General features: G+C 37.1%; 3 protein-coding genes across 3 annotated transcripts; 2 read left to right on the top strand and 1 right to left on the bottom strand.

Moving 5' to 3' along the window:
• Window positions 1-29,181: 29,181 nt before the first annotated feature.
• LOC125238295 (transcription factor BTF3 homolog 4) lies at window positions 29,182-30,654 on the top strand. Its single transcript, XM_048145584.1, has one exon. The coding sequence runs from the start codon at window positions 29,344-29,346 to the stop codon at window positions 29,863-29,865; it is 522 nt and encodes a 173-aa protein (XP_048001541.1). The 5' UTR covers window positions 29,182-29,343; the 3' UTR covers window positions 29,866-30,654.
• Window positions 30,655-31,887: 1,233 nt separating this feature from the next.
• On the top strand, window positions 31,888-48,762 carry LOC125238267 (TGF-beta-activated kinase 1 and MAP3K7-binding protein 1-like). The gene is made up of 9 exons (XM_048145546.1): window positions 31,888-32,097; window positions 34,017-34,103; window positions 36,423-36,445; window positions 39,418-39,575; window positions 39,895-40,002; window positions 42,509-42,656; window positions 44,356-44,411; window positions 45,721-45,821; window positions 48,056-48,762. Exons 1-9 carry the CDS (start codon window positions 31,937-31,939, stop codon window positions 48,612-48,614), a joined length of 1,401 nt encoding a protein of 466 aa, XP_048001503.1. The 5' UTR covers window positions 31,888-31,936; the 3' UTR covers window positions 48,615-48,762.
• A 1,513-nt stretch (window positions 48,763-50,275) lies between these two features.
• On the bottom strand, window positions 50,276-58,880 carry LOC125238313 (26S proteasome regulatory subunit 10B). Its single transcript, XM_048145606.1, has 9 exons — window positions 58,707-58,880; window positions 58,353-58,472; window positions 57,610-57,746; window positions 56,309-56,407; window positions 55,277-55,426; window positions 54,247-54,370; window positions 53,654-53,864; window positions 52,364-52,529; window positions 50,276-50,416 (listed from the first exon to the last, which is right to left on the bottom strand). Exons 1-9 carry the CDS (start codon window positions 58,810-58,812, stop codon window positions 50,339-50,341), a joined length of 1,191 nt encoding a protein of 396 aa, XP_048001563.1. The 5' UTR covers window positions 58,813-58,880; the 3' UTR covers window positions 50,276-50,338.
• Between the last annotated feature and the right edge of the window lie 13,209 nt (window positions 58,881-72,089).

The raw sequence follows: 72,089 nt of genomic DNA, 5'->3' as shown, positions 1-72,089 counted from the left end.
AAAGAGAAACATATGAAGACATGTTTATACAGGATGTATTTTAATAAAGGGTCAGTATCCCTTTACAATCGAAATACCGACGTTTGCTAACTTAATTTCGAATTATAATAACATGTTAAAATTTACAGTTATCGGGTGTCACGGTAGAAAAGTCCGCTAATGATACAATACATACATCACAATACTTCCATACATACATTATATGGTGCATTAGGGTAATTCCGAAAGTAGTCTAATTTCGAAAGTCGCACAAAAATCACCATTATTTCCATCATATCAAGATTCCCCTTTCGGAATTACCAGAGCGTTTCTGTCATTCGGAATTACCCTAATGCACATGATACATTACAATACTTCAGCTTATATTGAAGGAAAAACTGGGAAAATGTAGGCTTTCTTTAGGGCGGCGCAGCATGTGAAAATTTAAAGTTTTCATTTTCAAAATTGTTTGAAAAAAATAATTCTACTTTTGTTTTTGGGAAATATCCGACCCGTTATCAAAATACATCCTGTCTCACTCGCACCCCGGAGCGGTGTGCGGTTGTGTGATGCCCGAGAAAAAGGTACGTGCCTATATGGCACTTAATAAAGAACTATGGCGGGCAAATTTCAATCCCGTGCTGTTTGGGATAGAAACAATATTGGCGAACCTTTTTTAGGTAGATCTAGGTGTTACCTATTGTAAATTTTTATCCCAGATACTAAAGAGTTACAAGAATCTAGGAAACCTAACTTACAGATGAATGTTCGTCTATGTTCTAAACAGTTTATATTTATGTAAATAAATGTACCTAATACACGTGCTATTTCCCTTCTACGACGTATACCTATTGTTAGATTTTCGACATCAAGTTCATAATTTTAATTAATTTATTTTGTATTTGCTGGCCTTTATTACATCATGAGTAGACATAAACAAGCCTTAATAAGGTTGGGCCTTTTTTAAAATAAAACTTTAGGCGGGAATCGCGCGAATCTTGACAGATGTTGGAAGTGAAAAAAAGTCATTAAGAAAAAACTAGAAAAGCAAGCAACTATAAAAGACTGTCATGTTTTTAGGAAATTAGATTTATATTATTAATAGCGTGATGTGGTTGGGCACGAAATAAAACAAGGAGACTGAAGAAGTTGTTTCATTAAGACTGAACTTGACTGGAGCATAGCCGTCACTATGGAGCCGTAAGATCAACATTTTCATCATCATCATCATCATCATTACAGCCATTAGTCGCATAGGCCTTCGTGAACGCCACTTATCCCGGTCCTGGGCTAATGTCATACAGAGTGCCCGAATGTCGTCCACCCAACGAGCCAACGGATGCCAGGCGCTTCTTAAATCCGATAGCGGCCACCAACATTTTACCCATGATCAATTGATCATACACATAATACTTACTTATAATTGTTATGCAAAGCATGAAGAAAATGTTCATGATTAGTTCAATGCCGTGCCGTGCCCTAAATAATTTTAACAAACCTTCTAAAATAAGTTATAGACACGGTGTGGATTGGATTTACCGCCATGACTAACGTGATTTTTCTCCCTACTATAGTGTATTTTGACTTTTATTAAAACTAGAATTAGCCTGTTAACGTGTTGAAAAATAGTACATTTACTCGTTTATTAGTTTATTTAGTAACTCGTGTCGATTTAAAACACTCCCTTCGGTCGTGTTTTAATTTATCGCCACTCGTTTCAAACTTCCTTTTCGCACGTGTATCGAACGACGTTTTTCAGTACAGATGGACCTCCGAAGTTTCGACCTGGCATATAATGAACCATTTCTCGCACTAGTGCGTAAAAAAAACGCCATCTGTACTGAAAAATATGTTTTGTGTTCTATGAGTTCTATCTTTCCAACTGACATCCCTTCAGTTCACCAACCAATATACGAAGGTCTGTATCGTGTTGTTATTTAAAACACCCGATTGTAACATAAAATGTCTCTTTATACTGGTTATTGAATTCCTCCCATTTTCCTAACGCCATTTTTCTTTACCCCACACTATAGTTCCAACTCTAGGCAAAAAGGTTTGAAGTCGCAATTTGAATGATGCTGGCCAGTGAGAAATAAAATTTAAAAAAGAAAAGGTTGTTTTTTCTAGCGCTCCGTTCAGAAATCGATCCACTGGGTGTGATTTCGTTCGGGACCCGATGAAAATATTACGCGAACGGTATTTGTTTGCCTTAAGTGTGTATTGGTCCTTACTCGTTTAGTTTTTATTGTTTTATGGCAGATTGTAAGCTGTAACTGAATACTTTTAAGCACCTACACTCCTATAGGATGTTGCCCAATGCCCATGTATCCTGGACATTATAATAAGTACGTATTTTAATTTCGTGCATTCATAAGGTAACCTAGTAAGTACGGTGGTCGCGGTTTCGAACCCCGGCTCGCACCAATGAGTTTTTCGGAATTTATGTGCGAAATGTCATTTGATATTTGCCAGTCGCTTTTCGATGAAGGAAAACATCGTGAGGATACCGGACTAATTCCAATTAAGGGCTAGTTACCCTTCGGGTTGGAAGGTCAGATGGCAGTCGCTTTTGTAAAAAGTGGTGAGTACGCCAAATCTTGGGATTAGTTGTCAAACCGGACCCCAGGCTTTCATGAGTCGTGACAAATGCCGGGATAACGCGAGGATAATGATAAGTTAGGTAAGGGTGTGAATATTTCGGATAGTATTATAGTCAAATACCTAAAATACAAAAATGCTGATTGACACAGACTAATTGTTTAAACCTGATATTTATAAAGTTAGAAGTGTATCATCTCTTTTCCAAAAAGATGTATCAGCTACAGAAGTGCATGGAGAAATTATGAATGAATTCATTGATAAATTCGCCATGCACTTTTGCAGCTGATAGTACTCAAATTAGATTTTTAGCCAACCTATGCAATGCGTTCGAGGTTCTTAATTGTGTTTTTAGAAAACAGCTGAGTCAGAGACTAATTCAAGTTTTGACTTTATTGATAACTTAAGAGGAAGTCAAGCGAGAGTTACACGTCTATTATCAGGATAAGCGCACGGTCGTGTCAAAACAATTTTGGAACCATAACATTTTGTAAATTGGAATCGACTACTTCAGGCTTACATTTCATTCAGACAATGTTAGGATTTTTTTTTTATGAGGAACAGGTAAACCATTTGACCACAATCTCACCTGATGGAAAGTGCCGATTCAGTCTAAGATGAAGCAAGGATGCCAATTAATTTATGCCATCGACACCATCAAGGACTTTTCATCTGTCGATCTGAGCACCTAGGTATAATAAGTGATCGGGGATTTGGATGCCACACTGCGGGATGTCTAGTAGAAACAGTGATATGGATATGCCGTCCGCCCGTGATAATTTAACTTAACTATGTCATAGTTGACCAATGGTCAGACGGATCGCCTAATGGTAAGCACTTACCGTATCTCATTAAACAATCAGGTTACAAGTAAGTGGTCGAAAAATAAACGCAATTCCCGTAGGAAATATATTTATAACATAAAAAATATTGAATAAGCAAGAGTTGGTTATGATATAGGTAAATAAAAACTATATAAAATAATATAATAATACAGGAATGTAGATATTATTTACGTGTAATATAAAAAAGTCAAACTTTCTTTGTCACTAAGAAAATAATACACCTGACATACCTGTGTTAATTTTGCACTAAATTATTTATCAATAATAAAGTGAATTTTCACTTTAATGTATAAATCACATATTTTATTGCAAGTGAGGCCTATACTAACTGATCAAGCAAAATAAATTCAGCAGTAATAACAATGACGATTTGATGTCGCATTAGAATATTGACCCGTAATAGCAATAAATTGATAGTAATATAAAGGTAGGTACATAAATTATGATAAAAACACTGTCCTTTTTCTAACCACGTAAAGCCTGAAGCCCGCGGTATATCCATACTAGCGTAATGTCATTCAACCCGTGTGGCATCCAAATCCCCGATCACAATAGTGCATAATTATATTTACAAAGTTACACGAATTATTTCCACCGATGGCAACTCGAAAAGGTTAATAATATTTTATACAATCGTGATATAATAGAGAGCCTTTCAGTCGAGTATTTAGGCCTAATAGTACGGTACGAGTGTGAAAAGCTATACAATACTTTTTCTATGAATCATCATCTTCATCATAGATGGACGAACAATATCATCATTCAAGTTAAAATTAAAGTTGTATTTGTAAAAGTCAGGACTTATAGTTTAGCGTAGTTTAGTACTAATATGTGGTGTCCTAATTGACAGATTAAAGACGACAAGTAGAAAAAAAAATTAAATTCACAACGATTCGCAGAAAAACACAGCGTAATGCATTGACGCAACTACTTATTATTAACAAGTGTATTTACTTTCGTATTACTCATATCGAAACCTTTTACTAATAAAAATAAATCGATGAATTAACCTCTTTACCAAATGTACTCAAATAGCGCTCAATAAATCCGTCAGCGAGCAATCTTTGGCGCCATCTTGGATATGACAGTTAATAATTTGAACGTTCTATTTTCGAATTCGCTAAAACGTTCGGTATGCTTTTAGCGGGTATGTTGACAGATGTAAGGTTGCTGGCAAAAGTGCTACGGCATGAAATTAAAAGAATCTTACCGTAAGATTATTGTACTGTAAGAAGTAACTTTAATCTCTACTGATATAAGAAATGCAAAGGTAATTCTCGGTGTACACTTATGTTCTGACTTCTGACTACATACACAAATTTTGACAGTAGTGATAGAGTGCCTACCCTCTCGGCTGAGTGAAAAATTAATTTTGCCAATGCACACATGTTGGTGTATCAGTTTAAACGATTTTTTCAAAAACTACTTAAGTCCGTGTAGATTAAATCCCTTGGATTAGATGTAAATGTAATTTGACTAAAAATTGATACCTATTTCTGGCTAGCGATCTCCTTATAACTGCTAAAAACAGCTAGTTCTGTTGGTGTCAAATCAAATAACCTTCAAATTTATTATTCATTTTGGTTTTGAAACAAATACGTTCAAATTAAGAAATATACTAAAATAAACCATAATTATAAATAAATTATTGCATCATTGCATCATGGACATGTTATTTTTGTCAAATCAAAAATGTGGGCGATTTTATTTTCAAGTCCACTTAATCACACTTCGCTTTTAACCACTTTTCAGCTCGCCAGTCCTCGCCAAACAATAACCTAATGCACTTATATTTACTCCTAACATGTTTACAGCCTTTTTATAATCGTATCTACTTGAGCAATGATTTGATGAACTCTCTAAGTGGCGTGCGGTATAAATCATGGCATTATTGAATGCTTTTAGCTTAGTTTAACGCGTTTATTTTATTATCTGTGGTGTTTGTGGCTATTTTCATTTTAATATTTAGGTGTGTACATTTGGAACGGTATTCTGAAGAAGGAATTAAGTATTTTGAAAGAAATTCAACAACGAGAGCACACGGGCATATATTGTTCGTCAAAATATTTATGATTTATCTGTGTGAATACATGAATGTTGTAATTAATATTATTCCTATTTACTTAACATGAAAGTGACGCAGGTATATTAATGCAAACTCAATACTTAACAAATTGTATTATCATATTTATATTTACAATGATAATTATATTCATTAGAGTGCTTCTAAAATATTACAAATCAGTATTTGTTTATGACTAACAACAAAAAGACTAATAACTCCAGTACCCAAAGGTTGTCTGGAAGAGATCGCTCTTAAGCGATAAAACCGCCTGTTGTTACCTCTGTTTAATTTGTTTTGTTTCTTGTGTGTTACTTGTAAACTATGTGAGGTGTGCAATAAAGAGTATTGTATTGTATTGTATTGTATTGTAAAAAGAATATTTTGGACGTCTATTTCAATGGAATAGGTGTAAGTATATAAAAACTGTCTATTTTTAACCGACTTCAAAAAAGGAGGAGGTTCTCAATTCGACTGAATTTTTTTTTTTTTTTCTTTTTTTTTTTGTATGTTATTCGATATCTCCGAGAATCATGGACCGATTTTCAAATTTTTTTTTTCATTCGATCAGGTATAATCCCGAGATGGTCCCATTGGCACCAAGTCGGGGTCTGATGATGGGATCTTGGAGAAATCGAGGGAACTCCTCAAATGTTATAGGCATATGTAATGTTTTTAGTGTATTTTTCAAAGGTACACCAGTATTTACGCCTGATGGTGATAACTTTATGTGGCTGAGCTGATGATGGAAGGTCAACTCCTCAATGGTTAGGAGTTAAAGGATAATTCTTTCACTACTGTACATATATTCGGACTGATACGTAAAATATCAATAGGAACCACTAAAAATCAACAAATAAATTAACTTTTTAACAAAAAATAAAACCGCCTTCAAAAATAAGCGCGTTACAAAACACGGAGAAACTAAAAAGCAAAAAATAATAAACCTTTGAATTCAGATTTCTTATCGGATTGCAATAATCTAAACATCCAAATTATAAACAAATCAATTATTTTTGGAGTCGGTACCAGCCTGCGTATGGTTGGGTGGTGCAAACAGGAATAGCAAGGTGATGAACAGGTCTGGTACCGACTACAAAAGTAATTGATTTGTTTATAATTTGGATGTTTAGATTATTGCAATCCGATAAGAAATCTGAATTCAAAGGTTTATTATTTTTTGCTTTTTAGTTTCTCCGTGTTTTGTAACGCGCTTATTTTTTTCAAACGCCTTTTCCACACTCAGCTCACGACCGTTTTGGTCGCGTTCTGTCATTAACACAATTACTTAACCAAGTTATCAAGCTGCTAAAAATAAAAAAGAAACTTCCCGTTAACGTATTTAAATAGATTTCCCTAATTCGTGGGTTTTGGAGATAATTGTTAGCGTTTTAAGCGACTTTAAACTCGATGACAGATGGCAGATCGGGAATCGTGAACGCGCCCATATGTTTTGGCGGGAAATCATCAATCTGGAGGTTTTTTTTTAGTGAAATTGGGGCTTTGGATAGAAATCGAACTTTAGTAGCTCGTCGTAGTATAGTTAGGATCGTACAATATTTATTTTATAAGGGAGCAGAATGTAGGTATTTAATTTTAAGGCGCTAAATTAAAATGCTGAGGTTTGTTGGGTGGTTTAGTAATTTAAATATTTTTTCTACTCCCGAACTGTTATACGTCATTTACACGTTTGTTGGATTTGCCATTATAATATTTAATAATTGTAACATTTTAAGGTACGTTTCTCTCAAACATTTAAATTTATGGCAATAATGTCGGTAGACAAAGAAACCGGGTCGGTCTGGCAAGTTTACCTGGACTGGTTATAAAAGGGACTGCTCGTCGGCGAGCAGTCACTTTTAGTTCTACCAGCGCCACGAACAGAGATAAGTACCTTTATCTGACTATATCATAATAATAATAATAATTGTCTGAATTAATTTATGAAATTATTTGAAGTACCTTAATCTGATTATTTAATAAATACCTGAATTTATTCAATGAAAATTGTCTGAATTAATTTATGAAATGGGTTAATGAAGATGTAATTAAAAAGTTAATGTTTTAGTGTTTCGTTATAAACAACTCTACAACGCTGTTTATGTCTGATTATTTAATAATAATTACCCGTATTTAACTATGAAAATTAATTAATGAAAACTACCTGAATAAATTGATGAAACTGACTAATGAAATTGTAATTAAAAATAAGCATATTTTACTATTTCATTATACGTAACTTAATAGTAACCATGTTTATGATTTTACTCCCTTGTTGAGTATATTTTGATGTGTCTCTAACGAGTAAATATATAATTGGTGTCATTGATTTATAACCAACGCAGTTTTATTATGTCCCATATTTGCCAATTGAATTACATATTTAAATTTATCCCAAAAACAAATTTAATTAGGATCGCTTAAATGGAGAATTGCCCGAATTGTAATACAAATAAATGTTTACAATTATTTTATCATATTAGTCACTTCAGGTCATATGACATTTGGGTAAAGCTAATTTGTTCTTTGGAAGTTAGTTATTTCGTCATATTAGTAGTCACTATAGGTCATATGACATTTGAGTAAAGCTAATTTGTTCCTTGGAAGTTAGTTACCTCTCTTGAAGTAAAAACGTTGATTATTATTTTGGACAAAAGGCTGCATATTATACCCGTTTAACATACTCTGTCGCATAATTGAATTGATATGATCTCTCAAACAAGCATAAAATAAAAACGTTTCATTATATAACCAAAATGCTAAATTCAGAAGTGGAGATACGTTTTACCTAGCCATCTTTTAACACTGTGAATTATTTCAGAGATAACGGATTGAAATCTGCTGACCAACTTTCATACCACCATTCGGAGTGAAGTTTCTTCGGGCTGCCGATACCACAACATTGTGCTTCCTACATTTGGTCCTACTAACAGCGATGATGGGGCTGCACGGCCGACGCATGGTGCACCGATTTCGGGACCTTCTGAAAACTTGAATGGACTGGCGTTGTTATGATCATTAAAGTCGGTAAGGCCCTGAGGGCTCTGCATTATCATGTAAAAAATCTTGCTTTGAAGAAATATTGTTGTACCCACTGTGTTTTAAACTGATTTTGTTTACTTATTACGGAACTGCAGTTAATCGAGCTAGTTATTGAAAGAGCTAGTGTTATGATTATGACATCTTGAATAAATAAATTACCTCTTATTAGATCATGTTGTTTAAAAGAAAAACAGTTAAATCCTGAAGAAAGGGTATAAAAGTCAGAACTGAACAATACAGGTTTAGAACAATACTGGTTTAGTTTCTTCCTTTGGGAATAGATTATATTTTGTTAATGACATAATTCGGTAAACAAGTTCTTGTTGTAAAGATTGTATTACGACACTACTGATCCGGAGTGATCCTATAACTGCAAAACAATATTTCGATTTTCGTATGGATATAGGGTCTAAATCTCTCTATTGACCAACGTTTATTTTATTTTCCAAAAAATATTTTTAGCTATTTCTCTTGAGAAACACTATTTTTAAAAACACTAATATATTTTTTTTGTTTATGTATTTAGCAAAGTGGCAGTTTTCACTTAATAAATAAAAATTTGATACTAATAATTGACTCAAGATCGATGTTTTCAAGCAAATATGTACGTTTCAAAAATCGTTTTTTTTTTTTTAATACTCGCTTTTTAATTGTCCAATATTTGTTTTCGCTTACATTTTATAATGATTTTGCCATTGTAATGAGATACAAAAAAATTGGCAATCGATATGTGATTTACTTTAGGTGGTTTCGTTGTTTATTTCACTATACTATACCAAAAACAAACAAATTAGTAAGTAATTAAACCTGCCTACCTACAAAAATGTCAAATTTAAAAGTAGTATATTAGTGTTTTCTTCAGATAGTGGCATGGTTTCAAAGTGAAAGTTATTGGTTTATTTAAATACAGTAGTTTAGTTACATACTTACGTTGTACATCATAAAACAAATAGACACAAAACTTGCTGCTAAAAATGCTGTGCTTATTTTAACCTGTTCCTGCCCACCATGTAGGTACAGTTTGAGGTATTTAAATTTAAACCAAATTATTTAATAAATATGGTAGACTTTCTTTACCTACCTAATTAATAAAAAAAAATAGATTCAAAACTTGCTACTATAAATGCTGTGCTTATTTTAAGAAACGCTTAAACGTTTGTATCCCGCACTAACGTATTTCAAAATTATTTCACCAATTGCGGACCAATAAAATTTACTTTTAGTACCCAACAGTAATGTTACACACACATCCCTATTGGTTTGAATTCAATTAACATTAAAACTTTTTCCAAGTAGCTGTTACTTCGGACAAACTACTGATCTGATAAATGATAAATCTATTTATCATCATTGCGAGTATGTTTACAATTTTGTCTTCTTTTCGTTGAGAAGTAACGATTAAGAAAGTGTCTGAGATTTTAATTCTACTTTCACGTTTGTGTGTCTGTTATCGCATATCTTAGGCTCAAAAACGAATAAAGTTTTATTTATTTATTTGAACTTTATTGCACAAATTAACAATAACAAGTACAAATGGCGAACTTAACGCCTTAAGTCATTTTCTATCAGTCAACCATTGGGCAAAACAGAGATAGTCCGGTGGGCGCCATTAAAAAAGCCAGTATGAGATTTTAATGATTAAATACAAGTTGATTCTATTATAAAATAAACATATATAGATACAATAAATGAACTTACATACATATTAATATATACGTAGATAAATAAATGGACCTAGTGCAAATAAAGGCTTACGCAACTTGCTTTATAAAGAGAGTTTACTCTGTGCTTGCCTGGTTTTCGAGTTTGGGTAGATTATTATCTACAAAGAATTTTTATTGATTTCCGTTAATATTAGGGGACGGTTCTTTAGGTAAATTACAATTAATTTCTGTAAGAAAATATTGTTTTTTCTCTTACTGTTATCGAGTTATTCAGGGAATGAATTTAGTGGCTCAGTAAGCGTAGTAATAAAGGCTGCCTTTGTAATTCCTTATCATTATTTATTGTTACATGTGTCGTCATTTACTTGAGACTGACTTTATTGTTTCTACGGGTCTCTCACATGATTGACAAATTTATAATGTATGAAAACGGTTAAAAAAAAACCTTTTTTCTAATTTAATAAGTGATTTGCCGAGTGGTTCCTGATAGGGATCCTGGCGACTGTCAAATTTAACAAAAAAAAAAAGTGTTTTCATATCAGCGGGTTCGTTTATACGAACCAATTATTAATTTGGTCTCCCAACAAGAAAGTCATTATTAAAAAAAGGAAAGCAAAAAACATAAGATTAATAAATTAAATTATGAACAATAATACAAATCTCACAGAACAAGATTCTGCAAAAAAAAAGGGTCACTAGGTAGGTACTTATTCATCTTTCATGCTGAGAACCTACGGAAAATAGTGTGAATAGATTCAAATAAATAAGATTCTTTGGGAAAAGGGACCATTTTCAAAATATAACTGTATAAATAAGTGGGCGATTCTATATGCTTCTTTTCCTGATTATTCGTCACGTTTATGCTTTACTCACAGTATAAGGATATATCAGTAGTTAATCTCCGGCAGCGGCGGCGCGGTCGTTACTACTGCGCAAGGTCACGCAGGGTTGTACAACGTTACTATAATCGACTTCGTACAATGTAAGTTGTTGTAAATCTAATAGGTACTATTAACTGTAAGTAGGTTTTAGTATAACAATACCACGTCATGACACCACATTAGTCAGTATTGAAGATACAAAAAATCATTATAAATATATTACTCTCATACGCGCAATAGTAGATTGTGTAACAATAATTGCAAAAGCGTTAATTTAAGTGTTCATTTTATATGTTTTCTCTAGAATACACCCAATCCATCACAATAAAAAAAAGATTCGTTTGAACTAGAAACGTAGGTACCTACTGTCCTACTCGTATTAGTAACTGTGTATGGCGCTATGCTAGTACCAACGCTCTTTCTACCTTTTTATCTAATAAAGATTCAAGTACGTATTTGTTTCTTAAATACTGACGAAATCATATTTACATAAAATGTTTGAATAGATGTTTGCACAATATTTAAGTAGGTACCAAACTTTCGAGCTAGATAGATCGCAGCATCTACCTAAATGTCGTTACAGATAAATCCTTATTGATTTTAATGTGTCATTCTAGCTTTAAATCTCACTTTTACGCCATTTACGTAAGCAATAATGTACCTAACACTGCAAATATATAACAACCACTTACTTTTCTGGGTGTCTAGGAATTCTAAAGAATGACATTTCCGCATTTTGAGAACTTTCCATACACCCATAAACACTACAGTAACGAAAATATGTCTTCGGTGCTGACGTCATTTTCTCCCGAACTCAACACGTCAACACAGCGCGCAAACGCGGCCCCGACTGTCCAGCCCAATAATCACCAGTTTCGCATGTTTTCGCCGCATGCGAGGGGAGGGAGGGGGACACACCGCGCGGCGTGAAGTTTGTAAGAAGAGTTATTACTGGTTTTATACTGTGCTTTACTTCTCAAGATAGCTCAATACATAGTTAATATGTGATACTGTAATGTTTAATAAATATATTAGGTATACTATTTACTGAAAACTATTGCTGATAAAGCGTTATTTACCATGTAATAAGCTACGAATAAGGGAAGATGAGTTTTCAGTTTGTACGGCATTTGCATCTTACATGACATGCCCTTCATAAAATATTATGTCGTTAGGTCAGACTGGCCGAGCTGTTTGGAAGATATAATAATATTCACACTTGTTGATTGATCGTGAAGTAATCAGAAATAAATATATAGCTCGATTAATTGAAGTCCTAGGATATTGTATCTTTTTACAGTACAGTACAAAGATAAAAACATTTTGTGATAAAACTTGATGAAAGATATACCTATCGATGATGCTATATCTGTAAAGAAAATGTGAAATAGTATACAAAATGGTAAATGGCCATATTAAGTGCTGATTATCTTAAAGCATTCCGCAAAAAAAAACTGGCTATATTTATTGTGTACTTGCTATACTGTTACATAAATTTAAGGTTACAATAAATAACTGAAAAAAAAAAGGTAGCTTTTTGCCGATTGCTTTAAGTCCGGATTAGCCGTGTTGGATATATACATATGTAATAAAATGTGTAATATATATTATATACTATGTATAATTGACAACGCTTCAAAATTTTCAGTGTCCCTAAGTCGAAAACCATTTCGAGATATAATATTAATATAATTTTTTTTCCCGTATTTTTATGATAACAAAAAAATCTTAAAAAATAGTTTAATGGGGATGTGACCTCAATAACTGATTTAGAGCTGTCACTATAACAAAAGAAAGTTAGGAAGTCACTTGAGTTTGACAGTGACACTTGACAGTCAGACATACCGGACTGTTTAAGCTGAATGTTAAAACTTTTTTTTTTTGGAAATTATTTTGTCGTTTTCTTAAGTATATGAATCAACACATGTGAAGTCATAAAGCTGTGTCTTCTTAAGCTCTTTCTACTCGAAGTAGTAATAAGGGACTTTCTCATTAAAATAGCAGTTTTTGGAAAAATAAAAAAATACGTGTATCTTTTAGTATTGAGTTCTTTCAAACCAAACAATAAAAAGTAGTACTCAAAAATATGAAATGTTGTCAATTGTATATATACTGCTGGTCGGTTATGTGTCTGATGATTGCTTGACGTCATGGTGCGGCAGGTGACGGAGCTTTCATGCCAGGGCACATAGCTACAAAAATACTGTTGGTCGGTTGTGTGTCTGATGATTGCTCGACGTCATGTCGCAACAGGTGACGGAGCTTTCATGCCAGGGCCCACAGCTACAAAAATACTGTTGGTCGGTTGTGTGTCTGATGATTGCTCGACGTCATGTCGCAACAGGTGACGGAGCTTTCATGCCAAGGCCCACAGCTACAAAAATACTGTTGGTCGGTTGTGTGTCTGATGATTGCTCGACGTCATGTCGCAACAGGTGACGGAGCTTTCATGCCAGGGCCCATAGCTACAAAAATACTGTTGGTCGGTTGTGTGTCTGATGATTGCTCGACGTCATGTCGCAACAGGTGACGGAGCTTTCATGCCAGGGCCCATAGCTACAAAAATACTGTTGGTCGGTTGTGTGTCTGATGATTGCTCGACGTCATGTCGCAACAGGTGACGGAGCTTTCATGCCAGGGCCCACAGCTACAAAAAAATGCTGGTCGGTCACAAGTCTGATGTTTGCCTGGCTTCACGGGCAGCAGGTGATGGGGCTTACATGACAAGGCTTGTGGCTACTTAGTATAAGAGTAAGATTAAGATGTATAACTATGTAAATACTTTTGTACTTCGAGATCGAAGTACTTGTCAGTATGGCCGTGTTGGATTTGCCATTATAATGTTTAATAATTGTAACATTTTAAGGTACGTTTCTCTCAAACATTTAAATTTATGGCAATAATGTCGGTAGACAAAGAAACCGGGTCGGTCTGGCAAGTTTACCTGGACTGGTTATAAAAGGGACTGCTCGTCGGCGAGCAGTCACTTTTAGTTCTACCAGCGCCACGAACAGAGATAAGTACCTTTATCTGACTATATCATAATAATAATAATAATTGTCTGAATTAATTTATGAAATTATTTGAAGTACCTTAATCTGATTATTTAATAAATACCTGAATTTATTCAATGAAAATTGTCTGAATTAATTTATGAAATGGGTTAATGAAGATGTAATTAAAAAGTTAATGTTTTAGTGTTTCGTTATAAACAACTCTACAACGCTGTTTATGTCTGATTATTTAATAATAATTACCCGTATTTAACTATGAAAATTAATTAATGAAAACTACCTGAATAAATTGATGAAACTGACTAATGAAATTGTAATTAAAAATAAGCATATTTTACTATTTCATTATACGTAACTTAATAGTAACCATGTTTATGATTTTACTCCCTTGTTGAGTATATTTTGATGTGTCTCTAACGAGTAAATATATAATTGGTGTCATTGATTTATAACCAACGCAGTTTTATTATGTCCCATATTTGCCAATTGAATTACATATTTAAATTTATCCCAAAAACAAATTTAATTAGGATCGCTTAAATGGAGAATTGCCCGAATTGTAATACAAATAAATGTTTACAATTATTTTATCATATTAGTCACTTCAGGTCATATGACATTTGGGTAAAGCTAATTTGTTCTTTGGAAGTTAGTTATTTCGTCATATTAGTAGTCACTATAGGTCATATGACATTTGAGTAAAGCTAATTTGTTCCTTGGAAGTTAGTTACCTCTCTTGAAGTAAAAACGTTGATTATTATTTTGGACAAAAGGCTGCATATTATACCCGTTTAACATACTCTGTCGCATAATTGAATTGATATGATCTCTCAAACAAGCATAAAATAAAAACGTTTCATTATATAACCAAAATGCTAAATCGTTCGTGCTTAGATCTTTAAAACCCTACATAAAGGTCTATTCCCCAAAGCATGGGGTCTCATCCGGAACAGTGCAAAATTATTTCCAAATAGAAATCATAGATGGCGCCAAGTGTCACGATTGACGATTATTATTTTTTTGTCAAATAGATTTAAAGGAATTTGAAGCGTCATAAATTAAGTACATTATAAATTAAATACAAACATCGATGACAACACAAATTTAATGCATTATTTTAGAAATTTTCAAAGAAATAATATCACGTAATATATTGCTACTGACTATGACGCAACAACGTGAACAACCTGCGCGCGACAGTATCGAGCTACCTAAATTTTATTGCATATTGTCACTAGATGGAGCTGCCACTATCTACAGTATACTGCCAACGAAACGGTGCGATTGTGTGCGTTCCGTTCATTGAGATATATGTACTACGTACTATAGGCGACGTTGCCAGACGGAAACTCTGCACAAGCTGACAAATGCGCGGAGTGCGCGAAGCGGTAATTTACGCGTAGAGTAGTAAGTCCACCATCAGATGTGACACATTATTATATTCCGCCTGTCAAAATTATTTATTTATTTATTTACAACTTAAAAAATACAAAGTAAGCGATCACTGCCGCCCATGGACACCCGAAACACCAGGGGTGTTGGAGGTGCGTTGCCGGCCTTTAAGATGGGTGTACGCTCTTTTCTTGAAGATTTATCTTCTTCTTTAAAATACAAATATATACTTATATATAATAATATAAATATAGTGCGGTCAGTTTTTTTGGACAAAGCGTATCCATTGTTCTCTTTTTTCATGACCAGGCCAAAGAAAACAGCAAAAAGTGAGCGTGCTAAAAATACAATTTTACTCAATAACTATTAACAATCAATAAACAAATTAACTTTTTTTTTATATTATAGTAACATAATTCATAAAGTAGTAAGTAGTTACCTAATAATTTTCCAAATTGAAATAAATATATTTCGCAAATCTATTAGAGGTGAAACACATTAGTAGGAACAATGAAAATGGCACATCTGCGCGGTTAACTTTTTAGTCTATGATTGCGTCACCAAAATCGCGGAAGCCTCGCTCCCGCTCGCGTGTTCGTAGAATATTCAGCTGTCGTGTCGGCCGATAATATTTGTTTGTGTGCGTTAATAATGTAGGTATACGTTTGTAGTAGTGTGCGTGACAAAAATGTCGTCTATTAAACAGCTGCCAATGATCGTAATTCAAATTAGGCCCCGCGCACACGGGCGACAAAGTTGCTCGGCGACTTTCGTATTTGTATGAAAAGTTGCGTCGCCTCGTGTGCGCACCTTCATACTAGCCCATAGACCGAGCGACGGAGACAAAATAGTTTTGTCGCCCGTGTGCGCGGAGCCTTAGTTGAACAATTTCCATTGGAAAAAAAAAGTTTGTAATGCATCGGTCCGAATTGCGGATACTAGTTTTATCATCTTTTAGTAGATATAATTGAATGTAAAATTATTTATTTTGCCTGACACTCTTGAGTATTTTTTATGCCGTTATTTTAATTTTACAATATAATATTTGGAATATAGTGCTTATAATTATTAAATATAAAACATTTTTTAAATACTTTTTGATACAAAATTATATAATAATAATAATATAATATAATATAATTTCTTTATTCAGACACAAGTCCATGATTATTGTTAGTTAAGTTCTTAAAAACTATGTTATTTTAACTAATTACAATTAATAATTCTTACCTAATTAATTTAAGTAATAAATATCCCCACTATGGGGGTTTATTAGTGCCGACATCCAATGTCTTTGCAAAAGACTATCTGGCCTGTCCGCAAGCATGCTTAGAATGCTGTTGGGACTACCCTGTATTCTGCTCCTGATGGACAAGGCTTTTTTACGCATTACGGCATGGAAGTCGTCTACGTGAGCGTCGGCGAACATTCCAGATGCGCTGCAGAATCTAGGGAGTCCCATCAGAACCCTAAACATGTTATTATAGAGAACACGTAAGGCGTTGATATATTATACTTCATTGATTTGGAACAACGCTTTTTATCGGACCTACATCCGACACTATCGGAAGCGTTTATCGGATGTAGGATGTCGATCTGACACCCGATATCGGATCGGATAATGTGAAAACGGCCTAAGCATTAACCGTTAGTGCGTTTTCACATTATCCGATCCGATATCGGATGTAGGACCGATATCCCATACATTGAAGCCGCCATCTTTGATTTTTGCCTTTGAAATCCTTCCGACATTTGCCACATGCACGACCGATGCGATGCATGCGAAATCAAACCTTATCGATATGGAAGTATGAGACGCGACGATTGCCGACTGGCTAGGATTTCCGAACGCACACGAATGCGCGCTCGGTCGCCGATCTGCGGCGGAGTGGGCCGAGACCTCGACGCGACGCCGTCAGCAACTACCTAATAGGTAGTAAATAGTCAAGAGCGTTTGTATGGAGAATTAACTCCTCCTGTATCGTCTTAAGGATGAAATGGTGATTTTAGTATGTATGCGATTTAGGCTGATTTTTTCAGAGTCAGTAATTATTTTAAGTTTAAACATTTTACTGTAGGGGTTCCACGAATAGTGTATCTTTCTAATAGTCAGTAAAACCCGAGTCAAACTTTTCATATACTAATATAATTAACCAATAATCATTATATTTTTATAAAAATGATTTAGCCTATTTAGCTTCTAACCACATAATATATTATAGTACAACTAATTTAGTATTAGAGGTAATATCGATGTTATATTAAAATAGGCTTATATTAAAAAACCGGCCAAGTGCGAGTCGGGCTCGCGCACAAAGGGTTCCGTAGCAGCAAACCAAAATTACAGTTAAATCAACCTATCTCAAAAACTATAAGAGATACTTTGATCAAACCAAAAATCGTTGAAAGAGTTAATTAGCATGCATCACCTCTATTTTTTTTAGAATTTTATACCCCGTAGTTATAAAAATAGAGGGGGGGGGACATACTTTTTACGACTTTGAGAGCTGATATCTCAAAAACCGTTCACTTTAAGAAAAATGTTTTTTAGAAAACTTTATATCATTTTAAAAGACCTTTCCATTGATACCCCACACGGGTATGTACATCGAAAAAAAAATTTTCATCCCTCAGTTACATGTATGGGGGCCCCACCCCCAATTCTTTTTTTTTACTATTTAGTGTCATAATTTTGTAGCGGTTCATACAACACATATTCCCATCAAATTTCATCACTGTAGTACTTATAGTTTCCGAGTAAATCGGCTGTGACAGACGGACAGACGGACAGACGGACAGACGGACAGACGGACATGACGAAACTATAAGGGTTCCGTTTTTGCCATTTTGGCTACGGAACCCTAAAAAGCATGCATTTAAGTGCGTTTTCACATTATCCGATCCGATATCGGATATCGGACCGATATCCCATACATTACAGGCGCCATCTTGGATTTTTTCCATTGAAATTCTTCCGACATCCGATATCGGATCGGATAATGTAAAAACGGCCTAAGGGTTACCAAGGCTCGACTCGGCGCGCCTAGTGGACGCCAGGCTTAAATTGTCTGGTCTTGGTGTTTTAATAATTTTATGTGTTTATAGTCGTAATTTAGTTGCGAAGTATTAATTTTATATCTGTATTTTTAAATTACACTATGTTGTGGTACCGGGAAGCATATTTTAACTTAAAAGGACGTAATGACAACATTTCATACCATGTTTCAGAAAATAAATAGTTTCGGAGTTTAAATTAAGTTTGCAGTGTTTGCACAATTTTATGAGTAAAAATATTACTCTCGAAAATGTTTTATCAAATACGTACTTTACATTTTGTTTACTACATGTACATTCTTAGCTATTATACTTATGTATTTCTTACATAATAATATTCATTTCCATATTTCTAATTAACTACGCGCCTGCTTTCGAGTGCTTTAAATTTTAACAAATCAATGCATCCTTTGGTCGGGGGCTGGGGCCTCTCAACTCAAGGTCGCCGGCGCGCGGCGCCGTGGTCGCGGGGCGCGGGGCGTGGGGCGCGGGGTGGGGCGCCGCGGATCTCGTTCATTCAATTCCGCTTGCATGTGTTGCGGACAGAGCGAGTATATTATACGTACGCGGCGAGCACACATACAAGCCGCACGGCAACGCCATCTAGTAATGTTCGACTTTAAACGTCCATGTGACGTTATAGGTTTAGTGCGTGATAGCTAAAACAGATGTCGCAAGATGTTGCAGTTTGATGACTATTTCGACGTAGGATACTGATAAGAGTTTTGTTGGCCACGCGTGGCTACTGGCGCCATCTAGCTCTTTGAGTGTGGATTAAATTTAGCCTACAGGTCTAGAATACTTAGGACGGCGCCCATTTTTAGTATGGGATTAGGTATCTGTACTAGTATTATTTGATCTGTGCCCAAAGCCAGTCTCCGCCGGCTTTCCGCGCATGCGCGCAGTATCGAAAAAACTGAAAACGCATTGTTTGGCTCTGTAACCATGGCAACGCCTTATAACGACACTGCGCGAGTGCGCGGAAAGGCTTTGGGCAGCTGAGCTGACAGTGCAAACCTTTGCGTCAAAATACAGGAAGCAGTGTGAATTTCACGAAAGTTATTCAAGAAAACTATTAAAAACTAAGTGCATGGTCGTAGAAAAAGTATTGTATGCAACGGTGTTTAACTGGGTCAAAAAATACTCGTGTCGTCTCAATAACAATTTTCGGCTTCGCCTCAAATTGTTACCCACGCCACTCGTCTTTTTTGACCTCCTTTAAACGCCTGTTGCATAAAATACTATAGATAAATACCATCTCTTAAACGATAAAGATTTTATTTTTAACCCCCGACGCAAAAACGAGGTGTTATAAGTTTGACGTGTCTGTCTGTGTGTGTGTTTATCTGTCTGTCTGTCTGTGGCATCGTAGCTCCCGAACGGATGAACCGATTTAGATTTAGTTTTTTTTTATCTAAAAGCTGAGTTAATCGAGAGTGTTCTTAGCCATGTTTCATGAAAATCGGCCTAGTATGTCGCGGTCGGGGGTTTTTAAAAATTTTAATTTTGTGGTTAGGTTATTATAAAAATCATCTGAGCATTGCCGCCTTGTAAAATATAATATATATACATAGTAAGGCGGCGGAATTGAAAAAAGTCGTCTAGTTTTGAAGTTGATGTGACTGGAGAGTATACTGCTGACAAAGCTTGGTATCGTTGTGATCGGTAGATTTTACTGAGTACGAAATAATGACTTGTCGCATTCTCAGACTGTGGGGGGGTTAACTATGACGTCACAAAGATCGTGGTCCCGGGTTTAAATTTTTTGCCAATTTGTCTAGAACCCCTTACCCAATTTTGAAAAATGAGGTGTCGATTGAAAGCGTATAACATGCTGATTAAGATTTCTTATTTGTGAAAAGTATAGTTTTGTTAGTTATTTTTTAATTAACAATAATGCAAAAAATACTTTTTTTTTACTCTCTTTTTTGATTTTTGTGACTCAAAAAGGCAATGAAAACGGCCACTTAGCTAAAAAATATGTTACATAACTCATTTAACTACATTATTAGGCTATCTGTTGCTTTTTAAATTTCTACGATCGGATAATAAATAAGCAAACTACAACCACATACCTGTAGGCGGGGAGTACCGCTTGACACGCGTTCCCATACATTCGGCGTCTACCAAATTACACCTCGCGCAAAATTCGTTTCAAGCAGATATACCTCTAATCTTATTCATCGTAACCTACCAATATTGGTATCATTTGAAAGTACAATTAAAGCACTTTAAGAAACAATGTCAATCATTTTCTTAAAATCAATAATCGCCAGTCTGCGGTGGTTACAAAGGAAAAAAGTGGGTATGCAATTTGACTGGTTTCCTAGGTTTGATACCCTATACGAGTTTAAAAGGGGAGGTAAAGGTGACATATGGGTTGTTCTCTGGCCTAAAAGCTACACAGAGGGTCTGGGGAGAAAAAAACTAGGGTTTAAGTTTAGTTTTAAGTTATTTTTTCTTTTAATTGTTGATTTTATTGTGTTTAATTTTTTTGTAATTTTATCAAGGATACACGTTGGTTTCTTTTGCTGAAAATTCCCTTTTTTATGAGAAATGTTATGAATTTCATGGCATTTTCCGATAGAGACTAAAATTAACTTTCAAATAAGGCAACATAGTCATACTTTTACTTATATAATATTAAGGGTAATACCAAGTAATAAATACCGTTTGAACTCAAACGACTTAGAGGTGCGGTTTTTTGACCCAGTAGGTATTAAAAAGTAATCGTAAAATCAAAACGATTGGACTTCGGTCGTTATACACATTAAATCACTAAAATGAAGTTACCTATAACGTTTTAGTAATTATAATCCTCACTTTTAGCCACTTTTCTCAAAACATAATTATTCAACAAAAGTCAAGATAACATTAAGAGCATATTTATTATTAATAATGCGTTATAAATATGAAATAGTTGTTGAGGTACACTTGTTAAGTACATGCAGCTCCTGCAAATACACTCAGTGTCAAAAAAATCACACATCTCAATCGTTTGCGTTGAAGCAGTATTGACCCACATATTAGAGAGCAGGGCACGCAGGCCGCCTCGTAAGACTATGTGTGGCGTGGCACTGAGGAACCAGTGAAGTCAGGCCTATGGATTGCTACACTGCTGTCCCGCTTGCACTACTTCGCCGGGGCTATTACCCTTAATATTATATAAGTAAAAGTATGACTATGTGGCCTTATTTGAAAGTTAATTTTAGTCTCTATCGGAAAATGCCATGAAATTCATAACATTTCTCATAAAAAAGGGAATTTTCAGCAAAAGAAACCAACGTGTATCCTTGATAAAATTACAAAAAAAATTAAACACAATAAAATCAATAAAAGAAAAAATAACTTAAACCTAAACTTAAACCCTAGTTTTTACTCCCCTGACCCTCGTGTGTAGCTTTTAGGCCAGAGAACAACCCATATGTCACCTTTACCTCCCCTTTTAAACTCGTCTAGGGTATCAAACCTAGGAAACCAGTCAAATTGCATACCCACTTTTTTCCTTTGTAACCACCGCAGACTGGCGATTATTGATTTTAAGAAAATGATTGACATTGTTTCTTAAAGTACTTTAATTGTACTTTCAAATGATACCAATATTGGCAGGTTACGATGAATAAGATTAGAGGTATATCTGCTTGAAACGAATTTTGCGCGAGGTGTAATTTGGTAGACGCCGAATGTATGGGAACGCGTGTCAAGCGGTAGGTACTCCCCGCCTACATGTATGTGGTTGTAGTTTGCTTATTTATTATCCGATAGTAGAAATTTAAAAAGCAACAGATAGCTTAATAATGTAGTTAAATGATTTATGTAACATATTTTTTAGCTAAGTGGCCGTTTTCATTGCCTTTTTGAGTCACAAAAATCAAAAAAGAGAGTTAAAAAAAGTATTTTTTGCATTATTGTTAATTAAAAAATAACTAACAAAACTATACTTTTCACGTATAAGAAATCTTAATCAGCATGTTATACGCTTTCAATCGACACCTCATTTTTTAAAATTGGATAAGGGGTTCTAGACAAGTTGGCAAAAAATTGAAACCCGGGACCGGGATCTTTGTAACGTCATAGTTAACCCCCCCACAGTCTGAGAATGCGACAAGTCATTATTTCTCGCCGCTCTACTAACATATATTATAACACTTAGTATCCATTTCCTAGTTCATAGTATCGATACTGAAACATTTACCTGTTGTTTGTTGTTACATACTTATTTCAATTTTAAGTTTACACAAGTGGTGTTTTGCTACATTTACGCACTATAAATAAGTTTAAGGCTATTAAATACCAAAATGTACACTAGCGTGCTAATATGTGAAACACTTCATTAATATAATTTATTAACTAAAAAAAACTTACTAATGGGTCATTCCATCACAAAAGTTATCTGCTACTATGCTGTTACTATACTAAAACCAGTAATTTAATAAAACATAACACTTCTTTGTTGGCGTCATTTTATAGGTACATTATTTGAATTTGAACATTTCTTAGTAAAACCGCATCATTAATATTAACGCGGGAAACTGATTTGTCACAAACCACAAAACTTTAATCTTTCCTAACCACCCAACTACGAATCTCAGTCATTTCGCCAAAAAAGATTAGTCTTATACATCATGTCTTCTACATTCTGAAGCAATGCTGAAGCAATAATTCAACATCTTTTAGCCATGACACATGTTATATAGACATTCCAATATGGAACTTATGAGTCTGTATTAAAATTCATAGGAATCATAGGCACTCGTCTCCCCTATGCACGAATTATAGTTTATCTGAGACGATTAAGTGGGATTATTTTAGAACGACCACCCGCGTAAATGGCAGCTGTCAAAATTTGCCGCCATTTTTTGCTAATGGTACGGGATTATGTTAATTTAGATTTTTATGAGTTACATGCTATTTTAACTAATATTACTGTCTTAACGCTTGACGTTTTTACTTTAGCGAAATTCTTTGATGTGTTGTGATGCTAGTTACGATTTGTATCACTTAATTTTGTCATTTTATGCCCGTAATTTTATTATTTCGTTCCATTTGGGACCATTCATTACTAGCTGTGTGTCTGTTTCCTTTTCAGCTGACTTGCAGTCGATATACAGTTCCCATGTATTGCAGTTGGGTTCCAGTTTATTTGTATGGGCCCTTAGAGCAACTGCTGGCTCGAATATAAATATTACTTTCGTAGGTACTAACTTTTATTTATTACCTACCTATTACCTATTAGACCTACACATAAAGTTAAATTAAATTAAATATCATTTAATTCGGAAGTAAATTTCCATATTGTATTAGTGAAGCTGCTATTCTTATTCTTAACCTATGTTAGTGACAATTTTATATTCTATAGGTACTTTATACCTATTGACTAACTTGACACATTATTGTGGGCATGTAGGCTACCAAAAAAGCCCCATCTACCCTGTCAGCCACCGTAGTTATTTGCACACGCTAATTATTTGTCTGCATATTTTTCAATGGAAAAGGGATGATAATTTTTCTTCTTAATTGCAGAGTTTTATTTACTTCCATTTAATTAATATTAAACGCTAAAGCCCGCTCCAGACAATGCGCGCGAATCACGGCGCCACGCCGCGAACACTACTTTCTTTCAGGTCTCTTACCGTCACTTCGTTAAATGCCGGATGGCTCTAAAATAGCTGGCACATTGACCGATGCAAGAGACCGACGGATGATGTCGTTAAGGGCGGCATGCCTGGAGAAGCAGCCCGCGCTTCTCTGGCAAGAGAGACCGTGGTGCCCTAACTGGTCTACATCCGCACCGCAGGGGCAGCGATGGGGATGAACACAAACCGGCATACCCAAACGGAGGCAAATCGACATCCGGAGCGTGTTGGGCTCTAAGAAGGTTCCGAGCTTAGAGGAAGGATGTGCGTGAAGCCAGTGCCCAGCCTCTCTGGTTGCGACTGCCAGGAGTCTAGCTTTTCCCGCGGCGTCATTATGCTTTAGAAGGGAGGTCAGAGCCAGTTTGCACTTTGGGTCGTCCCAATTCATCTGTGACTACGGATGTTCAGGGATGCTTTGTCCGGGGCAATCTTGCAGCCATGCATTTTTCGCGTCTTCCAAGCTCGAGATCTCATAGTTTGTGCGAAGTATTTTACCTACGAGACCCAAGGAACTATGTGCCGACGATAAAAAAGCAGGCAGAGCTACCCCGGACATGCTACGGATGCCCAAACCTCCGTGTCTAATGGGAAGCGTCCCTTGACACCATGAGCGGTCACTGAACTGAACGTTAAGAATTTTCTCCAAATTATATTTAATTAAATTATCTACTCGTGCCAACAGATCCTGATGCTTCCACAAAGGGCAGCAACGAAGTACGTACGTTAATTTTGGGATGAAAAGACAAAACTTAATAATGGTTAGTGCATAATGCGGACTTAATTCAAGTAAACGGTGAGAGTGATCCTGGAATTTTGATATCGAATTTTGAATATACTTGGGAAAACTTTCCTCAAATATTGGGGATCCTAAAAGGATAAGTGTTTGTCTATTTAGAGTTTTAATATTTGGTGCCAAGTGGTTAAACTTTTGTAAGAGACTACATTTTTATTATAAGATTTTGAAAAGAGTAAACGAGACTAAGACGAATTCATTTTTTTTTTTAGAAATGCCCTAAAATTAAGTGAAAATTTTTGAAAATCTACCTACATCAAATCGAAGTAATTTTTGTACTCAATTAATCTGCAACGTTTGCTTAAATTGCGGTTATACCTTCCTGATTATAAATTGCTATTATTTATTTTTGGCAATTTTTTTAAAACGGGCCTTCACCGGTACAATTTATTACCACTTTTGGACATTTTCTCATATTTTGTTAGACCAAGTAGAACAAGTCCTATATGTGATATATATTTGTAAACTACTCGCAAAGCCCTTTAATTTGGTACCACTCACCGTATTATCAAGCGCTCGGTTGCGATTTCACAGTTTTTCACACGAAAGCCCTCTTAGCCCGATCAATTTGATTTATCTAAATATGGCTTTAAACTGCTGAAAATACAACATTTTATCAACTTACCCAGTATTGTTGATATGGTCGCAGCTCCAAAAGTGGATGCCAAAAATATTCACTATCATCAGTAAGTGTCATCACGTATTTTAGACGTAAACACAAATACACGACATCACGACATGAACCAAAGGGCACACAAAATTAGAAAAAGCAATTATTAAATACAAGAATTTTGCGAAAAACCGGCGATGGGACTTTTCTCAGTCTTTGCAATTGAAATATGTATTATTAACCAAAAGATCAATAAAAAAATCACTTTAGTCCACAACAAACTCCAATGGAAATGTTTTTAATAAACTGATTAAACTGACAGACATTTTTAATAATGACACTAGGTAGACGCTAAGGTTATTCTGTCAACTAAGTAGCCCTTCAGGTGGCGAAATCCGGGAGCCGACCGCACGTAAAGTGGCAGGTAACCGGGAGCCGGACTTGAAATAAAAAGCTGTTGAGTGGCAAGGATACCGATAAAATGACAGAAAAAGTTTACCCTTGAGTGGCGGGGGGCCCTCACGGGTGGTCATCGCGAATGTTACTTATGTTACAAAAATTATAATTACTCAAAAAATGTAGGGATGTTGTGCATAAACCATATATCACTGGATTCATTATGAAACGGCTAAAGTAAAGTAAAGTAAAGTAAAAGTAAAATTTATTTCCAAAATAAGTCATTTTGTTAGTCACACATTTAGTGGATCACACTAGGCAGAGCCTGTCCCGTGACTCCACGGTTTTTACATTATTTTGAAAGACTATTATTAAGTTTATATACATTATGTTATTATTATATTATTATTTAGGAAATCTATTCATAAGGACAATTCAGTATATTTAATTCAGTAGTATATAAAAATGTGAGATCTATCAGGCTATTTATCTTAAATCAAAATATATATATGATTAGAATTTACAAGATTTAGATTTAGGGTTACCATACATGTTTTACAGATAGAGCATAAAGCAACAATTCATTTTTATTATACTTATTTCTAGGGGACAAGTCATGCACTGTACCTACTTACTATTATTTAATTATTACTTAATTATTACAAGTCAGTATGTGTGTGTGTGTGTGTGTGTGTGTGTGTGTGTGTGTGTGTGTTTGTGTACTGTGTGAGCACAAACACAGCATGCATGGGTGCGTGCAGACATATGAGTGCGATTAAACTATGAAATAATCTGCAGGATGCTTTCAGCTTCTCTTTGTTCAATGTCGTGTAACCATTCTTTCAGCCTACTTTTTGCTTTCCTGATGTTTATATCTTTAATTTCGCACCTTTTTACGACCGCATTGTACAGAAAGGGATGAGCAAACTCCGCAAACCGTCGGGCAAAAGCAGTACGAACTTTGGCTACTGGGATTTTAAAGGTTCTTGCTTTCAGCATGTCGTTACGAGTATACCCCTCAGACTGTCGGACTTCTTTATGCACTTTACATGTGGTTTCCAATATAAACAATTTGCGGACACTTAAAACTTCTGCTTCTTTGTACAAAAGGTTGGTTGAGAAGTGCCGAGGCTTCTTAAGCATAACTTTTAAAATCATTCCATAGAAAAAAAATACATTCCATTTATGTGAATTTTGCTAGACTCGATCAAATATCAGATGGCTACATTTTCCACTTCCATTTATTAAAGTAACTTTATTGAGGCAAAAAAACAGTAAATTGGAGAAAAAGTCATTCAGGGACTTAAATATACATTTATTTACACTTATATCTCTTTTTTTAACACATTACAGTAAAATTTTTGCAAAAAAGACGGTTTTTAAACACGTGTCTCAAATATGGCAGGCGGATGGTCCAATCAAATTGGGTCATATTTCAAGTTGTTTTGAAGTTGAAGGTGTTGAACCTTTACTGAATGCCGTCCTTGTTTAGTGACGAATGGTTCGTGCAAGTATGAGGAAGCTAGATATAGTTTTAGACGGTTTTATTTATATATTTAGGTATATCGTCGCACGGGGTCCGGGAGCCGGTCCCTGCCACTTAACAGCTTGTTTTTCCCAGAGTCCGGCTCCCGGCGCCTGCCACTTAACGGAATGTTTTATAAAATGACCGCGCCACTTCTCCCCTATGCAATTTGTAGCTCTGCCACCTGAGGGGGTAGGTAGGTAATAAAAGAGGTTTGCATCTCATCGTAATCAATGTTCGTATTCGGCCGAATTATTCGGTTGCTTTGCCGAATATTTACCGAATAAACAAAGTAAATAACTAATGAAGATCTTACGTATTCCATAGAATAATGAGCTCCTATTTTAGTAGCTTTTCAAGGAACTGCTAAAAAGAGAGAAACCTATGCGTCAAAATATAAATACAATTGTTTTGTAAAAAAGTTAAAAACCGTAGTTTAAGAGCTGAGAAGAGTTCAGAGTTGTTTTAACAAAGTTTTAGTTATCCATTAAATCATAAAAACATAGTTGTAGTAACATAATATGTAACCATTATCAATCATTTAATAGTTTTAATGAACATCCTCTTTAAAAATATGGCGTAACCGAATATTCGGCCGAATGTTCGGTTCGGTAAAAGCTGAACCGAATGTTCGGCCGAATATTAGTATTCGGCAAAGTCCATATTCGGCCCACCTTTTAGAAATGTAATTATGGCATGTTTTATATAGGTATAGTACGGTAACCTACCTACTTCTTTATCATTTCTTCATACCTACCTATTTTAATACCACATCAGTGACAAACAAGCATACGGCCCATCTGATGGTAAATAATCACCGTAGCCTATGAGCGCCTGCAATTCTAGATTTCCTACCTGCGTCTGGCAGACCCTTTAAGAATCTGTAAGTACACATCGTTTTTGAAAACCCCCCCAACATTGTAGACAGTGTAGACCCTAGGGAAAAGACAAGGAGCTCAATCCACAGCCGAGGCGTTTGCTGGAGGAAATTCCTCTTAAATCGCACAGAGAGTATACCCCAGCTCCAGGGTGTGAGGATGAATATCCTGCCGATGGCAAGCAGCGCGTTGATATGTATGTAGATTGACCGTTGGCATCGTGTCATACAATTCCACAGAAGGCTTATAATTCATAAAAAAATATTTCAAACTCGAAAATATAAAGGGGTTACTACTGCCATCTAGTGTGTGATACAAACATTCATTATGACGTATTCTACGCCATCTGTGTCTCTAATGACAAACAGTCATAAATGACAGCTGTTTATTACAGCTAACAGTTGCAAAGAAATGCCACTAGATGTCGCTGTGCAAGTGCTACGTTCCATTTTACGATAAAATTTAATTAATAAATATAAAATCAAGTAAATGTATGTTATTTATTTTAAAAAAATCTGGACATACACCATTTTCTGATATTAAATATAAATTAAATAATCGTAAGGTGTAAGACTAAAAAAATGTAAGGTACCATATGTAGTGAATTGATAATTTTCACAACAATTAAAATAAATACTAAATGGAATAGATTTTATTCTTATTTGAACAAAATAAATTTATCCATTTATATACAGTCATATTTTTACAAAATAATTACAATAAATATTAGCAATTTCCCAAATTCCTGACGTGAAAAGGAAAATCATTTTTGCCAGTATTGCCAACTTCTCGCCGGTGACCGAGATGGATCGGAAATCCACCATTTTCCCTTTGTAGCTAACCGGTGTTCAAAACACGTGCGTACTATCAAGTTACATGGAAAACTGGCGTGTTCCGAGCTAGAAATAACAAATAAACCGTCTGAAAAAGTGCGCCGTGTTTAAGTAGTTGGGTGACGTGTGTAGTAAATCAAAATGAACACCGAAAAGCTGAAGAAATTGCAATCCCAGGTGCGCATCGGCGGTAAGGGCACACCGAGGCGCAAGAAGAAGGTTGTGCACGCCACAGCCGCGACAGACGACAAGAAACTCCAGTCTTCCCTCAAAAAACTGTCAGTGAACACGATCCCTGGCATCGAGGAAGTGAATATGATCAAAGATGACGGCACAGTGATACATTTCAACAACCCGAAAGCGCAGGCCTCGCTCGCGGCGAATACTTTCGCTATCACCGGTCACGGTGAGAACAAGCAGATCGCGGAGATGCTCCCCGGTATCCTGAGCCAGCTCGGGCCCGAAGGTCTCAACCAGCTGAAGAGACTCGCGTCCAGCGTGGCCGCGCCAAAGCCCCTCGAGGAGGACGACGAGGTACCTAACCTCGTCGGCAACTTCGACGAGGCGTCGAAACAGGAGGCCAAGGAGGTCGTCGCCGAAGACAAGAAGGAGGAGAAAAAGCCCGAGACAGAAACCAAAGCCGCCGACAAGAAGACCGACTAACTATCCCCATTATGACAGGAGTGATCTAGGTTTTTAATTTTGCTCATTCAAGTGTCTTTATAACAAACGCTAGGGTTTCCAAAGGCTAACCAAGTGTCTCAAACGTTTATTTTATTATTTAGTATTTGTGTTCCTAAATAAATGTACTTTCAATTAGTGGTTTTGCATTTATTTGAAGTTTTGATGTGTGAAGTGCCAAAAGGGACACTAATTGTGTGCCTTTGCCTGTACTTAGAAAAAAGGGGACACAGTTTTGTTTTTTAAATATTTGACTCCGTGACTTTGGAAATCCTGTATAGAGCCATCCTGTATGAAACAAAAAGCTTGTCTCTCCTTCAACGCTACTAATATGTCATTATTAACTGTAAAATACCGCATAATGGGATATTCTGTCAATCATAGGTCCTAGTTAAGTGTTGTAATAAACCTATTGTTGAGATATTGGCAATATGATAAAAAGTCTATGTATGGCATATATACATTTATTTTTTACACTGCACTGGCATATAGGAATATATTATTATATATTAGTAAAGTAAGGTGAGTGACACACCTTATCATATTTTTAAATGGTATTTTCTAAAGTTGTTGATTCATGTCCAGTTGAAGGAATTTGCTTTCTCATTTTTTTAATAGAAGAGAAATAGGTTAAACAAAAGAATCTTAGTCACAGTAAGCTCTTTAGGTTTCAGAGCTGACATTGTATAATAAAACCATAAAAATTGTAAAATTTAAAAGGTCAGAGTTTGATGTGTGTGTAAGCATGACATTAAAACTTTGATTGCTGTACTTTGGACTTTTATTTTACTTTCCTCAAACCTACTTCAGAAGTTAATTAACTCAATGAAATCAAAAGTAATTCAAAATCTATTGTCGCTCATGAATTGTGAACTAAACAGAAGCACATGGGTTTTGCATTCAATTACTGCTTTGAAAGTTGGATTGGGCAACTTAACCTTGGCCAATACTGCCAATAGTTTAAGCTGTCACTTAGCACATGTTGCAAAAAAAATCTAAGCAATATTAAGCTGAGTTTAGATCTGCAAGTTTTGAGACGCAAGTACAAGTAAGAGTGAGTGGCAAATATCTGCATTTCTTTCTTGCAAATGCTTCTGTTTCAAAACTTGCATGTCTAAACTCAGCTTTAGTCATCTCTCATTTACAAGGACATGCTCATGAAGAATAGAGATACCTATATTCTTCATGGACATGCTGTTACTGCATGTCAATAAATTAAAAAGCGTGGGAGTAATATATTTCCCGCCCAAAAAGAGGCCATTGCAGGAAATTAAACCACAAGACTTAACCTTGATAACTAGCAATTAACGATTAGATAAAGGCCAAAGTTAATGTAAGTTGCCTTCTTTTGAGCATGACTCATATTTTTTGCATTGATCAATTGTGCGAATATTATTAGCATGCTGACCAAAACAAAGACTTAAAAGTTAAGCAAACTTAAAAAAAAAAACTGCAGAAAGCTTTGTTGGGTAAACTGCGACATTCTTTGTTTTGTAAAAAAAAAATACTACAAATCATTTAAAAGAGTTGAGCAGTTATATAAAACAAGAGTAAAATGAAATAAAAGAAAAGTAAAAGTTTCAGTGTTACTTTTCATTCTTATCATATTTCTAAGTTTCCGATTCACTCATCGATTAATTGGTAACTTGACCCCATTTAGGCCATCAGCCCATCACTGTCAGCAGTATCAGCTGTCAAATATAATATTGCCAGTAGATTAAATTACCCAAACGTTTAGTTAAAGTTGCAAAGTTAAAACATTTAATGGACATTTTTTCTTTGTTATACGCTTATTCATTGACATGCAATCTCGTTATCTAGTTGTCATCTATATGATCTCTGTACACTAGAGAATATTTTTTTATGTATAAGTGAATTAATGAAACAAAAACAATGCGAATTTTATTAGTAAGTTAATTTCGGTGCTCATACTGGCAATGATTTTGAAACGTCACTCAGTTGTCAAATTAGCAAATATTTTTGTCAATTCATATTTTTGGCATTTCGTTGTTATCTTCAGGTTTTTCTCTAATTTAAAAAAGATTTCTCTACGATGATCGCTCCGGTCGCCAGGCCCGTAGCACGGCCATGGACGGACGATCTCCCGAAGTGCCGCAATACGTGCGTGGCGTCGTATTTCTCGCGGCTCGGAGGCGGGAATGTTGACTCCAATGATGACTATCTCTGCTTCCATTGCCAGACTGAAGATAACTCGTGAGTTCTGTAATTATCTAACATTTTGAATGTATAAGCTATTTATTAATAAAACAGCAGTTAACCTAGAGAGACATAGACATTAAAACTAAGGCCCCTAAATCACCTAAATGCCCTAGCTGCTTGACTTTTCATACATTTTACATTGAGAAAACTTTTTCCAATGTGATATCATTTCCCAGTGGCTGGAGTGGTTCATATTAATATTGAGTTCAAGTAAGCATATGGTCCGCATGATCATAATATGCCGTCTCCGTTGCTTGTGGATGCCTTACTTTTCATCATTCATTGCCGAAGCTAATTCTGGCAACCTTACTCACTAGCAGGAACACAAATTTATGAGTAGGATTGTAGTGTTATTTGATGGTAGTTCTATCCCAAACTAAATATTTGTGATAGAACTATTCTAGCTAGAGTTAACTAGAGTTTATTAATTTATTAACATAACTAGCTTTTGCCCGCGGCTTCGCTCGTGTTAAATTCGAAAATTGCGGAATCCTCCATCAAATTTTAATCTAAGAGGTCATTACTTAAAGCGGGTCACTATCAAGTTTACCTTATCGCTAAACGACTATTTCGGCTAGATGTCAGAAAATGTAAATATACAGTCAGTATAAAGTCAATTCAGCTGGGATGACATGAAAGTAGAATACTCAATCAGCAAAAAGTAAATTTAACTGGATGGCTAAGACTTAGAATGAATGAGTAGCCAAACGTCTGGAAATATACATAGTCTGTATGATTAGCATATCTAAAAAGCCAAAAGTGTAGTTAGTTAATTGACGTCAACACAGAACTATTCAGTAGCAAAACGTCCGGAAATATAATGTGTCATCGCCATGGTTTATAAATATGTAACAGAACAGTTCTTATTAACAGTGCGAGAAGGTTTAAATTCTCAAGACACTTAAGCATTTTAAAACCAGACGTTTTGCTAACGGGTCGTTTGGCGTTTATTCTATTTAGCAATAAAAACATTAAACAATCCAGATTTTTTGCTCCTTGACCGTTTAGCGTTCATGTCTGTTTTGTAATACAGATATTCGAAGATGAAGATGTTTTGCAGTTAGATCATTTTAAATTGTTACGTTTTAAGATCCAGACGTTTTGCTAAAGACACATTAAATCTGAATCTAAATCTGAATCTGAATCATTTAGCATTCATGTCTACGTAGCCACAAAGACATAACACAATCCAGACGTGTCAGCTATATAGTCTTTTAGCGATAAGGTAAATTTGATAGTGACCCCTTAAAGCTAGAATGTGATAGATCTCACGGTAACCTTTACAAACACTTTTTGAGCAATCGAGTAGTGAGATCTTGGAACAAACTCCCAGAAGACGTGGTCTCAGCACAAAATGTGAATCAGTTTAAAAATAGACTAGAGACAAGCACATCACATCTACAACTCAGATATGATTACTGTCAAATGATCACTGGATACATATCATTTTTTAACTGCCTGCCTGTTTATTAAATAATAAATAAATTTCAACCCCCCATTTTAGGGGAGTGGGGGTTAAAAACAGACAAAAAATCATGTCTAATTGTTGCTCTGTTTTGCCGTGAAAGACAGACAAACAAACAGACACACAAAAGTATGGATTATTTGCCTATACTCACTTTCTCAAATATAACTGAAAGAGATCCCATTAAGGGATAAGTTTACCTTGATTGTATTTTATTGACTCAGACAAAATTACAGAGTCAATGAACAAAAGAGACAAAGTTCCACTTTTGTTTCTTTCATGTACAATGCTTATGTGATTGTGTTTAGTAAAACGTCCCACTTTTTTGGTTACCATTAGGGTGAGATTTACTTGTATCTTTATATGAATAAACTGACAGAGCAACTTTATAGCAATCGACAAAGTAAGACGTTTTCCCGTGCACACTCACATATGTGTACAATTACAGGAGCTTATACGGAGTATTTGAGCCCCACAATGGACTGGAGGCAGCCCAGTTCATTATGTTAGAATATATAATCTCCATATACCATCTGTATTGGCTACTTAAACTTGCTCTGATTGTCTATGAAAGTAATATGTAAGTTTATGGTCTTTGACGTTTCCTTCCTTCTCTTCCGTCATGGCCTCCAATGGAATAGGCACGTAATTGCTCTCCTCTGTCCTTATTTTAATTTAATTAACAATATGTAGCGCTCCATACGTAAGTTAATTTAATGTTTAGTGTCAGCTGTGATGTCCTGAAAATGTAATCCTTTTTCTCCGGTTCTTTATAATAAAGAATGTGAAGAATCTCCGAGGTTTGATTGTGGTAAGCGACCCACGCGCCCTGTAGCAACTCACCTGCAAAGCCAACTGTAAGTTGCTAGATCTGCCGACCCATCTGGCGTGCAGGTCTATCAGGTTCCGGTCCCAGCGTTAATCGTCGAGAACAGGAAGACGACGACGATCGGCCACAGCGCATGGTAACCTAACCTCACTTAACCTATACTCAACATGGCAACTACAAGCGAGAATGAGCGAACGCCTCACGCTACGTTCTCGTTCGACAAACTGGACGGAGTGAACGATTATCTAAACTGGAAATTCTGTATGCGGCACGCATTAATCATGGAAGGTTTGTGGTCGGCGGTGGAAGGCACCGAGACAGACACAACTAAGATTCAACGTGCTCTGGCAAGAATATGTCTTTCGGTAAAACCGCATTGCATACAACATTTACGGACAGCTGACACAGCTAAGAAAGCATGGAGCAATTTACAACAGATTTTTGAAGATAAAGGTCTCTACAGGCGGGTCGTGCTGCTGAGGCAACTACACCGGGCAAGTTATACAGATTATAGTTCTATGCAACAATACATTGAGGCGGTCACAACGCTTGTTCAAAAGCTAGATGATATTGGCCGCACAACAGAAGATGCAGAGGTTGCTGAGCTACTACTGTCGGGGCTGCCACAGGAGTATGACGTCCTGGTTTCGAGCTTGGAGGCTGCTAGTCTTACTAAAACTTTAACAAGCGAGATGGTACGAGCCCGACTACTTCAAGAGGAGTTTCGACGCACCACTAATGACAGCGATAAGGCTAATGCAGCATTATTTACCAAAACTACTTCGAAGAAAATAATCTGCAGTTACTGTAAGAAGCCTAATCACCATAAGTCGAAATGTTTTAAGTTCAAGAGAGACAAGAAAAATAGTGACAGTGTTCAACATGGTTTAACAGTGTCTGCTCTTGCTGCGTATAGCTCCGAAGACTGGATTGTGGACTCTGGGTGTACCAACTCCATGTGTAAGCATGAACATTATTTTAAAACTCTTGATAAAAGTTTTACCAGTGTTGTAACTGTAGCCAACAAAGAAACTGTGCAATGCCTTGGTTTAGGAACTGTAGAAGTCATTTTAGAAAACAATGTTGTTAGAACTATTGAAAATGTAATGTATGTCCCCCAAATAGCAACTAATTTGTTGTCTGTACGTAAGTTAACCAAGAAGGGCCACATAGTTCTATTTTCAAATGACAAGTGTTATATTTTTAACAAATTGCAGCAATGTTTAGCCACTGCTTCTGGTAGTAAAGGTATTTATGTGTTAGATTGTGTAAGTAACTTCAATCCACAGAACAAGAATACCCCAGCATGTGTGCAGAGCCACCACACCCCTACAAGCAAGGAGTACACTTCTTGTGCTGCCGTGGATGCTACGAGGGAGCATGATTGTGCTCTTACAACCTCGGATGTGCCTGCGCACATCTGGCATAGACGGCTGTCACATTTAAGCAAAGCAGGTATGTGTGAACTTCTTAATATGTCCTATGGCTTAAATGCTTCTGTTAAAGATTGTGAGCTAAAGGATTGTGAGACTTGTATTAAGGGGAAGCAAAAGGTTAAAAGTTTTCCTAAAGGTAAAGCTAGGAGGGCACAAAAATTGCTTGCATTAGTTCATTCTGACGTCTGTGGTCCTATGGAGGAGTCAACTTGGGGGGTTCACGTTACTTAGTGACTTTTACAGATGATTTCAGTCGAAAAACATATGGCTATTTATTAAAATATAAAAGTGAAGTTATGAGCAAATTTATTGAATTTAAAAATTTAGTAGAACGACAGACAGGCCATAAGATCTTATGTTTGAGATCTGACGGAGGAGGTGAATATTGTAATAGTAGGTTTGACAAGTATTTAGCTGATTGTGGGATTGTTCATCAAACAACTATACCTTACAGCCCTAGCCAAAATGGCGTCTCGGAGCGTCTGAATTTAACCTTGGTCACCAAGGCACGGTGCATGCTGATAGATTCTGGCTTAGGCATGCGGTATTGGGGTGAGGCTGTCATGACAGCGATATATATTAAAAATAGGTCACCCACTGCCGCTGTGCCTGGTGCCACTCCAGAGGAACTATGGTCAGGATCCAAAGTGGACCTGAGCCACCTAAAGGTATTTGGATGCAAAGCCTTCTGCCATATACCTGATTGTAAACGTTCCAAGTTCAGTGAAAAGTCCAAAGAATGTATCTTTGTGGGCTATTGTGAGGAATCTAAAGGGTATAGATTAATTGATCCCAAAAATCCTACTAAAGTCATTAAGGCGAGATCTGTACATTTTATTGAAACTGTGATGAATGATTCTAATATGAATAATAATATTCTAAATAATGATGTTTCAATGAATAATAATATTTTAAATAATCATATTATTTTAATTAATGACAATGTTTTAAATAATGAGATCTCCCAGAATGATAACAATTTTAATAAAGAAATAGTGCACAATAACAATGATATTGTACCCTATGACTCATCCAAACATTATAATGTTTCAGAAACTTCAGTGTCGGAGCCCTGCGCTGGTGATGAGGCCACCAGTATGCGGGTCGAGCCCCTGAATGCAGAGCCAGCTTCATCTAGCGATGGTGGGGAGCAGCGTGTGGCGCAGTCGCCAACAGAAGGCGGTGCTGAGAGTTCAGAGTGGACCATGAGCCCACCTGACCACCAGTTCCTGTCGTGCAGTGATGGTGAGGAATCTGAGGAGCAGTCGCCAGCATCTGAGCATGATGTCATCGCTCAGCCAAGCACGGGACGCCCCATCAGAAGTACACGGGGTATCATGCCCAACAGGTATGGTGATTATGATTTATCCCTTATGGCTCATATTGAATCTGAGCCCCTTTTCTATCATGAAGCAATGGCATCTGATAACTGTGATAATTGGAAAGCTGCAATGCAAAAAGAATATAATGCTCTTGTTAACAACAATGTTTGGCGGCTAGTAGACCGACCAAAACACACAAACATTGTAAAGTGTAAATGGGTATATAAAGTCAAAAGTGAAGCTTCCGGAAAAGACAAATATAAAGCTCGGTTAGTTGCTCGTGGTTTTTCTCAAAGAAAAGGCGAAGACTACAATGATGTTTTTGCTCCCGTCGTGAGACATTCTACAATGAGAATTTTATTCTCATTGGCGAATGACCTTGATATGGACATAAAGCACATTGACGTGGCTAATGCATTTCTTAATAGTGAACTCGATGAGACAATTTATATGGAGCAACCCGAAGGTTTCATTTCTGACCCAAATAAAGTTTGTTTATTGAACAAAAGCCTGTATGGCTTAAAGCAAGCCAGTAGAATGTGGAATTTGTGTGTTAATAAATTATTAGTTGATAATGGCTACGTGCAAAGCAAATGTGAGCCTTGTGTGTATGTAAAAAGGTCCAATAATAAATTATCGATAATAGCGTTGTATGTAGATGATTTTTATGTGTTTACACAGGACCGTGAATGTGCAACTTCATTGCTAAATCTATTGGAAAATGAATATAATATTAAAGATCTCGGAGATCTCAACAATTGTTTAGGTATAAGTGTTGTTCGTGACAGAGCGAGAGGTATCTTAAAATTGAATCAAACAGAATACATTAAACGGTTATTAATACGCTTTGGCATGGAAAAATGTAAGCCTGTTAGTACACCCATGATGTTGAATTGTAAATTAGATAAAAGTGAATCAACTACTGCAACTCTGCTTGATAATGAAATGTTTCGTTATAGAGAGTTGCTAGGCAGTTTAATGTATCTCTCAGTATGTACTCGGCCTGACATAGCATTTGCTTGCAGTCAGTTAAGTCAATTTAACCATGCTTTTGATAAGAGTCACTGGTTGGCAGCCAAGCGCGTCCTTAGGTATTTAGCAGGCACTTTAAATCATTCACTATATTTTTATAGGAGTAATGACTTAAAAATTACTGCATTTGCAGACGCAGATTATGGGAACAATCTGCTGGACCGTAAGTCCTATAGTGGTTTTATTGTAAAACTGGGTTCTTCTACTATAGGTTGGGAATCTAGAAAACAAAAATGTGTGACCCTTTCATCTACTGAGGCTGAGTACCTATCGATTGGGGATGTATGTAAAGACTTGTGTTTTATTAAAAATTTCATTTTTGAGCTTACAAATAAAAATGTCAATATTGTAATTTATAATGATAATCAGAGTGCACATAAGCTCCTAGAATGTAAAGAATACTGTCATAAGAGAAGTAAGCACATCGACATTAGATATCATTTTGTAAAAGATTTAATACGAGACGGGTTTGCTGATGTCAAATACTTACCAACTGAGAACATGATTGCAGATGTGCTTACTAAACCACTAGGTAGAGTTAAGCATGTAGAGTTTACAAAGCTAATGAATGTAAAGCCCTGAATGTGAGCTTCTGTTATGTTTAGTAAATGGTCTACGGAGCTTAAGGGGAAGTGTTAGAATATATAATCTCCATATACCATCTGTATTGGCTACTTAAACTTGCTCTGATTGTCTATGAAAGTAATATGTAAGTTTATGGTCTTTGACGTTTCCTTCCTTCTCTTCCGTCATGGCCTCCAATGGAATAGGCACGTAATTGCTCTCCTCTGTCCTTATTTTAATTTAATTAACAATATGTAGCGCTCCATACGTAAGTTAATTTAATGTTTAGTGTCAGCTGTGATGTCCTGAAAATGTAATCCTTTTTCTCCGGTTCTTTATAATAAAGAATGTGAAGAATCTCCGAGGTTTGATTGTGGTAAGCGACCCACGCGCCCTGTAGCAACTCACCTGCAAAGCCAACTGTAAGTTGCTAGATCTGCCGACCCATCTGGCGTGCAGGTCTATCATAGTTAGTGTAAATCGGCTTTACCAATAAATAACTTATGACTTAGTTCGGTCTAGTACAGTGCAGGGAATCGTGTCTTTTGTACTATTAGTACATGTTCTACACAACTAACACAACCCTAGTACAAAAACAAAATAGCTTGCTTTTGGTATGTAAATATTAAACAGTTATGTTTTGTACAACTTTTATATTAATACTAGATTCACTGTATTTCAGGAATGCTTTCAACTCGGTTGAAAAGGCTTACATCGAGAATTATGACAGCATGATTGCTGAGAGGACAAGCTTACAGTACCAATTACAGACTCTCACGGAGTCACAGGTAACTTCACAATTTCTGGCTAGTCAAATAGTACAGGTAAAAAGAGTTTCATTAGCCGGGTCCACACTGGTCGAGCAGCCTCTCGAGGCAATGGCACGCGCGCACGTTTGCCTCGCCCGAAACAATTTGCTCGACAAGATGGCGGCCCTCAGTCAGCTGTTCAAAATAGTTCTGCCATCATGCGAAGCAAAGCTCGGGCGAGGCAAACGTGTACATTTTGCGTGCGAGGCTGCTCAGTCAGTGACAGTGGCAGCATGGCTTATTATGAGTGTCTGTTTACAACATCAACACAGACCATATTAAAAACAATTTTATGTAATAATCTTTCATTTTCAATATTTATTTCACGTTTCAGGCAGTAGATGCAATCCTGGCTAGATTGAAGGAGATAGACAGGCATTTGTCAGGTGGCGCCACTGTTGTCGTCGCTCTCGTTCATAATAACAAGTTATTTTGCGCCAATGTAAGTACATTATTAATAAAGAGAGTAGGTACTAAGCAGATGTACATAATTATCAAATGAGGTTCCATCAAATTCGACTAAAATGGCCGAGCTAGCTTTGCAAATATTGATTTTATTGGCATTGTTAAGTTGTCACAGGCCCTACCATCTACTTTTTAACCGACTTCAAAAAAGGAGGAGGTTCTCAATTCGACTGAATTTTTTTTTTGTTTATTTTTTTTTGTATGTATGTTACTCGATATCTCCGAGAATCGTGGATCGATTTTCAAAATTTTTTTTTCATCGAACGGGTATAACCCCGAGATGGTCCCATTGGGACCAAGTCAGGGTCTGATGATGGGATCTTGGAGAAATCGAGGGAACTCTTCAAATGTTATAGGCACATGTAAGGTTTTTAGTGTATTTTTCAAAGGTACACCAGTATTTACGCCTGACGGTAGTAATTTTATATGGCTGAGCTGATGATGGAAGGTCAACTCCTCAATGGTTAAGAGTTAAAGGATAATTCTTTCACTACTGTACATATATTCAGACTGATACATATAATATCACTAGGAACCACTAAAAATCAACAAATAAATAAACTTTTTAACAAAAAATAAAACCGCCTTCAAAAATAAGCGCGTTACAAAACACGGAGAAACTAAAAAGCCAAAAATAATAAACCTTTGAATTCAGATTTCTTATCGTATTGCAATAATCTAAACATCCAAATTATAAACAAATCAATTATTTTTTAAGGCGGGGCCAGCCTGCGTATGGTTGGGAGGGGCAAACAGGTCTGGTACCGACTTCAAAAATAATTGATTTGTTTATAATTTGGATGTTTAGATTATTGCAATACGATAAGAAATCTGAATTCAAAGGTTTATTATTTTTGGCTTTTTAGTTTCTCCGTGTTTTGTAACGCGCTTATTTTTGAAGGCGGTTTTATTTTTTGTTAAAAAGTTTTAAAACTTTTTGGAGCTTGGTTTAGAAACTAGGTTATCTTATTCTTATCGCTTATTGCTACTCCAGAGTGGTCTTTTTGAGTATATTATGTATCCGAAGTTTCTGCCATTTTATCATCATGACTCATTTAAGAGTTGGACTCTTGTCGGCGGAGCAACTTCCATGAGTGCCGGTCTTCTGCCTTCCTTTTGACTTCCTGATACGACACGACGTTGATTCTTTCTTTTATTTGGGTCATATACGCTCTCCTTGATCTCCCCCTTTACCTTCACTCTAAAAAATAAAGACCAACTAAGAGCACTTTTCTCTTAGTTGACGTTAAGTTAATCACTACAATTACGATCTTACATAATTCAAATAAAGCTGATTACTAAAAACAATAAGGGAATGTATTATTGAACTAATAACTTAGGTGTTTTGTTATTCCTAAGCATTGTACACCTTGAATCAATTATTAACTTGTTAGGCATAACTATGTAACATAGGTTGATTTAATCCTTAGTTGAACTTACTAAGGTAATTTATTTCGCATAATTATTTTTCATGGAATCATTGAACAAGATCTTAATCGGCTCAGTTACGTTGCAAAAGTAAGATCAATCAAAATTACCTTATTTGATATGTCTAAGATCTTATCAGGCTCGTATGGAATCAATATGCTTGACTATGACTATCAAAATATTGATAGGAACAACCAAATTTTTTTTAGAGTGTTCTTGCCTCAATTCTTCCTTCTAGTATGTTTTTAATGAATTCGTCGTGTCGTATCAGGTGTCCAAGCATTTTCCCTCTTCTGTTATTTATAGTGGCGACCGGTCTGGCGTAGTTGGTAGTGACCCTGCCTGCGAAGCCGCGGTCCCGGGTTCGAATCCCGGTAAGGGCATTTATTTAGAATAGTTAGAATAGAATAAACATTTATTCGTGAACACAGGCAAGACAAAATACACATAATAACAACAAGACAGAAAGGAATCAAGTGTCACGAAATATTTGTGTGACGAACACAGATATTTGTTCCTGAGTCATGGATGTTTTCTATGTATAGTATGTATTTATTTATATAAGTATGTATATCGTCGCCTAGCACCCATGTACAAGCTTTGCTTAGTTTGGGGCCAGGTTGATCTGTGTAAGGTGTCCCCCAATTTTTTATTTATAGTTCTCAGCAAACTTCTTTTTTCTCTTACTATATTTAAAACATTTTCGTTAGTTTTCATTTGAGTCCAACTGACCTTTGCCACATCTCAGACACTGGCGATCAAATATATGAAAGCGGCGCGTTCCTAGCACACAGTCTAAGCTCGTGTAGGTGAACGCGTACTATGCTTGTATGAGTGAGACATGACAGGTCGACTGTTCGCGTTTTAGACAGGCGGTAACTGTGAGGTAACCGAGAGGGGGTCGGCGGCACTTTCAGCGGGGCGCGGGAGTGGTCATACTGTACGATAGTACTCTTTATTATACTGTGCCTTTCCCGTTAATGGTTTCTTTTTCATTACTTCTTTGCTTTGAAGTTCCTATTGAGTACAAAATGTATAAATTATTTATTTTCTAGGTGGGTTGCTGCCGGGCTTTACTCTGTCGAACGGACGCCAATTCTGTATTACGAGTAGTACAGTTGACGGCGGACCACAGTCTGGCCAATGAAGATGAGTTGTTGCGGCTGAGGCAACTGGGGTTGGACACTAACAAACTAAGAAACGGTAAGGATATGGGTAAAGGCACATCGAGTCCTTTTTAGGGTTCCGTAGTCAACTAGGAACCCTTATAGTTTCGCCATGTCTGTCTGTCCGTCCGTCCGTCCGTCCGTCCGCGGATAATCTCAGTAACCGTTAGCACTAGAAAGCTGAAATTTGGTACCAATATGTATATCAATCACGCCAACAAAGTGCAAAAATAAAAAATGGAAAAAAAAATGTTTTATTAGGGTACCTCCCCCTACATGTAAAGTGGGGGCTGATATTTTTTTTCATTCCAACCCCAACGTGTGATATATTGTTGGATAGGTATTTAAAAATGAATAAGGGTTTACTAAGATCGTTTTTTGATAATATTAATATTTTTTGGAAATAATCACTCCTAAAGGAAAAAAAAGTGCGCCCCCCCCCTCTAACTTTTGAACCATATGTTTAAAAAATATGAAAAAAATCACAAAAGTAGAACTTTATAAAGACTTTCTAGGAAAATTATTTTGAACTTGATAGGTTCAGTAGTTTTTGACAAAAATACGGAAAACTACGCAACCCTACCCTGAGCGTGGCCCGACACGCTCTTGGCCGGTTTTTATGTATGAAGCCGTTTAGGCATAGGCATCGGAAAGCTGGAACATGTGTACATACATACAACATACAATCACGCCTGTATCCCATAAAGGGGTAGGCAGAGCACATGAAACTACTAAAGCTTCAGTGCCCCTCTTGGCAAATAAGGGGTTGAAAGAAAACTGTGTAATTGCAGTGACAGGTTGCCAGCCTCTCGCCTACACCACAATTTAACATGTGTACAGTCAAAAATACGTATCGAAATAATCGTCTCATAAATATGGTATGGTATGGCTCTTATTACACCGGACTAAGATGCTATAGGACATATTTTTGAGTAAGATGTGTGTGTGTGTGTCTATTGGGTACGCATGTTTCATTTATTGTTTTTTTTTTATACTTTTGTATAATTTTTAAGTGGATTGATCTTATTTGTATTCTTTGTTATCATTTTGTTAAATTTGTTTGAAAGTCTTTGTTTTATAATTGTGTAAAATACTGTGTCTTTTTCTTTAAACTTCTATCTATCTCTCTCTCTCTCTGTCAAACAAGTTTGTCAGTAAATAAGAACAAAGAAAACTATAGGTATCCTTTTCTCTAGCACCCTAAAGAAAAGGATGCATATAGTTTTCTTTGTTCTTATTTACTGACAAACTTGACAGACTTGTTTGACAGCGTATATTAATAAGCGATCTTATACACAAAATGTGGCTCGATGCTGATAGATGTCATTTCACCCTATATTTATATTTAATGCGACAATAATTAATTAATTATATATTTTGACGTTTTATTTTTGTAAGGATTTTGTGTAGCATAGTAGTATTTTGAGTAGGTATTACAAACTGAAATAGATACCATACACTAATGAAAAAGCGATCCAGCCCACTAGTGCCGAAGCCGGGAATCGAACCCGGGTCTCCAGCTAACGCGGCTGACGTGCTAAACCGCTACACCACCCCGACCGCCGAGGTACCCGTCGAAATTTTCTCTGAAGGCTAGGCGCCTTTGACCAACTCTTAAGGGCGAGCAATGTGTGATGGCACCTCCTATATGAATCCTTTTGCAGCGTTTGCTTTTTTTAGGTCTTACAGTTTATTTCTTCTTTATGGTTTTTTTTCCTTTGTACTTTTTTTTACAGGCATGTACGTGGGAAACCAGGCCGGCACGCGTTGTCTCGGGAATTATTTGGTGAAGGTGGGTGACAGTATAAGACGTATCAGTTATTTATTTAGGCAATGTAAGTTTTCGTATAGATTTTTTTTTTTACTTTTTAAATAGTCAAATAGTTTAATGTTAATATAACGAGTGAATAACGGGCGAAGCTTGGTAAAAATCGTAATCTATTATTTCTTTCTATTTGCCTATGTCATCGTTTAAAATTTGAATATGACTTGTAATAGTTGTAATGTCTCTGGAATGTGTACGAACCAAAGACTTTTACAGGGGACAGCCCAATCACAATTTTTTGCCATGCGAAATTGAACCTTATCACTGGGACATGAAGGCGATCGTATCAGACTAGTGAAAACGGTCCACATGAGAGGGCATTGTTTGGGCTGGTGTCCCTCTCACACGTGTGGCCAGTGTTAATGAGGTTAACATAGTAGTAGTATTTTATCTGTATATTACGTTCTTAAATTATTTTAGCGTTATATTCAGACTAGGGTTTCGATATATTTTAAAGAATTGGCAAATAATTACAATGCAATAATTTTGATGCCTAAAAATCAAAGATATGCTTATTTAAAAAAAAAACCTTCAATCGGGTATTAGTAGATTTGGTAGTAACTTTGATTTGAATATTGACTAGTATCCTCAATTTACGACAGTGATGATGTCACTGAATAATGATGACATTGTCGGTAAGTGCGAGAGGGACACCAGCTCAAACAATGCCCTCTCATGTGGAATGTGGACACACTTTTTGGCCTAACTACTCACTCAATCTAGCTTAAGTGATATCTCTAAATCTATGGTACGAACAATTTCGACTCATAAATAGGTTCTTTATAGTTATGATTTGAAATGAATAGATGTTTTTTCGAGGCTCGTTAGGGTGCGCGCCCACGGGGGACACAGTTGCTGGGCGACTTTCGTATTTGTATGAAAGTTGCGTCGCCTCGTGTGAGTACTTTCATACTGGGCCATGGTCGCGACAAAAAAGTCGCCGGCAACAGTTGGCCGTGTGCGCGCTCTCTTGATGTGTGTACCGTGCGCGCGCTCTCTTGATGTGTGTACCGTGCGCGCGCTCTCTTGATGTGTGTACCGTGCGCGCGCTCTCTTGATGTGTGTACCGTGCGCGCGCTCTCTTGATGTGTGTACCGTGCGCGCGCTCTCTTGATGTGTGTACCGTGTGCGCGCTCTCTTGATGTGTGTACCGTGCGCGCGCTCTCTTGATGTGTGTACCGTGCGCGCGCTCTCTTGATGTGTGTACCGTGTGCGCGCTCTCTTGATGTGTGTACCGTGCGCGCGCTCTCTTGATGTGTGTACCGTGCGCGCGCAGGGGCTGTACAAGGCGTTCCCGGCGCTGGGCGGCGCGCGCGCCGCGCCCGTGGCGCCGCAGCCCGAGCTGCACGGGCCCGTCGCGCTCGACGACTCCTGCAGGTTCATTTTTTTTTCTTACTTTTATGTGTTTATTTTTTATGCTTTTATGTATCTTTACTTACTCAGTGCTTTGGTTTTTACTGTCACACTGTGTAACGTATTAGAAATAATAGTATTTTATGCAACAGGCGTTTAAAGGAGGTCAAAAAAGACGAGTGGCGTGGGTAACAATTTGAGGCGAAGCCGAAAATTGTTATTAAGACGCTACGAGTATTTTTTGACTCAGTTAAACACCGTTGCATACAATACTTTTTCTACGACCATGCACATACTTTTGAATAGTTTTCTAGAATAACTTTCGTGAAATTCGCACTGTTTCCTACAAGTATTTTGACTTGTCCTCTGCAATGTTCCTGCCTCACCCTGTCGCTCGCACTCCCCCGCGCCGCCGCCCGCCCCCGGCCGGCGCCCGGCTACCTAACAATGCTGTAAGAGCTATATCGTATGCGTGGGTACGCGGGGCGCCGGCCGGGGGCGGGCATCTGCCATGTAGGGTTTTAACGATCTATGCACGACACGGTAAATGACGAATAACAACACGGGAGTAGAAAAAATTAATAAATGACACACCACACCACACTACACATTTACTGTCTTCTTTTCACAGACGCGCTATCCCTACACCTTATATAAAATAAAATAAAAACCCTCTACATAGTGGACCGATTCTCATGAAACATCACTAAGATAACTCCCGACTAATTCAACTTTCAAACAAAAAAACTAAATCTAAATCGGTCCATCCGTTCGGAAACTACGATGCCACAGACAAACATACACACGAATAAACAGACGACAGACACGTCAAACTTATAACACCCTGTCGTTTTTGCGTCGGGGGTTAAAAACAAAATCCTCCGCCGCATCTGTGTATGTGTTCGCAATAAACTCAAAAACTACTGAGCGGATTTTCATGCAGTTCACCTTATAAACAGAGTGACTCTGAGGAAGGTTTAGGTATATAATTTGTTGAAATTTTGTTTGAATCGGTTGAAATATAACGATATTTACTAATCGAGTCGGACGAAATCCCGCTGGCTGAGAGCTTCAATCGAAAACGCTGCCCGAACCGTTTGAGCTATGTCAAAACAATGTCTGGCGAAATTGTGTCTCTCTAACAGGTCTACAAAAAAGTCTGCGATGGCATATGTCTATCTTTAACGTATAACTTACCATTTTTATAATAATCCCTGGGGCGGGCCACTAAAGTAAAATCCATAATCCTACGGACCAAATTGACAAGTAAGTGTGAACGAATGTTGCCACAGTTTGGCCAGTGTCGTTCTTATCGATATTAAAATTATGATTACATCGTAGATTTAAGGTGCACCCAGACGGAACAATGAAATTGGCAATTTGATCGGCTAATCAATATACCAACTTTTTCTGTGATTTCGACAGATCAAAAGGTCTGTAGACCGCTAATTAGAGATATTTTTTTTATTTCGAAGCAGCAATAATATTATTCGAAAATTATATAGATATTTATGACATACTTGCCATAGCGTGACAGATAATTGATTATCGTCGGACATGGTATTTTATTTTTTACCTACAGGCTCGGAAACCTTTTTATGTTTTAAAACTAGTGGGTAAAAATGCATGGCATCCATCCACTACCTCGAAGATACATAGAACAAACCAAAATGTGTACCTCTTATTTGAAACTAATATACTTATTCTTGATTTAAACTTGTCTGTTGTATGTACTTTACATTTGTCGATATATTGTTATCGACATATACCCTTCCCTATTTTAATTTTGCTGTTCCTGGTATCATTTTACCTGTCAGTCATTTGTCAATTTAGTCCGTAGGATTATGAATTTTACTTTAGTTATGGTTATAAAACTAATACCGACCCACATTTATACACACGACAGTTTTATTTTGTTCATTTTGTGAAAGATTAATTGCGATAGTTACGTACGATAAGTGGAAATGCCCACTTCACTTCAATACACTTTTTATTAAATTATAAATGGGCTTACTCTTGGCCACAGACTAGCCAAAGGCAAAGACGTGGCCTGCGATGGAGTGAGCTCGCCCAGAAGATGTCTGTTCACTCTTGATTTGAAGGTTGCCGGGTTATATGAGCTCGGAAATATAGCCGCCGGCAAGGAATTCCACTCCTTGGCAGTGCGCATAAGAAAAGAAGAAGCGTTTCCTGCACGCGGTATATCTACCTCACTAATGATTCAATCTCTTATTAACGCCAAAATTCTATATTTCCAGATTCCTCGTCCTCGTAAGCTCCGGGGTGTACAAGCGAATAGCCGAAGTGAAAGGCAGCAGCGAACAAGCCAACAAGCAACTCGCCCAAATCATAGTTGAGAACTTCCGCTCCCAGACTGACTTCAAAAAAGTCTCCCAGTCCGCTCTCCACGAGATCGAGCAAGAATTCGTCTCTTACTGTGTCAAGAATAACTTAACACCGAAATCTAACACACATATGACATTATTAATAAGGAATTTTAACTTTATTCATATCGATCCGGAGCCAAATTTGGTTCAGAAGCAACAGAATCCATCAGTTCGCTTCAATCCTATCGTTCAATCTAAATCGAATACATTATTAAACGAGTTGGATTCTGAAATTTATTCATCTGAAACAACAGAGTCTAATGTAGATACGAATAGGTCTAACCGGTCTACGGAGTCAGGTTCGGATATAGAACCCGGAAGGCAGTTTGATAGGGACAGGAAGATTAAAGGATATGTTGATTTTTCGTGTTATTATGAGAATGTGGAGAAGGCGAGGAAAAATGGGACCTTGCCCAGTTTTATTGAGTGATTTGAAATAAGATATTAAGTAATATCAAAGAAGATCGAGTATTATAGAGCTAGAGTTACTGTCAAAGTAAAATGTGTAATCACAGTGCATAGACTGCCATCTCTTGACACAGGCTTAAAACTTTTGAACCTCAGTTTTGACAATTTGGCCCATATTCTTAGCTTGATATGTTCTAAAATGTCAAATATTAATTATTAGCGCCATCTAGGCTGAGCGTACCCCAAAGGTGTAATGCCATCTAGACCAACGTACCTTTTTCTGTATAGTACTGAGGTACGTTTTTTTCTTAGACTATCTGTCTATACGGAGTTATATACTCTGTCAAACAAGTCTGTCACTAAATAAGAACAAAGAAAACTATAGGTATCCTTTTCTCTAACACCCTAAAGAAAAGGATGCATATAGTTTTCTTTTTCTTATTTACTGACAGACTTGTTTGACAGAGTATATGTCTTTGGTAATATTGTGCCTTTTTATAAATTAATATTTATCGAAGTTATGAACAGTATTCAAACTGTCTTATACAGTACAGCCTGCCAAAAGAATAGAAAATAATAGGGGCATCATCATCATCATCATATCAGCCGTTTATCGCCCTCTGCTGAGCATAGGCCTCTCTTCTAGTACACCGCTTAATAGGGGCGCTACCGCCTATGTAAACCGTTTTGCATGTCAACTATTGTCACTTTTGTATGAGAAAAGTAAGTGTTGCTATGATGAAAAAACTTAGTCCCATTTCTACTCTTTTTCGCCAAGCTGTATAGTGTATAGAAAGGTACTAACAGTAGCAAAAGTGCATGGCGAATTTATCAATGAATTCATTCATAATTTCTCCATGCAATTTTACAGTTCACTGTACATAGGTTGAGACTTTGAAAACTTTAACGTACGGAACATGTTAATAAATAAATATTTTTCTATATGCATAATTTTGGTTGACATTACAATTTAAAACGTACGAATTTTTTACAAAGTGTTAACAATCTTTTAGTTAGTATATTTTTAATGTAGTTTTTATAATTTTGGAACTGCATTAACTATGTATTTTTGTTAGTTTTAGTAAATAAACAACTAGTCAAACTATTTTCGTTTTCTTTCAAATTAATTGTTATTCAAGTTTACGTCTTTTAAAGGGATTCCCTGCGCCAATGACCTTCGATTTGTAATCCGTTGATATTAATGATGATAGTTTCTAAAGCCTATAATATTAACAGCATCAAAATGGTATCTCATAATTACTTCATAGCTCATTGTTTCTGTGATATTCGCCATCAAAGTTAAACAATTTTTGGCCCATAAACTGTTTTTTTTTTTGGTTTTAATTACATAAAATTAAAACCTCTTGAATTTTAGAAAAGTCAAAGGTATCGAAACATGTCGATTTCGTGTATGTAAGACCCTTCCGCTAAAATCAAATTTCGATAAAGTGCTTTTAAGTCCATGCTTAAAAATATCATAAATAAATATGTATCCATATTTAAAAAAATATACCTCTTACGAATAGAGATAAAAGATTGAAAAACCAATAGCTGTTTGTTTTAAAATTCTATTTGTAGTGCAACTTTAGGAGTTTCAACTCAAAACTTGTCAAAATCGATGAAAACCGTGTGAAGCCCCTTAATCTGAACGGCTGAAAAGTATAGAAAATTACAAGACTATTATAAAATTTCTAGACGTTTATTAGAGTAAATACATAGTATATAGTGTTAGAATAGAAAATAAGTTTAAACGGGCTTGTAGTCCAACTTGCTCTCAAGTTTCTTGTTGTCTGCCACCTTGCGGACCGCCTTCATCAGATCCTCCTGGAAAAAAAGTAAATCAATAAAAATACGAAAGTAGGAACAGTATAGATTTCATACTAGGTATCAACATGCCTACATAGTGGCCCGCGGTAAAAGCGACTTTTAATCCGGAGGTCGCGGGTTCGAACCCCGGCTCGTAAAAATGAGCTTTTTATAGTCATTTGAATTTGACAGTCGCATTTCGTGCGGAAATTGGACTAATGTCCAGTTGTTACTCTTCGGGTTAGAAGGTCAGAAGGCCGTTGCTTTCGTAAAACTAGTGTCTACGTAAAATCTTACGATTATAACGCACAGGTATGCGTTTCCATCTTTTTTTTTCATGAAAAAATATCCAGTATTGCTTAAACCTAGATTTGTTAAAACGAGACCAACGAGCAATTGAGTTTTGGACATGAAAATTACATCTTGGAGGCTAGAAATTTCTTAATTAAGTTAGTTTTTGTTCTTACCTGAATAATATACTCTCAGCCCTAATAGCGAAGAGGCCGGCCTCAGTGCAGACATTACGTAAGTCAGCGCCGTTGAAGGTGTTTGACAACTTGACGATTGCCTCTAATAGTCCATTTGCGCGTGGATCTTTGAACACCATGTTTACGGAAAACGTATTATTTCGTCTCTTACCTGAATGATATATTCCCTCTCAGCCCTAATAGCGAAGAGACCAGCCTCAGTGCAAACGTTACGGAGATCAGTGCCGTTGAAGGTGCTTGACAACATGACTACTGCCTCTCATAGTCCATTTGCGCGTGGATCTTTCGAATACCATGTTTACTGAAAACGTAATACTTTGTCTCTTACCTGAATAATATACTCTCTCTCGGCCTTAATAGCGAAGAGGCCGGCCCCAGTGCAGACATTACGTAAGTCAGCGCCGTTGAAGGTGTTTGACAACTTGACGACTGCCTCTCATAGTCCATTTGCGCGTGGATCTTTCGAACACCATGTTTACTGAAAACGTATCATTTTGCCTCTTACCTGAATGATATATTCCCTCTCGGCCCTAATAGCGAAGAGGCCGGCCCCAGTGCAGACATTAAGTCAGCGCCGTTGAAGGTGCTTGACAACTTGACGACTGCCTCTCATAGTCCATTTGCGCGTGGATCTTTCGAACACCATGTTTACTGAAAGGGTTCCCTCTATTTGGCATAACTTTAATAGTCCGAAACGATTTTCGCATAACAAACTTCGCATAATCGATTTTCGACAAATGTTAATTTGGCAGAAAACTTATTTGTCATAATATAAAATAACACGAATATTACTTTGTCCGAAAATAAGTTCGCATGATTTTGTTTACGCCTATTGTTTTTATGAATAAAATTGATTCGCGTAATTGCATTTGGCATATTTATTAAAATCAGAATATCCACCCATACTAAATGCTGTCAAGAGAGTCGGTTTGGTTAGGTTAGAACTGCGACCTCAACAAATACAACATTTTGTCAAGAATTTCGGTTAAGTTAGGTTAGAACTACCACATTAATATAGTAGTATTACGTATGATAAAAATTCTGCGTGCTGAATTTCGACTAAACCATGTTATGCAGAAATAATTTATGCGTAAAAACCATTCGGCGAATAACCTTTATGCATGAAATATATTCGGACAAACAAAAATATGCCTAGACAAATTATGAGTAATTATACTATGCCATAACAGATTATGCGAAAGGTGAATTATGCCAATATAGATTATGCCAAAAAGAATTCTTCATTGTAAAATTATGCCAAAACAAGGGGAACCTTACTGAAAACGTATCATTTTGCCTCTTACCTGAATGATATATTCCCTCTCGGCCCTAATAGCGAAGAGGCCGGCCCCAGTGCAGACATTAAGTCAGCGCCGTTGAAGGTGCTTGACAACTTGACGACTGCCTCTCATAGTCCATTTGCGCGTGGATCTTTCGAACACCATGTTTACTGAAAACGTATCATTTTGTCTCTTACCTGAATGATATATTCCCTCTCAGCCCTAATAGCGAAGAGGCCAGCCTCAGTGCAAACGTTACGGAGATCAGCGCCGTTGAAGGTGTCGGACAACTTGACGACGGCCTCGTAGTCCATTTCTCCGTGCTTAGCGATCGGTAGCGCGTGGATTTTGAGAATCTCGAGCCTGGAATCATTTTAATGTTATTGGTAATTGGTATGTACTATTAGCTGCAAAAGTGCATGGCGAATTCATCAATGAATTCATTCATAACTTCTCCATGGACTTTTACAGCTTATAGTACTTTACAGTATTATTTACAATATTTAACCCAATTTGAGTCTCACAGGAGTTTTGTGGTATACATATATATAAGTCACCTGCAAAGCGGGTTCTCCGGCATCTGTGCAAAGTTCACGAGTGCCCACCACGCGGGTTCTGGGTAGCGAAAGTGTTAAACTTAGACATTTCTGACCACGAGCTGTACAGATTTATCTATAATTATTTAAAAAAGTTATTCAGGATGTCAATTACTTTTCCTGCGTTTTTTCATCCACTATACTATTGATTCTAAATGTAATGTACTTTTAGTTTAGCGTTGAATTTCTGTATGTGAGGTTTTCCCGAGGGTTTACAGTGTGGAGGGGCCTGATGGGAAGCAGTTATCGCCGCCTATGGACATAAGCAACATCAGGGCAGCCACTTATGCGTTGACGACCATTGAGAACCCTAAATACCTGCTTCTTGAACATCCCTATGTCATAGCGCAAGGGAAACACCTCAAAAGCAGGAAGTGAAATACTGGTATCTAGCTTGATGATTGTTTCTATCAGTTAAAAAAATAATAATAAAAAAACTGTATAAAAGTGACTGAAACGACTCCACAGTCAAACTAACTGTAGTTTTGTGGAGTATTGTATTTAAGTTGTGTCTTGTAATTGAGTATAATAAATAAATAAATAATAAATAAGTTCCTACGGAGTCTGTAGGTCTCTTTAAAAGATCGGAGGAAGCAGAAATTCTAAGATTCTTCATCAGTCTGTCTATATCTCAAAAGAGGGGTTTATAAAATGTCTGTTTTTGGTTTTTGGTCAGAAACAATTTTCTAGAGAGTTGGGTCTGTCTGTCAAGTGTCCGTTTGTATGTGTTTTAAAAAAGGAGTTCCTAAAATGTCTGTTTGTCGAGAGTTGGTCTGTCTGTTTGTCTGTCAAGAAAAAAAAAAAATGTCTGCCTGTTTTTAGAATGTCCGTCAGTCTGTGTCATGGGGTCTATTTGTTATAAAAGTGTCTGTCTATCTGTCAGTTCCTCACCTGGCCTGCTCATTCGGCAGAGGAATCTCAATCTTCCTGTCCAGTCTCCCTGGTCTCAGCAGCGCAGGGTCCAGGGTATCAGGGCGGTTGGTGGCCATGATGATCTTCACCTGCCCCAAGGAGTCGAACCCGTCCATCTGGTTCAGGAGTTCCATCAGAGTACGTTGGATCTCGCGATCGGCGCTGGTGCCTTCGGAAAAACGACGGCCGCCTAGGAAACAAAAATCGTAGGTTAGAAACACGCATGCTCCTGATATAAATAATATTTTCAAGTATGTGGGAAGTGTCAGAAAAGTTGGGACATTCTTAACTTCCTACAAATCTGTTTAGAAGATGAAACCTCTTATCGAAATTCTCAACACTTTGCAGGTAATCAACAAAGTCCTGTTTTATCCTAGATCGAGATAATTTAGCGCTCTAAACACCAGCTACCAGACAAAAAATGGTGCACTACTTTAGAAACCGGTCATAATAGTCATCACACAAATAAATGCCTTTACCGGGATTCGAACCCAGGACCGCGGGCAAGCAGGGTCACTAGTGTCACTACCGACTGCGCCAGACCGGTCGTCCTTTAGCTGGATAAAACATACCAATAGCGTCAATTTCGTCCATGAAGATGATGCAAGGTTGATGGTCGCGCGCGTAGTTGAACATCTCGCGGATCAGACGCGCAGACTCGCCGATATATTTGTCCACGATGGCCGATGATACCACCTGTCATCATACACAATTTAAGCACACACATTCTTCAACAGTAAAATAACCTGATCACAAAATTACAATTTTGAAAAAACCCCCGACCGTGACATAGTGGACCGATTTTCATGAAACATGGCTAAGGACACTCCCGACTAACTCAGCTTTCAGACAAAACTAAATCGGCTCATCCGTTCGAGAGCTACGATGCCACAGACAGACACACACACACAGACAGACAGACAAACAGAGAGACAGACACGTCAAACTTATAACACCCCGTCGTTTTTGCATTGGGGGTTAATTAAGTATTTTTTGACTCAATTAAACACCGTTGCATACAATATTTTTTCTATAACAACGTTTTTTTAATAGTTTTTAACCCCCGACGCAAAAACGACGGGGTGTCATAAGTTTGACGCGTCTGTCTGTGGTACCGTAGCTCCCGAACGGATGAACCGATTTAGATTTAGTTTTTTTTGTCTGAAAGCTGAGTTAGTCGGGAGTCGGGAGTGTTCTTAGCCATGTTTCATGAAAATTAGTCCACTATGTCGCAGTCGGGGGTTTTTTCAAAATTTTAATTATGTGGTTAGGTTATTATTTTAGGTTGTTAAGTTGGTAGCTCAAAGGAATCCTAGGAACTCGTAATAAACTTTTTCATACAGGTGTAGTTTTTTTTACGCACTAGTGCGAGAAGTGGTTCATTATATGGCAGCTCGAAACTTCGGAGGCTCATCTGTACTGAAAAACGTCGTACGATACACGTGCGAAAAGGAAATTCGTAACTCGTGTCGATTTAAAACACTCCCTTCGGTCGTGTTTTAATTTATCGCCACTCGTTTCGAACTTCCTTTTTTACGCACTTGTATCGTAATGTACTATTGCGGAACCTAACAACTATTTAGTAAGAAGTTAAAGACTCACTTTTAAGAAGTTAGCATCGAGTTGTGAAGCCACAGCTCTGGCCAGCAGAGTCTTGCCCGTGCCAGGAGGTCCGTACAGCAGACAGCCTTTCGGCGGAGTGATACCGACTCGAACAAACAGCTCCGGGTTCATCAGTGGCAGCTCAATCACCTATACAAGCACAAACATAAGTGTTTAAAAGATGTTTGTGGAGTAAGACAAAGATTATTTTGCTTGCTATACAAGACATACCTATGAAATTTCATGACAAGTTTTGTGAACTTGTCCTACTTTCAAGTTAAAGTATCATGTAATTTCTAATAAGAAATAAATAAAATCTAATCTAATCAATTAAATCCTTTTCTCTTTTACCCTATCTAACCATATTTAATAGGTAATCTAATCTGAATGCACAAAATTCATAGCAGAATTATTGGATTTGGACTTCTATTGAAAATTAAATAAATAAAATAATAATGGACCTCACATCCATTTAATCCAACTTTATGTTATAAAACATCACTATTTATTTAATAAGAAAAAACATGTTTGAAGAAACCTGCATAGCCGAAGGAATATTTTGCCAATAAGGGTCACTTGTTGCACCAACGGAAATGGAGGGTTAACCCACCATTTTACATGGAATTTTTGACGACCGGTCTGGCTCAGTTGGTAGTGACCCTGCCTGCTAAGCCACGGTCCTGGGTTCGAATCCCGGTAAGGGCATTTATTTGTGTGATGAGCACAGATATTTGTTCCTGAGTCATGGATGTTTTCTAATTAAGTATGTATTTATCTATTTACGTATGTATATCGTCGCTTAGCACCCATAGTATAAGCTTTGCTTAGTTTGGGGCTAAGTTGATCTGTGTAAGGTGTCCCCAATATTTATTTATTTATTTAATTTGACAGGTGACAGCCGCTAACTTTGAGTTAAGTGGCTGGTGCAAGTGGGCCTAAGAGAGTGAAAGGGAAGAAATTCTTTGTGGGGCATTAAATGTTAATAAACTGATCATACATTTTAAGTAGACTTCAAGAGTCAAGGAGTCATACCTCTCGCAGCTGCCGGATCTGTTCCTGCAGACCTCCTATGGCAGAGTATGTGACGTCTCCAGGGTCCTCGTGACTCATGTTGTACACCAGAGGGTCAACCTAGAAATACAAGCAAAACGGATATTAGAAAAATCAAATTATTAGAAGAAATTATTTAAATTACGTCATTAAAATATAGCATTAATAGTGTTTGCCATTAAATGGGACCAGCATGGTCAAACAGAGGTGTGTGCATTTGTCATTTGTGGTTCAATGCTTTGTGAGTTGTGAGTTGTGTTGAACTGAACTGTGTTACTCTGGAGCCGACCTGCGCACCCATATTTACCGAGGGCTTTTCACTGACATGAAAATACTGCACTACCTCTCTTGCCATGTCTAGACCCACACTAGTGCCTTTCTTTTTAGGGTTCCGTAGCCAAAATGGCAAAAACGGAACCCTTATAGTTTCGTCATGTCCGTCTGTCCGTCTGTCCGTCTGTCCGTCTGTCCGTCTGTCACAGCCGATTTACTCGGAAACTATAAGTACTACAGTGATGAAATTTGATGGGAATATGTGTTGTATGAACCGCTACAAAATTATGACACTAAATAGTAAAAAAATGAATTGGGGTGGGGCCCCCCATACATGTAACTGAGGGATGAAAATTTTTTTTTCGATGTACATACCCGTGTGGGGTATCAATGGAAAGGTCTTTAAAATGATATAAAGTTTTCTAAAAATCATTTTTCTTAAAGTGAACGGTTTTTGAGATATCAGCTCTCAAAGTCGTAAAAAGTATGTCCCCCCCCTCTATTTTTATAACTACGGGGTATAAAATTTAAAAAATAGAGGTGATGCATGCTAATTAACTCTTTCAACGATTTTTGGTTTGATCAAAGTATCTCTTATAGTTTTTGAGATAGGTTGATTTAACTGTAATTTTGGTTAAGTTATTGGTTTATTATATTTGCTGCTACGGAACCCTTTGTGCGCGAGCCCGACTCGCACTTGGCCGGTTTTTTTTTTTTTTTATGAAATAGGCAGCAAACAAGCCGCCTGATGGTAAGCAGTCATCGCCACCCATGGACATAAGCAACATCAGGGGAGCCATTTATGCGTTGCCGACCTTTGAGAACCCCAAATACCTGCTTCTTAAAGAACCCCATGTCACAGCGCAAGGGAAACACCTCAGAAGGTAGCTCACTCCACAACTTGCAAATTTTGGCCAAAATTGAGCAGGAAGTCTTAGTCTGTTCTTGTCTAGCTGGTGCCGCAGCATTCATTGCAAGGACTGTTGTATCAAAAATCAACTACATCTTACCTCTCTTGGCAAATGCCTCATAATGGTCAGTGTGGTCATATCCAAAGCTACACGGGTGCCTCCCTTAAGCTTGTTCTTGTCCAATTGACGCCGGCAGCCGACAACATAGCGCGGACCGTTAGTTGCTTTCACGATGACTAGAATAATAAAGAAAAAGTATATGAAAAATAGCAAAATAAAAGCCAGAATGTAAAAAAAGTGTTGCATTGTCAGAAATAAGGTGTTGGAGAAACAATTTATGTGAAATAATTGCTGACTGAGATAATCACCTCCAACTGCAATGTGGAGTTATTGATTGGACTGACAAAGCCCATACAACAAAGTGTACCCCTGAATTGTATGGGCCTTTTAGGCTAAAACTAGATGACACTGTTTGCAGCCTGGAAGTGGCCAAAATCATATTTTCCCAAAATATTTTTTATAAGAACAAATGACATATTTCTGTATTTTAAAACCATAATACACATGAACACATTTTGAAAATAAATTTGTAGGCATCATCGGTGTAGTCATGATAGTATTTAATAGGTGGCGCTATAAAATCGAGGTATGATTCATTGTTAGTGTGAAATATGTAAATCCTATATAAATAATCCTTGGTTATTTTATTTTTATTTTTTTTTATATCATCATAAATTACACTTCAAACAAAATTATTCACTTAAATCATAAGGGTAACTTGAATACAAGTTGAGATTTAAGTTGATTGTCATTCAAATATGATACAGTAGTAAAATACTCACACTTTTCTTCAGTCAGCTGTTTCAGTACTTCTCCTACAATTTGACCAACGCTCTGTAGGGCTTTTAGGTCGTTTTCACTCTTATCATACTGTTTAGTTAAGTCTTTTAACTGTTCTCTCACTGAAAGCACAGAAATATAGATTTTATAGTCCGGGTACATAAACATACAATGATAACCTAAATCTTTGTTAAAAACGCCAATATAAACGTAAATATCTATTAAACAACGATAAATTAACAACATTATACGGTAAGAAGTTGAAAGAAAGATAAATTATGTTTGAAATTCATTGTTTTGCACAAAATTTGAATGATGATTCGGCAAGAATCGAACATTGGAAATGGTGTACTTACTATCCTTGAGTCTGGATTCTACTTCTTTGTGTTCCATCAACTTCTTTCTGTAGTCCTGAAACCCCTTCTCCCTCAAAGGGTCCATGGTAGACGTTCCAGCAGGCATTTTAATTTAAAAATTATATCAATCTCAATTTCACTGAAACACAAAACTCAAGTCATTTGACGTTTCGTTTCGACATTTCTTTTTTTTTTTTTCAGAATGTTTTGCGTCTGCCCTAGATTCCGGTAATAATTTTTTTTCGTCTGGCAATAAAAACGATGAGTGCTTGAAACAAGAATAAAGATACTACGCGGACGTAAAACGACCGCGACCGCGACCTAATTTTTTCGATCGGACGTCGTGCTCAAGGCAATCCGCGTCCGTCGAATAGTATGCACGATGTTTAGTTCTTGTAAATTCCCGTCCGCGGTCGATTTACGACGGACGTCCGCGTAATCGAAATATACAACGTGTTCCTAACTGTAACAGAAAAATAAAAAACTTATTTTTCTGTCTGATTTTTGCATTGGGATGAATTTGCCAGAGTACCTACAGCAGAAACGTTTGCAAACTAAATAAAAAAATAGCAAAATTTATTTAAATAAATAATAAGTAAAAAAACATTCGACGGTGTGTCGAAGGTGAATTTAAGTTTACTCTTTAGTTTCATTACATAAAAAGTATTAGGATACCTACTTTGTAGAGCTATTACTTTATAATTATTAAGCTAGGAACATACTACGCGGACGTCCGTCGTAAAACGACCGCGACCGCGACCGATCAGTGTGCACGGAACAAAACATCCAGCGAGCCAGATTTCGATCGGACGTCCATGCGCTCAAGGCCACGTCCACGTCCGTCGACCGATAGTTTGCACGGTTATGTGTATTTCCATTGTCCAGATTCCCGTCCGCGGTCGATTCACGACGGACGTCCGCGTAGTGTGTTCCTAGCTTCACTTGCAGTCAACGAAAGGAAGTACTTAACCTTCTTGGCGCTTTCTGTGTCTTTGTTTGTTGCATGAAGAAAATACTTCTATCTAACAATAACTACTAATATTCATAAGAAAATTACACTTCTTTTTACACCGCACGCTGGTAAACAAGCATACAGTCGCCCGTCTGAAGATATTATAAGCACCGAGGCCTATTGACGCCTGAGACTCAAAAGGTGCTGTCACATGCGCGTTGCCGATCCCTTGAATTGTACATGTACACCCCCTTTTGTGTAGAATTCCAAACTGTAGACCTCCGTGAAAACCATTGTAGGGAGCTCATTCAGTCAGTCATGATTTTTTTCATAATTTTTGGAGCCCGTGATGTGTAACTTATTGAAATCTTTGTTATTTTAAATATAGTATACATAGGTGTAACAAAATTAATTGCTACTCCGCAAGTGGACGAAAACGGAATCATGGACGGAAACTGGCACAATTTTCACTCTAAGTATATTTTTTAATTCTACCTTGAAGTTTATAAAGAAATAAGGATAAACCGTCAATATGTGCCATACATCGATGTTTGACCCACTTGTGCAATAAAGTAGAAATAAAACGAATCACCCTTTGGGAGTCGGGACTCACAAAATTACAATATTTCATCGCACACGACTTCACAAGATTGTACATGTACATTACAAATAAAAATAACGCGTGACTCGCGTCCGCCATATTGCTCAGTTTCCCGCCTAAATATATTAAGGACGTGGCTTATTTATTTTTTTCAGAGACGTGATCGCGAGACCCAGGAGTTTTGGGTTCATTCAGAAAACGTTTTTCCGCGATTTTTGTTTTGTCCACTAATTTTAGAAATCCAGTGGAGAATGTTGATAATGATTTTAGGTAGTACATAAAAACGAAGTTTGTGATGCTATGGTGTTAGCTGTGAGTTATAATTGTTATAAATGTGTCCACTGAATATTCAGACGTGTGATATACAAATGTGACCCAGTGGAAACTATTTAATGATGTAGAAATTGTTCAAATAAACGATTAGTTGATTTTGCCCACCAGTCGGAATTGTCGCTCATACCTTATAATTACGAAAGACCAAATTTTTTTATATCACTCGGTGGCACACAAGCATACGGTCCGCGTGATGGTTTTTAGTTTAGGGCCAAAAATATAGGCCTTACCCTGATTTTTCAGTGTGGATGCGTACAAACCCACTTGCGAATATCACCCAGACAGACGTGTCAGACATGCAAAAAATATCGTAATCACAAAGTGCGTAGCTTTTAATATGTGACGAAATTAACTTTGCAATATAGGTCACATTTCCATCAGGCGGGCCGTATACCTGTTTGCCACTGACGTGGTATAAAAAAAAATTGTAAATTTAATTACACAATCGCTTTTTAATTGGTACGTTATTTATAAATTAATTTTGCTTATTATAATTATTTTACTCATATAAAAAAAGTATTTTGAAAAAACCCCGACATAGTGGACCGATTTTCTAACTCAGCTTTCAAAAAAAAAAACAAATCTAAATCGGTTCATCTGTTCAGGAGCTACGATTCCACAGACAGACACACACAGACAAACAGGTAAGCAGACAGACAGACAGACATACACTTCGTTTTTGGGTCGGGGGTTAAAAAAATAATAATTGAAAGAGTCGCGGACAACAGGGGAGGCCTTTGCCCAGTAGTGAGACACATCACAAAAAAAAAATTTGACACTAGTAAGAAATGAGTGGTAAAAGTTTTTCGGATTAAATTAGCCCACTGTGTACGCCTCACAATTTTTCTATTAATATTTTAAAACATTTAGTACCTACTTATTATTCGTCATAGGTATCGAAAATAAATTAAGTCCCAAATCTTCAGTAATTCACCTTTAAAATAATTTAGGTCAAGTTCGCGTGTCACTTAGGAAATCTCCGTCCTACCAAAAAGAGAAATAACAGCACATATCCGTCCCTTAAAAATTCATAATCTTAAAAAAGGAGCGAGCTTGTATGCAATCTGACAGTTCAAATCTGTCAGTGTCTTGTCAGTGTCAGTTTGAACTGTCAGATTGCATACAAGTTTTTTTGAAGATTAAGTCCCAAATCTTAAGAAATTCACCTTTGGGTCAAGCCTTAAACTTAACAACAGAATATAAACTAAGATAACTGCTATTAAAACGGAATCTAAAACTGTTTAAGGGGAACGGGGACGACAACCGCAGCTTCATACAAACGTACTTTCCATTTTCCTCGTATTGAGTATAGTAGAAATATACAGGGTGTAAGTTTTATAACCGGCAACATTCCAAGGGGTGCCGGCAATATTTAATGATTTTTGATAAGTTTTAGCAAAGACATTTATGTAACTCCGTATAGACAGATAAAGTCTAAGAAAAAAACGTACCTCAGTAACCATTAGAAAAAGGTACGGTGGGCTAGATGGCATTACACCTTTGGGGCTCAGCTAGATGGCGCTAAAATTAATATTTGACATTTTAAAACATATCAAGCTAACAATATGGGCCAAATTGTCAAAACTGAGGTTCAAAACTTTCAAGCCTGTATCAGGGAAATAATAGAACTGTGTACTTAGTGTAGGTAATACTTTCCATTATGTCGACATCCAGGGACAAAACAAGGTCTACGTTTGTATGGTCAACAAATTGTCCTCTACCCTCATAACGTCAAATCTAAATTTAATCTCAGCTCGTAATTCAGAATCACCGTAAGAAAATAAATAAGTTTGTAATACTTAAATACTCTATCTCAATTTATTAGGAGCGTATAAGTTTTAAGATCTTGAAACTCCCACTACGTGAGTGGCTTTAAAATAGTCGTTTGGACGCATTTTAAATCGGATTACGGAATGAAGCTGTTCCATTTTTAAATGAGGATAACTGACGTTCCATCTCGGCAGGTGGCGCCACTGAGCGGTTGTCCTCGAATCACATACAGTTTTTGGACGATTACATCTTTCTCTGAAATTGTTTTTCGGCACCAAAAAACGGCCAACAACGAATTTGTAGTCTTGTCATACTAATTGATTGATATTAGAAAAAAAAACCATCAAAAAAACTTGGGTACTCAAACAAAATATGAAGAAAAAAAAAACCAAACTTTTATTTTATGATTAATGATTTATTAAAGGCAATATAAAAGTAAACAAAAATCTAAAAAAAGCACAATTATTTTATTTTCTCCAAAAATATAAATAGTCACAAACATTTTCGGGTTATTCAGGCCCACGGTGTATAGAGTTACTGAAGTTTCAACTTTGACTTTTGTTAGATTTTTTAAAGTAGGGATAGGGACGATATTATAAAAGTCCCTCGTACCGTACCTCGATAAGCAGCCCTCACAATCTGTCCCGTTTATCCGTCCCGCTGTCTGACTCGGAAAAATGCTATAATTTGTTAACTTCAGCTATTCCTGGACTCTTGTTCGCATTGCTAGGAGAGCCGCTGTAGTTCGTAGGTTTCAATAATTTATAGTGTACACTGAATGCACGCTCAAATTGAGCGTACAGTCGAGTTCATAAATATGTGAGTATTTTTTCCCTTATTGCAACGATTTAAGGTGAAGACATGTACACGTATTTATGAACTCGACTGTACAGCGGGGAAGGACGTGCCGTGCGGCGTGCATGGCAAAGAATAAAGCTCATACAAAGTGTCCTGCGCTCGTAGATATCTATCTCTATCGCTCGTGCGTATTGGCGCGACAGAGCCGGACTAACTGGCGTGGCGTTTCGTTTTCGTTTGGCGTCGTTCGGCTACGCAAGCCGAATGGCCAATCGCTCACGAAACGCTCACGAAACAAGCGCTGAGATATCTATCTATCGCGCTTGCGTATTGGCGCGACAGAGCCAGCGGCGTATCGCTTTCGTTTGGTGTCGGAGAAATGCCATTCGGCTACGGGGCCAGGATGTCATTAATCAAATTAGAAAAAGACGTGCGTTCTATTGCGTGATGTGTGTCGTGGGGATCAAGAATTTGCGGGCTTCAGTGGTCTTGGTAGGCCCTCAGATGGCGTAGCCAACATGCCATCAAGCGGTTCGCCAAAGCGCAGGCAATTGTCACTTTATACTGTGCTTTGGTGAAGCAATAACTCGGCATGTGTTTGTAATAACAGCACTAGAGCGTTTCGTTACACTTTTTCTAGAAGTGTGATGTATTTTATCCATTTAAAGAGAAAAGTGCATTTGTGCATTGTGACTTTAAAAGTGGATAAAAGACTCCTTTAGTTATCCAGTTAAACTGCTAATAAAATAAAGAAATGTCGGGGAAATAAATTATGCAATTTCCGTGAGTGATATTGTAATACTGCATGTCTGGTTGTCTGTTCGTAAGCGAATAAGAGTCGTTTATTTCAAGATAAAAACTTTGACCTTTAGGCCGTTTTCACATTATCCGATCCGATATCGGATGTAGGAAGGATGTAAAATGTAAGATTTATGCGCTTCCCGGTCTTTATTTATGTATTTAATAGATCATTATTACTAGAAAACGATTATAAAACGCAAAAATTGCGGATTTAATGCAGATGGCACTCTCCTACAACAGTTTTTGTCCGAGGCACCATCGAACTGCCGATATCGGCAGGACGCTTCCGACATTTTTGGCATGCCGGACCCCTCGCCAGCTCTGCTGTCGGCCGATAATATTTGTGTGTGTGCGTATATAATGTAGGTATACGTTTGTAGTAGTGTGCGTGACAAACATGGCGTCTATTAAACAGCTGTTAATGATGCATTTCTGTTGAAAAAAAAAAGATTGTAATTCATCGGTCCGAATTGCAGATTCTAATTTTTTCATCTTTTAGTAGATAAAGTTAAATGTAAATTTTTTTTTTACCTGCCGCTCTTGAGTATTTTTATGCTCGTTATTTTAATTTTACAATAAAATATTTGAAATTTAGTGCTTATAATTATTAAAATATCTGGGCAACCGAGCTTCGCTCGGTTCTGTTTCGTATCCTTGACATGTGTCGCCATCTAGTTCAAAAATGAATAGTACCTACATCGAGCGAAAGAATTCTCAGCCTTAACAACACAACTACTCCACACGAGATGGCGCGCATAGTGTATTTTCTATTCGTTTTAGCCTTGACCTGTGTCGCCATCTAGTGTTTGCAATAAATAGTACTTACATCGACCGAAAGAATTCTGTCTTACCAGTACAACTACTGCACACGAGATGGCGCGCGAAGAAAAACGCATGAAAACTCGAAAATTCGCGTTTTCCGGGACCTAAGGATAAGTTAGACCGATTTTTCACCCCCAAAAACCCCCACATAACAAATTTCTGCGAAATCGTTAGAGCGGTTTCCGAGATCGTCAGTGTAAATAAATAAATATATAAATAAATAAATAAATAAATAAATAAATATACAAGAATTGCTCGTTTAAAAGTATAAGATATAAAACTTTTTAAAAATATTTTTTGATACAAAATCATATTTCATTGATTTGGAACAATGCGTTTTATCGGACCGACATCCGACACTATCGGAAGCGTTTATCGGATGTAGGATGTCGGGCCGACACCCGATATCGGATCGGATAATGTGAAAACGGCCTTAAGTTACTGTCAATTGCTGTAAGACGCAACTTTGCCTACCCTGCATAACATTGCCTTTTTTTATACTACGTCGTTGGCAAACAAGCATACGGTCCGCCTGATGGAAAGCGGTCATCGTAACCTATGGACGCCTGCAACTCAAGGAGTGTCACATGCGCGTTGCCAACCCAATAGAAACTTGTAAAAAAGGAGTGCACAAGCTTTAAGGAGGGCTCGGGATGCCGACGACTCAAAGGACAATAGTCGGAACAAATTAGTTCCGTAGATCCTTCCGTCACCAGCACACCGCACCCTCGTTGAGCTCTGGCAGCCTTACTCACCGGCAGGAACACAACACTATGAGTGGGGTCTAGTGTTATTTGGCTGCGGTCTTCTGTGAGGCGGAGGTACCTCCCCAGTTGGGCTCTGCTCTACGCTTGCCTGTCACGAAAAATAGTGATTCTTTACCGATTAACATTTATAATGAGCCGTATAAGTATGCCTAATTCATGGCGGTCACTAATTACTATCCCCGTGTCCCAATAATCAGATTTAGGGTCACTTGCAACAAACCGTCTGTCACCGTTAAAGCGTTCGTCAAATTTTATTGCATGGAAAGTTTCATAGCCATCTGCTGCGTGACGATGATGTGTCTGTCAAATGTGGTTGATGCAACTGACCCTAAGACACCTATTTTGTGGAGAACTACTCTTTACAGTACATATGGCGCTATATTACCACACTCATTATGTAATAAGCTCATTACGCAACTATGTCAACTTACCTAACCACAAAATTAAAATTTTGAAAAACCCCCAACCGCGACGTAGTGTACCGATTTTCTTGAAACATGGCTAAGAACACTCCCGACTAACTCAGCTTTCAGACAAAAAAACTAAATCTAAATCGGTTTATCAGATATTTGTTCCTGGGTCATGGATGTTTTCTATGTATATTATAAGTATGTATTTATCTATTTAAGTATGTATACCGTCGCTTAGCACCCATAGTACAAGCTTTGCTTAGTTTGGGGCTAAGTTGATCCGTGTAAGGTGTCCCCCAATATTTATTTATTTATTTTTATCCGTTCGGGAGCTACGATGCCACAGACAGACAGACACACACACAGACAGACAGACAGAGAAACAGACAGACAGACAGACACGTCAAACTTTTAACAACCCGTCGTTTTTGCGTCGGGGGTTAAAAATAGAAATGACCATATGTACAGTCAACCAATTGGAACCCTAGGCCACGTAGAACTATGTCACAGTGACGTTATAAATCAGATTGTAACAAAATCTCTTAGCGTTTGTCATTTTGACATGGTTGTAGGGTGGCCTAGGGTTCCAATTGGTTGACTGTACTTATACCCACTGTAAAATGTAGCACGATACATGTGCGAATAAGTAATTCGCAACTCGTGTCGATTTAAAATGCTCTACGGTCGTGTTTTAATTTATCGCCACTCATTTCTAATTTCTTATTTATCGCACTTGTATCGTAATTCGTATATTCGTGTATTTGTATTCGAGCTAGGCAATGATAGGCAGATGGCCTGGCCCCGTAGCCGAATGGCATTTCTCCGACGCCAAACGAAAGCGATACGCCGCTGGCTCTGTCGCGCCAATACGCAAGCGCGATAGAGATAATAATAATAATAATAATATTCTTTATTGTGCACCATACAGAAAAAAAAAAAAATACACAAGATGGATCACGCTTAATAACTAGGTAACAACAGGCGGTCTTAGATAGATATCTACTAGCGCTTCGTTTCGTGAGCGTTTCGTAAGCGATTGTGCCATTCGGCTAGCCACCCTGGCCTGGAGGCGATGTAGCGCAGTATTCGATGGTACATGTGACACGTTCTAGATTATGGTTCTACTAACTTTTGCCCGCGGCTTCGCTCGCGTTAAATTCGAACACTGCGGATTGCTCCATACAAACTTCCACCCCCCATTTTAGACAAGTGGGGGGTTGGAAAGAGGCAAAAAATAGCCTATGTCACTCTCCATCCCTTCAGCTATCTCCACTTAAAAGATCAAGTCAATTCGTCGTTCCGTTTTGCCGTGAAAGACGGACAAACAAACAGACACACACTTTTCCATTTATAATATTAGTATGGATGTACTAATGAGACAGAGTCAGATATTTTTGCGGCCTTCGTCGTGTTACATTTTATTTAACCCTCGACGCAAAAACGATGGGGTGTTATAAGTTTGACGTGTCTGTCTGTCTGTCTGTGGCATCGTAGCTCCCGAACGGATGAATCGATTTAGGTATTTGCCTTTGGCTATAGTCTGTGGTCAAGAGTAAGCCCATTTATAAAAAAAAAAGATTTTTTTTGTTTGAAAGCTGAGTTAGTCGGGAGTGTTGATAGCCATGTTTCATGAAAATCAGTCCACTCACTATGCCACGATCGGGGGTTTTTTCAAATTTTTAATTTTTAGGTTTAGGTTATATATTGCAAGTAACTGTACTGATGTGTATTTGCTGTAGCACCTACCTACAACTGGACGGTAGATGGATGATATTACGAAAAGTAAACACACTATAGCAAGCGACCATGATAAATGACAGTGTCATAACTAGTTTACACCAGTTTTGCAGTTTACACGTTAGCCCGTAAAGTAGATACAGAGGACAGTAGATTACATAATAGAAACAGATATACCATTGAGATAATTATACGTAAGGCGCATGGGAATAGACTACGATGGAAATGGAGACAATTGATTGGATATAATCTAGCGAATTTTATAGACAATACAAAGCGACAGAAAATGAGTTGTACGCAGGATTTTTTGTTACTGAGTATTCAAAATGTGGAAATGAAGATATTTTCAACATACAACGGGGCATTCTCTAAGAAAATGTATGAGTATTTTGCTTTGTTTTTTAAATTGTCACTTTTCTGTCATAGATTTTGAGAATGACCGTAATAAGATCTTGCATTTGCTTTGCATTGACGGTATTTACAACAAATTAACAAAGGTGTAAATTAAGGTACATTGCGGGCCTAATTATTTGTATGAACATTATTTTTATGCCTTATACCTACTCACCAGTCTCACCACCGTTAGAAAGATTCGCCGGTATTAGCTTTGTACTCGGTATTCTCATAATTGACACTTTAGAAACAATAAAATTGTTATAAAAAAGTGATCGCTTACCATCAGGTGACCTGTCTGCTCGTTTGCCTCCTATCCCATAAAAAAAATGAAATAAATGTCATATACAAAGAAAAAGTGACCAAGGCCTCCAAGTGTCCCGAGCTTCGCGTAGAAAGTTAGTAGTGTGACTACTTAAAATACAAATTAATAGTTATTTGTTATACAAGGGGGCAAAGTTGTATTTTAACGCCGAGTGTGGAATTGAAAAACGAGCAAGTGAAAGGATTCTATAGTTGAACCACGAGCAAAGCGAGTGGTTCGAGAATAGAATCCTGAACTTGCGAGTTTTTTAACACACGAGAAGTAAAATACATTTGCACCCGAGTGTAACACAAAACTTTTCCCCTCACTATAGCGAGGAAACTACAACGCAAAAAATGCGTTTATCACTGCTTCCAGTAGTTCCACAGGTGGTAAATCATCTTTATTACTAGATTCACCTACATTTATCAATTTTAAAGCAGTTAGTTTGACTTTATTCAAGGTCAAATTACTTTACCCACTAGTGGATAAAATGCGTTTTTACCCGCTGGTATTAAAGGACAAAACACGTGTTTCCGAGCTAGTGAGGGGAAAAATATTTTGTATGAAAAAAATTTAATTTGTTCTTAGAGAATAAAATTGTTCTGAGCACATTCTATCTATATCTAACCTTTTTATGTAATCTGTACCACAAACTTACTCCATCGAGTTTAGTGCATATTGGAAATTAACCTTCGCTTCCTTCCGCATTTGCGCAAATATTTCAAGTTTATGCGAACATATTTGCGGATGCGACATTTGAGGTTAGATCAAGTTATTTGAGTTTATGTTCAAGATTAAGTTGGTGATAGCCGGGTGAGTCGATATAGAATTATCACTTTAATTTTATAGCAGGAAATGCAGCTTCATGTAGTGATTTTATGATTTTCTTGCTTGGTTTAGGGCCGAGTTATTAAATAAACAGCGTGTAGTCACATCTCGGACACTGGCGGTCAAATATATGAAAGAGGCGCGTTCCTAGCACACATTCTAAGCTCGTGTAGGTGAACGCGTACCATGCTTGTATAAGTGTTGCTTGTATTCGCGTTTTTGACAGGCGGTAACTGTGAGGTAACCGAGAGGGGGTGAGCGACACTTTCAGCGGGGAGCGGGAGTGGCCATACTGTACGATAGTACTCTTTATATTATATTGTGGTGTAGTGGAATATATGATCAGATGCAGTGGAATGATTGGGAGTAATCCTCGTTTATATCTCACCAAATATATCACTAAAGCGAACTGACAGTTTATTTTGACAATCCAACTAAACAGATGGCGTTGGTATGACGACTTGCAGTGAATAGGTAAAATAAGGGACCTAAAAGTGAGCCTTGTGGTACTCCGAGTTTTATCACAAGTTTGACATTGAAATATTCCCTAAAATCTGCGTAATTTATTTTCTATGTCTCTCGTTCGCACTAATATGCCAGTATAAACTGAATGCAAAAAATAAAATAAAAAATAAACATAAAGAAAGACGAAGAAGACGTAAAAAGTAACTTACGCACACACTACCGAATATATTAGTCATAGGGCTTACGGAAAAAAACTGCATTTTATGCAGAAAGCAAGCCACTTTGCACAGTGATACTAGGGACCAATACAAATGATTTCATCCGAGGAAACACGATTTTCATCCACTAGAATTCAAGATGGCGGACATTTTCCAAAATGGCGGCCGCATATTTTTAAAAATTTATAGAATCGTAACGGCTGCACCGATTTTGATGGTTGGTATGTCTATCGTATCGTATTGAAGCGTTTATTAATATAAAAAATTAAAGTCATAAAAAAATTTAAGATGGCGGCCGAATAATAAGAAAAATATGAAAATATCAAACTTTTTTTTTCATTCTCGTGCAATTTACCAATAAATTTTCTATGATATGGCTACATTTATATGTATTTAAATTAAACCTGATAATATTATCTACATAATAAAATAAAAATCATGAAAATCCGTTGAGTAGTTTTTGAACTATACCCATTTCAAATGGAGCGCGCGGATTTGAAAGACGTTTTCGCACGTGATGTTTACATTTTGGAATCATAACGGCTGCACCGATTTTAATGGTTCGGGTAGCTATCAGTTTGTATTAAAACGTTTGTATAAAAATTAAAATCATTTAAAAAATAAAGATGGCGGCCGAATAATAAAAAAAATATGAAATTTTAAATTTTTTTTTATTCTCACGAAATTTACAAATAGTTTTTCTACAATATGGACACATTTTTATTTATTTAAATAAAATCTGATATTAACATCTGCAAAATAAAACAAAAAACATTAAAATCCGTTCAGTAGTTTTTGAACTATACGCATTGAAAATGAAGCGCGCGGGTTTGCAAGACGTCTTTGCACTTGATATGTGATGCATCGTATCGTTTGGTACCGCTATACAGGCAAGACTGATTATTTATTTTGGTCACAACTTACTATATTACTATTCAGAATCAATGTTTTTAGTATTTATATACATTATTCGTTTTTTATTCCGAGTTTAGGTATATTTAGATAACCCCGTAAACTTGACCATCACATAATTTTTATTTTAATATGTAAAAGAACTTAAATGCACATAACATAACATCTGTATTAATAGCAATTGTCCTTTCCGAGGACTCCAGAGATAATTTTCGACAACTTCTGTAGGGGGCTACAGAAATATCTATGTATAAAATAACTTGTTTTCTGCGACAAGGAGCGTATGTTTTTGTAGTGCTGGCGATGTTGGTGGAATGCTGGTTATTAATTTTGGTTGGAAACAGTTCCTTGCGCACCAAGTTAACCGATAAATTTTGAGTCTGCGGATCAACTTTTCAAGCTTGGCCATTATTCCTCCAGGAAGACACTGTTCAGTATGACAACCAACAAGACTTTTTCCAGAAACTGTAGCCTGTTGATGTTATAAGTGTGGTGACTTTTTTTCTAAACCATTTACTTCCTCAGAGAACATTTAACTACTCCGCTATTTCAGGGTAAACCATAGGAACGTAACCGGAAGAAGCTGATAGCCTCATTGTACCTCACGCAAAAGATATAGCGGAACAGGGACTCACGCGTATCATCACATCTTCCGATACAGATGTCTTGGTATTTAAATAAAAACCACTGGAGTCTTCGGGTGAAGGATAGACGTAAAGTCAGTGGCCAGATTCGGGTTTGGACCTAGCTTAGAGCCTCGAAAGGTCTTTGCCTCATGAGAGGCCTCGAGTGAGTTCAGGGTGGTAACGGATGCTAGAGTGTCCCATGCCCTTCGTTGAGTTTATCTCGCAGTTTGTAGCCGTGGAGGCTTTCAGAGCGTTACGTGCGAGATCGGACGTGATGTAAATGGAGGCAGGAATTTCAGCAAAACGACACTTTACGAGTGCCTAAGCCGCCAAACTATACCGGTAAACAGGCCTGAGTCCATGCTTGCTCACTAAAATATGTGTTAAGAACGGTCCCAATTTGGCATTTAAGCATGTGATCTATCATCATCACCAGCCCGCTGCAGTCCACTGCTGGACATAGGCCTCCCCCAAGGTACGCCACAGAGCCCGGTCTGCTGCTTTATGCATCCAGTTTCCGCCGGCCCCCCTATGCAAATCATCCCGCCATCTAGCCAGAGGGTGTCCCACACTACGTTTACCAAGACGCGGTCTCCACTCCAGAACACGCTTGCTCCAGCGGTTATCGGTTCTGCGACATATG

The sequence above is a fragment of the Leguminivora glycinivorella genome, chromosome 23 (genome assembly GCF_023078275.1).
Source record: "Leguminivora glycinivorella isolate SPB_JAAS2020 chromosome 23, LegGlyc_1.1, whole genome shotgun sequence".
Lineage (NCBI taxonomy): Eukaryota > Metazoa > Arthropoda > Insecta > Lepidoptera > Tortricidae > Leguminivora > Leguminivora glycinivorella.
This window is presented reverse-complemented; position numbering and strand designations above follow the sequence as displayed.

Bases quoted from the DNA above. Each gene is read 5' to 3' on its own strand.
- LOC125238267 (XM_048145546.1), top strand. From the start codon at position 31,937: ATGATCGCTCCGGTCGCCAGGCCCGTAGCACGGCCATGGACGGACGAT. The intron at 36,446-39,417 runs GTGCCACTCCAG...TATTAATACTAG, and splicing joins ACCCACTGCCGCTGTGCCTG to ATTCACTGTATTTCAGGAAT. The intron at 39,576-39,894 runs GTAAAAAGAGTT...TTCACGTTTCAG, and splicing joins TGGCTAGTCAAATAGTACAG to GCAGTAGATGCAATCCTGGC.
- LOC125238313 (XM_048145606.1), bottom strand. From the start codon at position 58,812: ATGCCTGCTGGAACGTCTACCATGGACCCTTTGAGGGAGAAGGGGTTT. The intron at 56,408-57,609 runs GTAAGATGTAGT...TTGTATTTCTAG, and splicing joins TGAGGCATTTGCCAAGAGAG to GTTGACCCTCTGGTGTACAA. The intron at 52,530-53,653 runs GTGAGGAACTGA...AAATGATTCCAG, and splicing joins CTGCCGAATGAGCAGGCCAG to GCTCGAGATTCTCAAAATCC.
- LOC125238295 (XM_048145584.1), top strand. From the start codon at position 29,344: ATGAACACCGAAAAGCTGAAGAAATTGCAATCCCAGGTGCGCATCGGC.